Genomic DNA, 72,089 nt, shown 5'->3' with positions numbered 1-72,089 from the left:
GTATGTGACCATTTATGTCTGGCTTCTTTCACATAGCATAATTTTCAAGGTTCACCCATGTTGTAGTATGTATCATTACCTCATTTCTTTCTTCTTCCCATCTTTAATGAGGTATAATAGAGAAATAAAAATATATATCTCAGATATACAACTTGATGTTTTGATATACTTATGCATTTTTGAAATAATTGCCACAATCAAGCCAATTAACATATCCATCACCTCATATAACTACCATTTTTTTTCTTTCTTTGTGGTGAGAACACTTCAGATCTACCCTCTTAGCAAATTACAAGTACACAATACAGCATTGTTAACTATATGCACATTGTTGTACACTAGATTTCCAGAAATTATTCACCTTGCATAACTGAAACTTTGTACCTCGTGATCAATACCTGCCAATTTTCCCATCCCCTCATCTCCTGTCAACCACTGACTGCACCCCACATCTATGACTGTTTTGGATTCCACATAAAAGTAGTATCATGAAGTGTTTGTAGCTGTCTTTCTGTATCTGGCTTATTTCACTTAGCATAATCTCTTTCAGGTTCATCCATGTTGTCACAAATAGCAGCATTTCCTTCATTTTAAAGGCTGCATAATATTCCATTGTATACAGGCATACCTTGGAGATACTGCAGGTTTGGTTCCAGACCACCAAAATAAAGCAAATATTGCAACAAAACAAGCCACATGAATTTTTTGGTTTACCAGTGCATATAAAAGTTATGTTTATACTATATTATACACATATAAAAGTTATGTGTATACTATATTATAGTGTGTTAATGTGCGATAGCATTATGTCTAAAAAACCCATGTACATACCTTAATTTTAAAGTAATGCTGATTGGGAAAATGGCACCAATAGACTTACTCAATGCAGGATTGCCACAAACCTTCAATCTGTAGACAACGTAGTATCTGCAAAGCACAATAAAACGAGATATGCCTGTGTATTACCACATTCTATTTATCCATTCATGAATCTACAGACACTTAGGTTGATCCAATATCTTGGCTACTGTGAAAAGTAAACATGGAAGTGCATATGTCTCTTCACGATACCGACTTCATTTCCTTTTGCTGCATACCCAGAAGTGGGATTGCTGAGTCATAAGATAGTTGTAGTTTTAATTTTTTGAGGAACTTCCATACTGTTTTCCTTAGTGGCTGTATCAAGTTACATACCCAACAAAAATTCACGAGGGTTCCCTTTTCTCCACATCCTCATCAACACTTGTTATCTTTTGTCTTTTTGATAATCGCCATTGTAACAGGTGTGAGGTGATTTCTCATTGTGGCTTGACTTGCATTTCTCTGACAGTTAGTGATGTTGAGCACCTTTTCATACATCTGTTGGGCATTTATATGCCTCCTTTGTAGAAATGTCTATTGAAGTCCTTTGCCCATTTTTAAAAATAAATTTATTTTGTTTATTTATTTTTGGCTGCATTGGGTCTTTGTTGCTGAGCGTGGGCTTTCTCTAGTTGAGGTGAGTGGGGGCTACTCTGTTGTGGTGCACGGGCTTCTCATTGCAGTGGCTTGTCTCATTGCAGGGCACAGTGTCTAGCTGCGCGGGCTTCAGGAGTTGTGTCTCGCAGGCTCTAGAGTGCAGGCTCAGTAGTTGTGGCATGTGGGCTTAGTTGCTTCACGGCATGTGGGATCTTCCCGGATCTTCCCATTTTGTTAATGTGGTGTATCACACTGGTTGATTTGTGTATGTTGAACCATCCTTGCATCCCAGGAATAAATCTGACTTGAGCACGGGGTATGATAATTTTAATTTATTGTTGAAATTGGTTTGCTAATATTTTGTCGAGGATTTTTGCATCTAGGTCTATCAAAGATATTGGCTGTAATTTTCTTTTCTTGTAGTGTCCGTGTCTGGCTTTGGTATCAGGGTAATGCTAGCCTTGTAAAATTAGTTTGGAAGTGTTCCCTCCTATCCAGTTTTTTGGATGAGTTTGAAAAGGATTGGTATTAATTCCTGTTCAAATATTTGGCAAAATTCGCCAGGGAAGCCATCTGGTCCTGGATTTTCTATTTTGTTTTTTTTTAAATTATTGATTAAATCTCCTTATTTCTTATTGGACTGTTCAGACTTTCTATGTCATCTTGATTTAGTGTTGGTAGGTTGTATGTTTGTAGGAATTTATCCATTTCTTCTAGATTATCCCATTTGTTGGCATAATTGATAATGGACTCTTAAGATTCCTTTATTTCTGAGGCATCACTCGTATTGTCTCCTCTTTCATTTCTGATTTTATTGAGCTGTCTTTTGTATTTTTTTCTTAATTCTTGTGGCCAGCAGTCTTTCAAATTTATCTTTTCAAAAAACACCACTTAGTTTTGTTTCTATTTTCTGTTGTTTTTCTATTCTCTATTTGATTTATTTCTGCTCTAATCTTTACTATTTCCTTCCTTCTGCTAAATTTGAGATTACTTTTTTCTTCTTTTTCTAGTTCCTTGAGGCATAAAGTGAGATTGTTTACTTGTGGTTTTACTTCTCCTTTAATGTATGCATTTATCACTCTAAACTTCTCCTGTAGTACTGCTTTTGCTGCATCCCATAAATCTTGGTGTGTTGTCTTTCATTTTAGTTTGTGTCAAGATTCTTTTTAAATTCCCCTTTGATTTTCTCTTTGACCCAATGGTTGCTCAAGACTGTATTATTCAACATGATAAATATAATTAACATTGGTGTGTGTTATATATGAAGGTTAAGAGAGTAAATCCTAAGAGTTCTCATCACAAGGAAAACATTTTTTTCTTTTATTTTGTGGCCATATGAGATGATGTTCACTAAACTTACTGTGGTAATCATTTCTTGATGTACATAAGTCAAATCTTTATGCTGTACACCTAAAACTTATGCAGGGCTCTGTGGCAGTTATATCTCAATAAAATGGAATGGGGGAAAAGAGTATATTGCTTAGTTTCCAGATATTGGTAGATTTTCTTGTTTTCTTTATTAAAAATTTTTTTTGCTGCGTTGGGTCTTCGTTGCTGCATGTGGGCTTTCTCTAGTTGCAGTGAGCGGGGTCTACTCTTTGTTGTGGTGCACGGGCTTCTGATTGCAGTGGCTTTTCTTGTTGTGGAGCACAGGCTTTAGGTGCGCAGGCTTCATTAGTTGCAGCACTCATGTTCAGTAGTTGCGGCACGTGGGCCCTAGAGCACAGGCTCAGTAGTTGTGGTGCATGGGCTTAGTTGCTCTGCATTATGTGAGATCTTTGCTTACCAGGGATTGAAACCATGTCCCCTGCATTGGCAGGCGGATTCTTAAGCACTGTGCCACCAGGGATATCCTAATATTCCTGTTTTGTTACTATTATGGGATTTCTAGTTTCATACCATTGTGATCAGATAAGATACTTGAAATTATTTCAGACTTTTTAAATTTGTTAAGACTTGATTGTGGCCTAACATATTATCTATTCTGGAGAATGTTGTGTGTGTTCTTCAAATGAACGTGTATGTGCTGCTGTTGGATGAACTGTTTTGTATATGTCTGTAAGGATCATATGGTCCATAGTGTTGTTCAAGTCATGTTTGTTGATTGATTTTCCGTCTGGGTGTTCTATCCATTATTGTAACTGGGTTATAGAAGTCCCTTACTCTTCGTGTCCTGCAATCAATTTCTCCATTTAATTTTGATATTTCCTTTAGAGCTTTATGTGCTCTGATGCTGGATGCATATATAATTGTTATATCCTCCTGTTGAGTTGACTCTTTTATTATCATATAGAAACCTTCTTTGTCTATACAGACAATTTTTGACTTAATGTCTATTTTGTCTGTCATGCATATAGGAACTCTCATTTTGTTTTGGTTGCCATTTGCATGGAGTATCTTTTTCCATCCTTTCACTTTGAGCCTATATGTGTCTTTTCATCTAAAATGAGTCTCTTGTAGACAGCATAGGGTTGGATATTGTTTTTTTATCCATTCAGCCACTCTATGCCTTTTGATTGGGAAGATTAATCCATTTATATTAAACTAATTATCGATCAGTAAGGACTTACTATTGCTATTTTGTTAATTGTCTTATGTCTGTTTTACAGCTGTTTTGTCCTCTTTCTCTGTAGCTTTATTTCATTGTTGTTTGATTTTTTTTGTAGTGATTTACTTTGATCCTTTTCTGTTTGTCTTTTGTTTATTTATACTAGGCCTTTTCTTTGTGGTTAGCTGAAGGCTACATAGAAATCTTGTAGTTCTAAACATCTGTTCTTTTACTCCCACCCAAACTTTGTGTGCTTATACTCAGTTTCCTTCTTTTTCTATTGTTAACAAATTTTAACTTTTATATCAGGGTTAAAGTACTTTATACGGCACCATTACAGTGTTATTATGCTATATTTGTGTGTGTGTGTGTGTGTATGAGTTTAACATTGAAATTTATGCTTCTGTTTGCTTTTGCATTTCTGTTAACATGTTTTCATTTCAAAGTGATCTCCATTAAGCGTTTCTTATAAGGCAGGTCTAGTAGTGATGAACTCACTTAGATTTTGTTAACTTTATCTCTCCTTTATGTTTAAAGCATAATTTTGCTAGGTATGGTCATTTTTGCTTACAGGTTGTTTTTTTTTTTTTTTCCAGTACTTTGAATATATCATCCAACTCTCTCCTGGTCTGTAAGGTTTCTGCTGAGATATTCACAAATTGTTTTCTGGGAATTCCCTCATAGGTGCCAAGTCACTTTTCTCTTGTTCCTTTCAATATTCTCTCCTTGTACTTCACATTTAAGAAGTTGATTATAACATGATTGGGTGTAGTCTTGTTTGTGTTGATCCTATATTGAGCCCTTTGAACTTACTTCTACTGCTACACTATTTATTTTCTAGATATCTTATATCCTTTTTGTTCTTCACTTCCTTCACTATTACATTCTTTTTGATTGATGTTTTTCCTAGTTTACCATTTTGATTCTCTTCTTATTTCTTTTCTGTATATTTTTGAGGTATTTTTTTTAGTGCTTATCATAGGAGTTAATGTAAGCATCTTAATGTTATGAAAAAACAAATTTGAATTAATAACCTTTTCATTTAATAATAACAAAAAATCTGCTTATTTACATCCTGCATCCTCGTTTACACTGCACTTGTCACAAATTACATCTTTATGTATTGTGTGCCCTTTAATAGCCTTATAATAACTATTTTATATATTTGTCTTTTAAATCACATTTTGAAAAGAGGCGTTACAAACCCTAAATACAAATGTGTTGGCCATTTAAACTTAGTGTGGTTACCTTTACCATTGTTCTTTAATGCTTCATATGGTTTCAAGTTACGTTTCATTTCAGCCTGAAGGATTCCTTTAACAGTTCTTATTGAGCAGACCTACTAGTAATGAACTTCTTCAGTGTTTCTTCATATGAGTGTCTTAATTTTCCTTTATTTAAAAAAATTCTGGTAAAATATACATAACATAAAATTTATCATCTTAACAATTTAAGAGTGCAGGCCAGAGGCATGAAATATATTTACACTGCCATGCTATCGTTACCATCATCCATCCACAGAACTTTTCATCTTGCAAAACGATAATAGTCTGTACTCATGAAACAACAACTCTCCATTTCCCTTGCCCCCTCACCCCCAGAAACCACCACTGTACTTTCTGTCTCTGTGAATTTGATTACTCTATGTACTTCATATAAGTGTGATCATACAGTATTTGTCCTCTTGTGACTGGCTTATTTTACTTAGCGTAATGCCTGAAGGTTGATCCATGTTGTAACGTGTCAGAATTCCCTTCCTTTTTAAGAGTGAGTATTGATTTATTGTTTGTATAGACCACATTTTGTATATCCTTTCATCCCTCAATGGACCCTTTGAGTTTTTTCAGCCTTTGCCTGTAGTGAATAATTCTGCTATGAGCATGGGTGAACACATAACTCTTCGAGTTTATAATTTCAATTCTTTTTGAGTATTTAATAGGAACTTGAATTATGGGATCATATGGTAATTCTATTTTTAATGTTTTGAGGAACCACCATACTGTTTTCCTTTCTGTGTGCACCATTTTACATACCCACCAACAGTGTACAAGTGTATACATACTGGATATTAACCTTATCAGCTATAGGATTTGCAAATATTTTCTCCCATTCAGCAGGTTCATTTCATTTTTTGATGCAAGAAGTAGTTTTAAATTTTGAATACCTAGTTTATCTATTTTATTACCTCCACTTTTGGTGTCATATTCAAGAAATCTTTGCCAAATTTCATGTCATGGCTTTCTTCCCAACACTTTCTTCTAAGAGTTTTATAGTTTGAGGTCTCACATTAAGGTCTTTGATTCACTGAGTTAATTTCTGTATGTGATGTAAGGTAAGGGTCTACTGTCATTCTTTTGAATGTGGATATTTTTTTTCCCAGTACCATTTGTTGAAATTGCTATCCTTTCCCCATTGGGTGGTCTTGGCACTCCTGTTGAAAATCATTTGGTGATGTATATACAGGTTTACTTCTGGGTTTCTCTTTTATTCCACTGGCCTATTCTCCTTCCTATATGTGTGTTTATGCCGGTACTATTTTGATTACTGTGGTTTTGTAGTAAGTTTTGAAATCAAGAAATTTGAAACTTCAAATTTTCTTCTTTTTACACATTATTTTAACTATTCAGGCCCTTTAAATTCCATGTGAACTTTAGGATGAATTTTTCACTTCTGAAAAAACCTCACTGTGATGTTTAAAGAGATTGCATTTAATTTGTACATCCCTTTAAGTCGTGTTGACATATTAACAACATTAAGTCTTCCAATCTGTGAACACAAGATGCCTTTACATTTATTGGTGTCTTCATTAATTTCCTTCAGCAGCGTTTTCTAGTTCTCAATGTACATGTCTTTTGTCCCCCTGGTTAAGTTATTCCTCGTCTTTTACTATACTTCATGGTATTTTAAATGCTATTTTGTTTTTGCTTTCCTTTTTCCACTTTTCATTGTTAGTGTATAGAGACACAACTGATTTTTGAGTATTGATTTTGTATCTGGCAACTTTTCTAAATTCATTTATTAATTCTAACAGGTTCTTTTTGGTGCATGTGTGTTGTCTCTGAACAAATATAATTTTATTTCTTCCTTTCCAATTTAGATGCCTTTTATTTTATATGTTGCCTGATTTATTTGGCTAGGAATTCCAGTACTGTGTTGAATAGCAGTGGTGACAACAGGCATCCTTCCTTTGTTTCTGATCTTAGGGAGAAAGATTTCACCACTGAATATAATAGCTGTTGGTTTTCTATCTGTGACCTTTATTATGTTGAAGTCATCAACTTATATTCCTGGTTTGTTGAGGGTTTTTTTCTAATCATAAAATGGCACTGAATTTTGTCAAATGTTTTTTCTGCATCAATGAAGATGATCACATGGAGTTTAGTCCCTTCAAACTGTTTACGTGCTGTACTACATTGATTGATTTTCATATGTTGAACCAACCTTGCCTTGCAAGAATAAATCCCATTTGGTCATGATGTATAATCCTTATAATGGGCTGTACTGGCTCTTTTTTTTTTTTTTTTTTTTTTTTTTTTTGTGGTACGTGGGCCTCTCACTGTTGTGGCCTCTCCCGTTGCGGAGCACAGGCTCCGGACGCACAGGCTCAGCGGCCATGGCTCACGGGCCCAGCCGCTCCGCGGCATGTGGGATCTTCCCGGACTGGGGCACGAACTCGTGACCCCTGCATCGGCAGGCGGACTCTCAACCACTGCGCCACCAGGGAAGCCCCTGGCTCTTATTTTTTAAAGGATTTTTGCATCAGTATTCATAAGGGATATTGGTCTTTAGGGTACTTTTCTTGTAGTGTCCTTAGATTTGTAATTGATGTAATGTTTACCTCATAGAATGAGTGAAAATAAATTCTCTCCTCTTAAGTTGTTTGGAAGAGCTCGAGAAGGATTGGTGTTAATTCTGCTTTAAATAGTTGGTAGAATTCACCATGAAGATACCTGGTGCTGGGCATTCAGTTGTTGGCAGATGTTTGATAAGTGATTCCATATCTTAACTTGTAGATCTGTTCAGATTTTGTATTTCTTGGTAGGATGTGCGTTTCTAGGAATGTGTTCATTTCATCTAAGTTATCAAGTTAGTTGGTATACAACTGTTAATAGTACTCTATTTTAAGCCTTTTTATCTCTACAAAATTGGTAGTAATGTCCCTTTCTTCATTTCTGATTTTACATATTTTGTTCTTATCTCTTTTTTTAATAGTCTAACTAGTTTTGTCAATTTTGTTGATCGTTTTCCTCTTTTTACAGCTATTTTGAGGCATAACTGACAAAACTATAATATATCTAAAACGTATAACGTGATTATTTGATATACGTATATATTGTAAAAGGATTCTCGCAATCAAGTTAATTAACATACCCATCACCTGTCATATATTTACTTTTTGTGTGTGAGGACACAAATTCTACTCTCTCAGAAATTTTCAGTTACAGAATACAGCATCATCAGTTAGTCACCATTGTTATACATTAGCTCCTCAGACCTTATTCCTTCATTTTATCCCTCATGTTATAACTGAAAATTTGTATCCATTTACCAGTGTGTTCCCATTTCCCCCCATGCCCAACTGCAGGCAACAATTTCTGCTCTATGTTTCTATGATTCCAACTTTTTTTTTTAGATTCCACACATAAGTGATACCATGCAGCATTTGTCTTTTCTCCATCAGGCTTATTTCACTTAGCATAATGTTCTCCAGGCTCATTCATGTTCTTGCAAGTGTCAGGATTTACTTTAAGGCTGAATAATATCCCATTGTGTATGTTATGTATGTATATTTGTGTGTGTGTGTATCAGAATTTGTTTATCCATTCATCTATGAGAGACAGGCAGGTTCTTTCCATACTATTACTGTGAATAACATTTCAAAGGTTTTTTTGTTTTTGTTTTTTTCCCGTACCACGTGGCTTGTGGGATCTTAGTTCCCCAACCATGGGTTGAACCCGGGCCCTCCCCTCAGCAGTGAGAGCACGAAGTCCTAACCACTGGATAGCCAGGGAATTCCTAAAAAATATTGTTTCTTTTTGCTATATGACCAGAAGTGGAATTGCTGGATCACATGGTATTCTAATTTTATTTTCTTGAGGAATCTCCATACTGCTTTCAGTGCTGGTTGAACCAATTTACATTCCCAACAACAGTGCACACAGATTCCCTTTTCTCCACATCCTCACCGACATTTATCTCTTGTCTTTTTTATAATACACATACTAACAGGTGTGAGGTGATATCTCATTGTGGTTTTGATTTGCATTTCCCTGATGATTGGTGATGTGAATCACCTTTTCATATACCTTTTCCCCAAATATTTGTCATCTTTGGGAAAATGTCTTTTTAGGTCCTTTGCCAATTTTTAAATTGTGTTATATGGTGTTTTTGCTACTGATTTGTATGAGCTCCTTGTATACTTTGGATATTAACTTCTTTTTAGATAAGTGATTTGCAGATATTTTCTCACACTCCATAGGTTGCTTTTTTATTTTGTTAATAGTTACCTTTGCGGTTCAGAACCTTTTTCGTTTCATGTAGTCCCGCTTGTACATTTTTGTTTTGTTGCCTTTGCTTTTGGTGTCAAATCCAAAAGAACATTGATGAGATTAGTGGCAAGGAGCTTACCCCCTATATTTTCTACTAAGAATTTTAAGGATCAGGTCCTATGTTCATGTCTTTAATTAATCTTGAGTTTTTTTTTATATCTGGTGTAAGGTGACTTTTCCATGTGGCAATGCAGTTTCCCCAAAAACCGTTTATTGGAGAGACTCTCCTTTTCCCATTGTTTATTCTTGACTTCCTTGCTGAAAACTAATTGACTATATATGCATGGGTTTATTTTTGAGCTGTCGATTCATTTTTGTTGATCTGTGTTTCTGTTTTATGCCAATACAGTACTTATTTGATTACTATAGCTTTGTATTATAGTTTGAAATCAGGAAGTGTGACGTCTCTAGTTTTGTTCTTCTTTCTCAAGATTGCTTTGGCTCTTTGGAGTCTTTTGTGGTTTCATATGAGTTTTAGGATTTTTTTTCTATTTCTTTAAAACATGCTTTGGAATTTTGATAGAGATTGCATAGAATTTGTAGGTCACTTTGGATGGTATGGGCATTTTCACAATATTAACCCTTCCAATCCATGAACACAGAATATCTATCCATTTGTTTGTGTCTTCTTCAATTTCTTACATCAGTGTTTTATGGTTTTTAGTGTGTAGATCTTTCACCCCGTTAGATAAATTTGTTCCTACGTATTTTACTCTTTTTCATACTATTGCAAATGAGATTATTTTCTTAATTTTTCTTCTTATAATTCATTGTTAGTTGATATTCGTTGGTATACAAATGCAGCTGATTTTTGTATATTGATCCTGAAACTTTACAGAATTCAGTTATTCTAACAGGTTTTTTTTTTTTGCAGTGTGTTTAGGGTTTCCCACATATAATATCATGTCATCTGCAAACAGACTTATTTAACTTATAACTTTAAAATTTGGATGCGTTTTATTCGTTTTTCTTGCTTAATTCCTCTGGCTAGGACTTACAGTCATATGGTGAATGAAGGTGCTGAGAGTTGCATCCTTGTCTTGCTCCTGATCTTAGAGGATGCTGTTCCTTGTTTCAGCTTCTCACTGTTGCGTGTGATGTTAGCTGTAGTCTTATCATATATGGCCGTTATTATGATAATGTACATTACATCTATACATAAATTGCTGAGTTTTTTTTCACACACACTGTATTTTATTTTACAAGACATAAACTGACACCAAGCATTGTAAATGGATGACCACAACAAAAGCAACAATGATTGCAATTACCAAACACGAAACACACTCATACTATGTCATAATATTGACATTCAGTCCAGTAAACTTCCACTGTAACGGCTCCTTTACTTTGCAGTGAAAATTGATTTGTATATTTTTTGCCTCTGAGTCTTTGTGGGATTTTTTTTTTTATTCAAACAAAGTTATAAAAGGGCTTCCTTGGTGGCACAGTGGTTGAGTTTCCGCCTGCCGATGCAGGGGACACGGGTTCGTGCCCCGGTCCGGGAAGATCCCACATGCCGGGGAGCAGCTGGGTCCATGAGCCATGGCCGCTGAGCCTGTGCATCTGGAGCCTGTGCTCCACAATGGGAGAGGCCACAACAGTGAGAGGCCCACGTACCACAAAAAAAAAAAAAAAATTATAGTCGTCCTCATCAGTTCACTCAGTCCCATGTAATTAATATTTTTCATCTTATATGAATTCATCAGTTTTACACTAGAGTTCTGAAAATGCTTATTCCTTCAATTCAGCAGTATAGTCAGTTACCAGAAACCTGTACTTGTCAGAGTCTTCTCCATGAATGCCTTAAATATGAAACCCTTTTATAGGATCATTTTTGTGAAAGCATCAGAGTACACCCAGAACTGTCTGCAAATGACAAAAGACTTAAAAATGACCACAGTTAAATATTTGATGAAAGTTCATAATAATGCAATTGACAAGGAAATTTAGTTATTGCTGAGATATATTTTTAAAGTAATAACTAGAATTATGACTTGTAACATTATACCAGAACATATAAGATTTTTAGAAATTTCATGTAATGTCTGAAACATTTATATTAACATATTTCCATACAAATAACCCAAAGAAAGTTTAGTATTAGTTGTTTTTTGTTTGTTTTTTTATACTGCAGGTTCTTATTACTCATCAATTTTATACACATCAGTGTATACACATCAATCCCAGTCGCCCAATTCAGCACACTACCATCCCCAGCCCACTGCGGTTTTCCCCCCTTGGTGTCCATACATTTGTTCTCTACATCTGTGTGTCAACTTCTGCCCGGCAAACCGGTTCATCTGTACCATTTGTCTAGGTTACACATACATGCGTTAATATATGATATTTGTTTTTCTCTTTCTGACTTACTTCACTTTGTACAACAGTCTGTAGATCCATCCACGTCTCAACAAATGACTCAATTTTATTCCTTTTTATGGCTGAGTGACATTCCATTGTATATATTTACCACATCTTCTTTATCCATTCATCTGTCGATGGGCATTTACGTTGTTTACATGACCTGGCTATTGTCAATAGTGCTGCAGTGAACTGGGGTGCGTGTGTCTTTTTGGATTATGGTTTTCTCTGGGTATATGCCAAGTACTGGGATTGCTGGATCATATGGTAATTCTATTTTTAGTTTTTTAAGGAACCTCCATACTGTTCTCCATATTGGCTGTATCAATTTACATTCCCACCAACAGTGCAAGAGGCTTCCCTTTTCTCCACACCCTCTCCAGCATTTGTTGTTTGTAGATTTTCTGATGATGCCCATTCTAACTGGTGTGAGGTGATAACTCCTTGTAGTTTTGATTTGCATTTCTCCAATAATTAGTGATGTTGAGCGCTTTTCATGTGCTTCTTGCCCATCTGTATGTCTTGTTTGGAGAAATGTCTAGGTCTTCTGCCCATTTTTGGATTGGGTTGTTTGTTTGTTTGATATTGAGTTGCATGAGCTGTTTATATATTTTGGACATTAATCCTTTGTCCGTTGATTCGTTTGCAAATATTTTCTCCCGTTCTGAGGGTTGTATTTTTGTCTTGTTTATGGTTTCCTTTGCTGTGCAAAAGCTTTGAAGTTTCATTAGGTCCCATTTGTTTATTTTTGTTTTTATTTCCATTACTCTAGGAGGTGCAGCAAAGAAGATCTTGCTGTGATTTATGTCAAAGAGTGTTCTTCCTATCTTTTCTTCTAACAGTTTTATAGTGTCCGGTCTTACATTTAGGTCTCGAAACCATTTTGAGTTTATTTTTGTGTATGGTGTTAGGGAGTGTTCTAATTCCATTCTTTTACATGTAGCTGTCCAGTGTTCCCAGAACCACTTATTGAAGAGACTGTGTTTTCTCCATTGTATATCTTTGACTCCGTTGTCATAGATTAGTTGACCATAGGTGCGTGGGTTTATCTATGGGCTTTCTATCTTGTTCCATTGATCTATGTTTCTCTTTTTGTGCCAGTACCATATTGTCTTGATTACTTTAGCTTTGTAGTATAGTCTGAAGTCAGGGAGTCTCATTCCTCCAGTTCTGTTTTTTTCCCTCAATAGTGCTTTGGCTATTTGGGGTCTTTTGTGACTCCATACAAATTTTAAGATGTTTTGTTCTAGTTCCGTAAAAAATGCCATTGGTTATTTGATAGGGATTGCATTGAATCTATAGATTGCTTTGGGTAGTATAGTCATTTTCACAATATTGATTCTTCCAATCCAAGAACATGGTATATCTCTCCAACTTTGGTATCATCTTTAATTTCTTTCTTCAGTGTCTTATAGTTTTCTGCATACAGGTCTTTTGTTTCCATAGGTAGGTTTATTCCTAGGTATTTTATTCTTTTTCTTGCAATGGTAAATGGGAGTGTTTCCATAATTTCTCTTTCAGATTTTTTATCATTAGTGTACAGGAATGAAAGAGATTTCTGTGCATTAATTTTGTATCCTGCAACTTTACCAAATTCATTGATTAGATCCAGTAGTTTTCTGGTGGCATTTTTAGGATTCTCTATGTATAGAGATATGCGAAGAGTGACAGTTTTACTTCTTCTTTTCCAATTTGTATTCCTTTTATTTCTTTTTCTTCTCTGATTGCTGTGGCTAGGTCTTCCAGAACTGTGTTGCATAATAGTTGTGAGCGTGGACATCCTTGTCTTGTTCGTTATCTTAGAGGAAATGCTTTCAGTTTTTCACCATTGAGAATGATGTTTTCTGTGGGTTTGTCATATATGGCCTTTATTATTTTGAGGTAGATTCCCTCTATGCCCACTCTGGAGAGTTTTTATCATAAATGGGTGTTGAATTTTGTCAAAAGCTTTTTCTGCATCTATTGAGATGATCATATGGTTTTTTTGTGTGTGTGTGTGGTACAAGGGCCTCTCACTGTCGCGGCCTCTCCTGTTGCGGAGCACAGGCTCTGAATGTGCAGGCTCAGCGGCCATGGCTCATGGGCCCAGCTGCTCCACGGCATGTGGGATCCTCCCAGACTGGGGCACGAACCCACGTCCCCTGCATCGGCAGGCGGACTCTCAACCACTGCACCACCAGGGAAGCCCGATCATATGGTTTTTATTCTTCAGTTTGTTATTATGGCATATGACATTGATTGTTTTGCATATATTGAAGAATTTTTGCATCCCTGGGATAAATCCCACTTAATCATGGTGCATGATTCTTTAGTGTATTGTTCAATTCTCTTTGCTAGTATTTTCTTGAGCATTTTTGCATCTATATTCATCATTGATATTGGTCTGTAATTTTCTTTTTTTTGTTGTATCTTTGTCTGGTTTTGGTATCAGGGTTATGGTGGCCTCATAGAATGAGTTTAGGAGTTTTCCTGCCTCTGCAATTTTTTGGAAGAGTTTGCGAAGGATGGGTGTCAGCTCTTCTCCAAGTGTTTGATAGAATTCACGTATGAAGCCATCTGGTCCTGGACTTTTGTTTGTTGCAAAATTTTTAATCACAGTTTCAATTTCATTACTTGTGATTGGTCTCTTCATATTTTCTATTTATTCCTGGTTCACTTTTGGAAGGTTATAGCTCTCTAAGAATTTGTCCATTTCTCCCAGGTTGTCTATTTTATTGGCATATAGTTGTTTGTAGTAATCTCTTATCATCCTCTGTATTTCTGCAGTGTCTGTTGTAACTTCTTTTTCATTTCTAATTTTATTGATTTTAGTCCTCTCCCTCTTTTTCTTGATGAGTCTGGCTAATGGTTCATTAATTTTGTTTATCTTCTTAAAGAACCTGCTTTCAGTTTCGTTGATCTTTGTTATTGTTTTCTTTGTTTCTATTTCATTTATTTCTGCTCTGATCTTCATGATTTCTTTCCTCCTGCTAACTTTGTGTTTTGTTTGTTCTTCTTTCTCTAGTGCCTTTAGGTGTAACGTTGGATTGTTTATTTCAGATTTTTCTTTCTCTTGAGGTAGGCTTGTATAGCTATAAACTTCCCTCTTAGAACTGCTTTTGCTGCATCCCATAGGTTTTGGATTGTCGTGTTTTCATTGTCATTTGTATCTAGGTATTTTCTGATTTCCTCTTTGATTTCTTCAGTTATCTCTTGGTTATTTTGTAACATATTGTTTAGCCTCCAAGTGATTGTGCTTTTTATGTTTTTTTCCCTGTACTTGATTTCTAATCTTATAGCATTGTGGTCAGGAAGGATGCTTCATATGTTTTCAATTTTCTTAAATTTACTGAGGCTTGATTTGAGACCCAAGATGTGATCTGTCCTGGGGAATGTTCCGTGCATACTTGAAAGTTGAATCTGCAGTTTTGGTATGGCATCTCATATAAATATCAATTAACTCTATCTGGCCTATTGTGTCATTTAAAGCTTCTGTTTCCTTAATTTTCTGTTTGGGTTATCTGTCCATTGGTGTAAGTGTTGTGTTAAAGTCCCCCACTATTATTGTGTTACGGTCGATTTACTCTTTTAGAATTGTTAGCAGTTGCCTTATGTATTGAGGCGCTCCTATGTTGGGTGCATATATATTACAATTGTTATATTTTCTTCTTGGATTGATCCCTTGATCAGTATGTAGTGTCCTTCCTTGTCTCTTGTAACATTCTGTATTTTAAAGTCTATTTTATCTGACATGAGTATAGCTACTCCAGCTTTCTTTTGATTTCCATTTGCATGGAATATCTTTTTCCATCCCCTCACTTTCAGTCTGTATGTGTCCCTATGTCTGAAGTGGGTCTCTTGTAGACAGCATATATGTGGGTCTTGTTCTTGTATCCATTCAGTTTGCTGAGTTATTATCATGAAATAATGTTCACTTTTTTCATAGTTGCTGATCATATGATTTATCCCTCATTTTATTAATGTGCTATATCACATTTATTGATTTACATGTGATGAACCATCTTTGCATCCCAGGAATAAACCTGTTTGGTCATGGTGTATGATTCTTGTAATGTGCTGTTGAAGTTTGTTTGGTAATATTTTGTTGAGGATTTTGGCATCTGTGTTCATCAAGGATGTTGAGCATTGATTTTATTTTCTTGTAGTATGCTTGCCTGGCTTTGGTAACCGGGTAATATTGGCCTTTTAAAATGAGTTTGGAAGTTTTCCCTCCTCTTCAGTTCTTTGGAAGAATTTGAGATAGAATGGTTAATTTCTTTAAAGTGTTGGTAGAATTTACCAGTGAAGCCATCTGGTCTTGGAACTATTTTTGGTTGAGAGGTTTATTATTTACTGATTCAATCTCCTTACTTGTAATTTGTTCATATGTTCTATTTCCTTATGATTCATTCTTGGTAGGTTGTATGTTTCTAGGAATTTATCCATTTCTTCTAGGTTATCTAATTTGTTGGCATAAAATTGCTCATAGTAATTTCTTCTGATCCTTTATCTTTGTTGTTATGCATGGTAATATATCCCCTTTCACTTCTGACAATATTGAGTATTTTCTTTTTTGCCTAGTTAGTCTAGCTAAAGGCTTGCACATCTTTTTTTTTTTTTCTAACCTTTAAAAAACCAGCTCTTACTTTCAGTGGTCGTCTGTTGTATTTCTAGTCCCTGTTTCATTTCTATCTGCCCTAAATTTTTTTCTTTCCTTCTGATCACATTACGCTTAATATGTTGTTTAGTTCCTTTACTTTTTTTAGTTGTTTTTTTTAGGTTGTTTATTTTAGATCTTTCTTTTGTCTTAATGTAGACTTTTATCATTATACACTTCCCTCTTACAACTGTTTTTGCTGCAGCTCATAAGTTTTAGTACATTGTGTTTCATTTTCATTTGTCTCAAAATATCTTGTCAATTGCCCTTTGATTTCTTCTTCAACCCTTTCGTTCAGGAGCCTGTTGTTTAACCTACACATATTTGTGATATTTCTGAATTTCCTCCTATAATGTATTTTAGTGTCATACCATTCTAGTCGGAAACAATACAGTGATTTCAGTTATATTATGACCTAACAGATGATGTATCATGGAGAGTATTCCATGTATGCTTGGGAAGAATGTGTATTCTTCTGTTCTGCATATGTCTGTTAGGTCCATCTGGTATTATGTGTAGTTTAAGTCCAATGTCTCCTTATTGATTTTCTTTTTGGATGATGATCTATCCATTGATGAAAATGGGGTATTGAAGTCCCGAAATACTGATTTACTGCCTATTTCCGCCTTCAGGTTAGTTACTATTTGCTTTATATATAATTAGGGTGCTCTGATAGTGCAGGAATAAAAATGTATAATTGTATGTCCTCTTATAAGTAAATTTACTCCTTATCTTTATATAATGACGTTCTTTGTCTTTTGTTACAGTATTTGACTTCAAGTTCATGTAAATATAGCTACCACTGCTCTCTTTTGGTTTCCATTTGAATAGAATGTCTTTTTCCATCCCTTTACTTTCAGTGTAAGTGTGTCATTAAAGCTGAAATGAGACTCTTGTTATCAGCAGACAGTTGGGTCTTCTTATTAAATTCATAAAACCACTCTGTGTCTTTTAGTGGGAGAATTTAATTCATTTGCATATAGAGGAATCATTGACAGGGAAAGACTTACTAATTCCATCATATTAATTGTTTCCTGGATTTTTTGTCATTCTTTTACTCCTTTCTTCTTTTCTTGCTGTCTTTCTTTGTGAATTGATAATTTTGTTGTGTTATGCTTTGATTTTTGTCTCTGTTTTTTGGGTATCTACTAAAGGTTTTGATTCTTTGTTATCGTGAGCCTTTCATCCAATCTCTTAGAGTTATGACAGGCTATTTTAAGGTGATAACTTAATTTTGAATCCATACAAAAGCACTACAATTTTACACTCTCCTTATTTTATGCTTTGATGTCACAATTCACATCATTTTATATTGTGAATCCATTAAAAAATTATTGCAGTGATAGTTGTTCTTGTCTTTAACTTTTATACTAAAGTTATAAGATATTTACCCATCACCATCTTAGAGTATTCTGAACTATCTTTTGGCCTATGAGTTTTATACTTTCATGTGTTTTCATGTTCCTAATTAATTAACACACTTTCATTTCAGATTGAAGGACTCCTTTGAACAACTTTTGTATAAACTCCTTCAGCTTTTCTTTGTTTATGAAAACTCTGTCTCTCCAATTCTAAAGGACAAGTTTGCTGGATAGAGCATTCTTGGCATTTTTTTTTCTTTGCACACTTTGAATATATCCTTACTATCCCTTGTGGGCTGCAATATTTTGCTGAAAAATCTGTTAATCTTATGGGGATTCCCATGTATAAACAAGTGGCTTTTGTCTTCTTGCTTTTACGATTCTGTCTTTAATTTCTGATAATTTCATTATATTGTGTCTATGTGTAGGTCTCTTTGGATTAATCTTCTTTGGACAGTTTTGGGCTTCCTCGATCTGGATATCTCTTTCTTTCCCCACATTAGGGAAGTTTTTAGGCAGTATTTCTTTGAATATTCTCTCTGCCCTTTCTTTCTTTCTCTTTCTTGAAGACCTCTAATGCCTATATTAATCCACTTACTGGTGTCCCTTATGCGATCTTCACTTTTTTCTATTTTTCTTTCTTTTTGCTCTTTTGATTAGATAACTTCCACTGCCTTGTCTGATTCTTTCTTCCATTTGGTCTAGTCTGCTTGTGAAGCCCTGTATTGAATTTTTCAGTTCATTTATTCTTGAAATCTATGATTTCTGTTGGTACTTCTTAATATTTTCTGTCTCTTTGTTGAAACTCACACTTTGCTCATGCTTTATTCTCCTGACGTCAGCATCTTTATTACCATTATTCTGAACTCTGTTGGGTAATTACTTATATCCACTTCATTAAGGTCAGCTCCTAGAGATCTGTTTACTTGTTTGAAACATCCCCGTTTCTTTACTTTCCTTGACTCTCTGTGTTGGTTTTTGTATAAAACAGCCCCTTTTCCCAGTTTAATCTGTCTTGTGTAGGATATGAACCTCCTTAATCAGCCTGGCTTAGTTGTTGAAATCATTGTCTTTGTTGTTAGTGACTTCCAGCAGTTGAGGGTGTTCCAAGACCCATCAGTGTGCTCAACGATGTGGTTAATGCTCATATGCCTGTTTAGGCTTCTGGACAACTGCCAGTTTCCTGCTGCTTTAACTACCTGATGCAGGTTAATTGGAAGCCCAATTATCAGGCAGGAGCTGGAAAAGTCAGAATATGACATATGTAGTCTAGCTCCTATGAAGAAGAATTCAGAGCTGGAAGAGTTTCTTCTTCCTCACTCTGCGCTGAGCCAAGGGAAATAATTACTCTGAATGCTTCTCTGTCCAAGTAAAACAGCCTTTGTTTTTAGTGGTCCCAGGCACTCATGAAGGCTGAGCCCTTTCAGCTCCCAGAGCTAGGTGAATTGGGGGCTAGTCCCTTAGGTGGCAGTTGAAAACTGGTGTGCTAGATATGTGGACAAGCTCCTTCAAGGAGAGAAGATAAAAATTTGGTCTTACTTGGAGCTGGTGGAGATAGCAGGGGACATGCCCACCAGCTTTACCAGGCTCCCAAATGGATCCCCGTGAGCTTCCACATGCAGACTAACTGGAAGCCAGAACCACAGGCAGCAGCTAGAAAAATATACGACTTCCTTCCAGGGAGAAACATTCTTGCTGGGAGATGGACATGTTTTTGTCATCTCCCTCCATGCTGGGTCTGGGTGTATAGATATGGGAAATCCTCATGCATCCATTTAAAAACTTCTTCTTTGTTTGCTATAGTACTGTGGTGCTCAGGAATGCAAGCCCAATTGACTTTCACAGGTAGGTTATTTTGGGGTCCATCCCTCAGGTGGCAGTTTTAAAAGTCAGGGTTCTAAATGTGTAGACAAGCTCCCTCCAGGGCCATGCAGGAGATTTGGCTTTATTGTTGAAGCAGTTTGGAGGGAGAGTGCAGAGTAAGTACCCACTGGCTCTTTTGGGCTCTGGGCAGGATTCCAGTCAGCTGAAATGCAAGCTGATTAGAAGCTGGACCCTCAGACAGTAGCTGGGAAAGTATGTAGTCCAACACCCTCCAGGAAGAAATTGGGAGATAAGCGTTTGTGTGTGTTCCCTCTGCTCTGAGCTTGGGGAGATAGCCAGAGGGAGTGCTCAAGCACCTTGTAAAAACTGCTTATTTGTTTGCTATAATACTATGGGACTTGTGAAGGGAAGCCCTTTTGGCTCTCAGAGCTAGATTATTTGGGGACCCATCCCTCAGGCGGAAGCCTTAAAATTTGGGACATTAGAAATGTGGTGCAAACACCGTGCTAATTGGGAAGAGGCTGGGAGTTGTTGGTTTCAGAAAAATTATAAGGCGCTGTTCTTGGGTGGGGTTTATAGTAAGAGTGTGTCTCATCCTTTCCTACACATTTCTGAGTGGGTATTTTCTCAGTTTCCCAATGTGTAGGCGTCACTAAAGTTAGTTTCTTGATATCTTTCAGAGGGAATTGATCTGTGTGTAGGTGTATATTCAGTGCATCCATGGAAGGAGGGAAATTCAGGAGTCTCTTCTGTGTCCATCTTGAGGTACGTGTTGATCTTTTCTAATAACCGACTCCTGGTTTCATTGACTTTCAATATTGTTTTTCTGTTTTGTTTATGTATGCTGTAACATTTATTATTTTTCCCATCTGCTGGCCTTGGGTTAAGCTTTTTCTACTTCTTTAAGGAAAATGTTAGATTGTGGATATGAGATCTTTATTCTGTTTTAATGTAAGCCTTTACAGCTATAAATTTCCCTCTCATCACTGCTTGTGCTCCATCCCATAAGGTTTGCTATTATGTATATTTTTCTTTGGTCTCAAGGTATTTTGTAGTTTCTCTTGTAATTTCTTCCTTGACCCATCGGTTGTTTAGCGTGCTGTTTAATTTCCACATATTTGTGAATTTTTGTTTCCCTTCTGTTACTGATTTCCACTTTTATCCCATTGTGATGGAAAAAGATTCATTGTATGATTTCAGTAGTTTTAATTTTTATTAAGAATTGTTTTGTGGCCTAACATATGGCTATTCTGGAAATGTTTCACGTACACTTGAGAAAAATCTGTAATTTACTGTCTTTGGGTAGAGAGCTGTGTATATATGTGTCTGTTAGGTCCATTTGGTTTATACTCTTGTTTAACTTTTCTGTTTCCTTACTGATCTTCTGTGTGGTTTTTCTCTCCCATTTCTGAATGAAGGCTATCAAAGTCTTCAACTCTTACTGTTTCTCCCTTCCGTCAAGGTTTGCTTCATCTGTTAAGGAGCTCTGGTACAAATGTTTATAATTTTTATTTTTTCTTAGAGAATTGATCCTTTTCTCATTATATAAATTCCTTCTTTGTTCCTTGTAAAAGGTTTGACTTAAAGTCTAGTTTGTCTGATATTAGTATAGGCACCTTGTTCCCTTTTGCTCACTATTTGCATGGGATAGTTTTCCATTCTTCACTTTCAACCTGTGTATGTCCATAAATTTAAACTGAATCCCTTGTAGACAGCATAGACAGCTATAGTTGGATTCTGTTTTTTATCCATTCTGCCAGCTTATGCATCTTAATTGGTGAGTTTAATCCATTATTCTTAAAGTAATTACTGATAGAGAAGGACTTTTTTTTGCCATTTGTTTTCTGTATGCTTCATTAAATTTTTGTCCCTTCTTTATTGCCTTCTTTTGTGTTTATTTTATTTTTTTTGAAGTGACACATTTTGATTCCCTTCTGACTTCCTTTTCTGTATACTTTGTAAATATTTTCTTTTTGGTTATCACAGGGATTACATACAATATCCTAAAGTCATAACAATCTGTTTTAAACTGTCAACAGCTGAACTTCAATAACATACAAAAATTCTACTCCTTCACAGCACCACTCCTCCAGTCTGTTATTGATGTTAAAAAATACATCCTTATATATTGTGTATCCATTAACATAGAAATTATGTTAATTTTTAATTTTTTTACTTTTAATTCTATAATATATAAAAAGTGTGATTACCAACCCACATTGCAATACTCATGTTTTTTATATTTCCCCACTTATTTACCTTAACCAGAGAGCTATATATTTTCTTCTAGCTTTGAGCTACTTGTCTAGGACTTTATCATTTCAACTTGAAGGACTCCCTTTAGTATTTCTGGTAGGGAAGGTCTAATGATAGTAATTCCCTCCAAGTTCTGTTTATCTTGGAATGCCTTAATTTCTCCTTTATTTTGAAGTACAGTTTTGCCAATATAGGATTTTCAGTTTATAAGGCTTTTTTTTTTCACTTCAGTACTTAAAATACATCATCCCAGTGCCTTCTGGACTGCAAGGTTTCTGCTGAAAAATCTGCTGAAAATTTTATTTGGCATCATTAATACATGATGATTCAGTGTCTATTGATTCTTTCAAGATTCTTTGTTTTTTACTTTTGTCAGTTTGATTATAATGTGTTTTAGTGTGGGTCTATTTGATTTTACCGTACAGTTCGTTTAACTTGTATTTTTCTATCCAAGTATTTCACAGTTTGGGAAGTTTTTGTCCATTATTCCTTCAGACGAGGTTTCTGCTGTTTTCTCACTCTTTTTTCTTCCTGGATTCCCATAATGTCTTCTTTTTTGGATTCCCATAATTCCATTAGGGTCTGTTCACGTTTCTTCATTCATTTTCCTTTTTGCTCTGAGAGCTAATAATTTCAAATGATTTTTCTTCAAGTTTACTGATGCCTTCCTCTGCCTGTTTCAGTCTGCTTTTGAACCGCTCTTGTGAAATTTTCAATTTAGTTACACTTTTAACTCGTCATTTGCTTTTTTAAAATAAATTCTGTCTCTTTGTTGATATTCTCACTTTGTTGATATATCATCTTCCTGATTTCCTAGGCAGTTGTTTTCAAGAGTTCATCTAGCAACTCTGAAGCCTGTGTTTCTTTAGTGTCACTTTCTAGAGATTTATTATGTTCCTTTGAATGGGCCACGTTTCCCTGTTTTTTTCTGTGTTTTGTGAGCTTTTGTCAAAAATTGACAAAAGTTGAAAAATACAGCCACCTCTCCCAGCCTTGTAGACTGGATACTTGCAGAGGAAGGCCTTCACTAATCAGCCTGGTGTAATGACTTAAGGTCTTCTCAGATCTTTTCTGAGGATGTGCCTTCACTGGACCTGTGTCTGCAGCCCAGCCACAGCCCCCTAATTCTGCCACACACAGATGTTTCATTTCCCCAAGAGCCGCACCCCTGTCTTCTTGGCCCTTAAATGTTCTGTTGTATTCCTCTGTCAGTAATCTCTGCCTTCCAAGTGTGTGCAGGTCTACAGTTGCCATGAAGTTTTCATGGGCCATCGAATCCATCATTGCTTTCACAGCCGCCAATCTGATATAAAAAATATTCCACTATTCCTATCTCAGCTGTGAGTCATGTGAGACAGAAATCAGACTCTCAGACATTGCCTGGCATGCCACACATTGCAATCAAGTTGCACTCTTTTACTTTTCTCCCAATGGAGGACCAGTAATTGGGCAGCTTTCGCTCTACTGCACCATATTGAGTCAGGAGTGGGTTAGGATAAGAGTGAGCAAAAATGTCACGAAATTTGCTATCATTTTGAGAGTGACTCTTTCTTGACTGGGCATTCACTTTGTTGCTTCAGATTACTGACTGGTTTCTAGAGCTCCCACAAAGCTATTTGTATTCTGTTGTTTAGTTCAGTGTTTTCATGGAGTTACAGACCTGGAGTTTCCTATTCTGCCATCTTACCTATATCACTGCTGTCCTTCATTTTTGAAAGATGGTTTTACCAGATATAGAATTCTTGGTTAACAGTGTTTTTCTTTCAACACGTGAATATGAAATCCACCAGCCTTCTCCCTTGACGCTTTCAAAATTCTTTGTTAGTTTTTGCAATTTTAAAATAGTGTTTTCATGTAGATCTCCTGTTGGAGTTCACTGAGTTTCTTGGATATGTACTTTCATGTATTTTATCATATTTGAGGAGTTTGGGACAATTATCTCTTCAAATATTTTCCCTGATTTTCTATCCCTTTCTCTCCATGCAGCATTCCTATTATGGATATGTTGTCATACTTGATGATGTCTTGTAGATCTTTTACGTTCTGCTCGTTATTCTTCACTCTTTCCTCTTTCCACCTCTCAGACTGGATAGTCTCAATCAGTTCTTCTTCAAATGTGCCAATTCTTTATTCTGCCTGCTTAAATCTGCTAGTGAATCCCTCTAATAACTTTCTTATTTCAGTTGTGGCACTTTTCAACTCTAGAATATATATTTGATTCCTTTTTGTAATTTATTTCTCTTTATTAGTATTTGTCACTTGGTGAGGCACCATTTTCCTGATTTCCTTTAGTTCTTTGTCCAAAATTTCATTGAGTTCTATGGGAATATTTAAGAGAGTGATTTAAAGTCTTTTTAATGCCTGGACAATGTGTATATGTGTATGTCCACATTGTGTGGACAATGTATATGTATATATATACACACACACGCATATATATATATATATATATATATATATATATATATATACACACATTTTTTTCCTCATTCATGGATCAAACTTTGTTGTTTGTTTTCATACCTCATAACTCTTTGTTGAAATTTTATATGTTAAATAATATAAAGTAGAAATTCTGGAAATCAGATTCTCCCTTCCTATCAGGATTTTCTGTTACAGCTGTTTGTTACTGTTGTTGGTGGTGGCGGTGGTATTGCTCCTGTTTGTTGAAATCTAGCTTGCATTTGGGAAGATGTAATGGTTATTACAGGTTGGAAGGAAGCTTTATGATATGAGAAGCCCATCACATTTTTTTGTGACTTTATTTTAAATTAATATAAAATGATGTTGGTTTTGTTGGATATATTTTTATGCTCCATGCTACTAACGTTTAAGATTCAAACATTTGACAAAAGTGTATTTAGGACTTTTCATAAGTATTTGATTGAGAGTATTTAGTGGTGATATTTTGTTTATTGTATATACATGGGTCTTTTTCTGGGCTCTCTAGTTTGTTCTATTGGTGTATATGTTTGTATTTAACCCAGTACTATTCTGTTTTAATTACTGTAGCTTGGTAATATGTTTTTTGGTTTTTTTTTTTTTGCAGTATGCGGGCCTCTCACTGTTGTGGCCTCTCCCATTGCAGAGCACAGGCTCCAGACGCTCAGGCTCAGTGGCCATGGCTCACGGGCCCAGCTGCTCCGCAGCATGGGGGATCGTCCTGGACCGGGGCACGAACCCGTGTCCCGTGCATTGGCAGGTGGACTCTCAACCACTGCGCCACCAGGGAAGCCCAGTAATATGTTTTGAAAGCAGGAAGTGTGATCCCTTGAGCTTTATTCTTCAAAAGATTGTTTTGGCTATTTGGGGTCTTTTGTGGTGCCCTATGAATTTTTGGATTGCTTTCTCTATTTCTGTATTGACCATTGGGATTTTAATAGGGACTTCATTGAATCTGTGGACCACTATGGTATTATGTACATTCTAAAATTAGTAATCATGAACATGGGATGTCTTTCCATATTATCAGTGTCTTCTTTAATTTTCCTCATCATTTTTTTATACTTTTGAGTGTACAGGTCTTTCACCTCTGGTTACATTTATTTCTAAGTATTTTATTCTTTGTACTGAAGTTGATAATGGGATTTTTTCTTAATTTACTTTTCAGATTTTCATTGTTTGCGAATAGAAATGTAGTTGACTTCTGTATGTTGATTTTTATGTATTTCCACTTTAGTGAATTCATTTTCTGTGGAGTTGGTAAGACTTGCTACCAAAGAAATTGTGTCATCTACAAAGATAATTTTACTTCTTCCTTTCTAATATGAATGTCTTTTGTTTTTTTCCTTACTTAATTTATCCATCTAGGATTTCCAGAATTATGCTGAACAAAAGTGGCAAGATTGGACATCCTTGCCTTCATGTTCATAAAGGAAAAGCTGTCACTTTTTCACTATTGAGTTTGATATTAGCTGTGTCCTTTTCATATTTGGCCTTCTTTATGTTCATTTCCTTCTATTCCTAGTTTATGGAGGATTTTTATCTGAAAGAATGTTGAGTTTTTTCCAAATCTTTTTTCTGCATCTGTTGAGATGATCATGGGGGGGTTGTTTTTTGTTTTTTTCATTCTGGTAATGTCATGTATCATGACATTGATTGATTTATGAATGTTGAACCAACCTTGAATCCCAGCGTCATATGTATAATCCACTTGGTCATATGTATAATCCATTTAATGTGCTGTTTAATTTGGTTTGTTAGTATTTTGATGAGGTTTTTAACATCTGTGTGCATCAGGGATATTTTATCTTTTCTTGTAGTGTCTTTGTCTGGTTTTGATATCAGGGTAATGCTGGCGTTTTAAAATTAGTTTGGAAGAGTTCACAGTTTTTCAGTATTTAACAAGCGTTTGCTATGGTTTGAATATGTCCTTCCAAATTTCATATGTTACAAACCTAATGCCTGATGTGATAGTAAGAGTAGGTGGGGCCTTTGGGAGTTGCTTAAGTCATGAGGGTGGAGCACTCATAAATGGGATTAGTGCCCTTATTTTTTTTTTTTAATAAAAGGCTCCAAAGATACCTCTAGTCCCTTCCATGATGTGAGAACACAGGGAGAAGTTACCAACTATGAGTCAGAAAGAATAGTCTCATCCAAGTGTGATGATGCCATAATGTCAGACTTCCGACCTCCAGAATGGTGAGCTGTTATTTATAAGCTACTCAGTCAGTGGTATTTTGTTAGAGTATCCCAAATGGAGTAAGCAAGAGTTTCAGAAAGATTGGCATTAATCTTCTTCAAATGGTGACAGAATTCATCTGTGAAGACATCTGATCTTGGGCTTTTCTCTGCTGAGATATTTTTGATTACTGATTCAATCTCCTTACTAGTTTTAGATCTCTTTAGCTTTTCTATTTCTTTTTTACTTAATCGTGTCAGGTTGTGTGTTTCTAGGAATTATCCATTTCTTCTAGGTTATCCAATTTCATGGCATACAATTAATCATAACAGTCCCTTATAATCCATTTTATCTCTGTGGAATCCATTTTATGTCTCCTTTCATACTTGTTTGATTTTATTGGGATCTTCTCTCTCTCTCTCTCTCTCTCTCTCTCTCTCTCTCTTTGTTAGACTAGCTAAGGATTTGTCAATTTTTGTTTTTCTTTTTAAAAAACTCAGCTCTTGGTTTCATTAATCTTTTCTCTTGTTTTTCTAGTCTGTATTTCATTTATTTCTGCTCTGCTCTTTATTTCCTTCCCTCTGCTAAATTTGGGCTTACTTTGTTCTTCTTTTTTCTAGTTTCTTGAGGTATGATGTTAGGTTGTTTATTTGAGACTTTTCTTTTATCTTAATCTAGGAATTTATGACTATAAACTTCCCTTGTAAAACTGCTTTTGATGTATCCCATATGTTTTGGTATACTGTTTTCATTTTAATTTTTCTCAAGACATTTTCTAATTTCTCTTTTGGTTTCATTTTTGAAAACAAAATAATCTTTCTCAAGATTATATTATTTAATTTCCACACATTTGTGAATTTTCCAGCTTTTTTTATGTTGCTTTTTATTTACATTCCATGGTGGACAGAAAAAATACTTAGTATAATTCAGTCTTGCTAATTTTATCAAGACTTGTTTTGTGACCTAATATGTGATCCAGGAGAAAGTTCCATTTAGAGTTGAGAATAATATCTAACTGTTGGGTGGAATTTTCTATATATGGCTCTTAGGTCCATTTGGTTTATAATGTTGTTAAAAGTTAGCTGTTCCTTTATTGATTTTATGTCTGTGTGTTCTATCCATTATTGGAAATGTTCTGTGACACTTCAAAAATTTGTATCAGGGACTTCTCATTGACTCCATGCTGGCCCACAGTGAAGCTAAAAATAGTATTTCCTGCAGGCATTCTTTTTCTTTAAGCTACAATGCAAAGAGACAGAATGACAGTCTCCCCTTTTGTTTCTGTTTTATTTTTTTTAATATTTATTTATTTGACAGTGCCAGGTCTCAGTTGTGGCATGCGGGATCTTCATTGCCACATGTGGGATCTAGTTCCCTGATCAGGGTTCAAACCCAGTCCCCCTGCATTGGGAATGCGGAGTCTTTTTTTTTTAACTGGAGTATATTTGCTTTACAGTGTTCTGTTAATTTCTGTTGTACAGCAAAGTGAATCAGCTATACATATACATATATCTCCCCTTTATTGGATTTCCTTTCCATTTAGGTCACCACAGAGCCCTGAGTAGAGTGCACTGTGCTATACAGTAGGCTCTCATTAGTTATCTATTTTATATATAGTATCAAGAGTGTATATATGTCAATCCCAGTCTCCCAATTCATCCCACACCCACTTTCCCCCTTGGTATACATGCGCTTTTTCTCTACATCTGTGCCTCTATGTATGCTTTGTAAATAAGATCCTCTATACAAATTTTTTCAGATTCCAAATATATGCGTTAATATACGATATTCGTTTTTCTCTTTCTGACTTACTTCACTATGTGTGACAGTCTCTAGGTCCATCCACATCTCTACAAATGACCCAATTTTGTTGCTTTTTATGGGTAATACTCCACTATATATATGTACCATATCTTCTTTATCCATTCCTCTGCTGATGGACTTTTAGGTTGTTTCTATGTCCTGGCTATTGTGAATAGGGCTGCTGTGAACATGGGGTGCACTTGTCTCTTCTTTCTCTTTAAGCTACAATGCAAAGAAACAGAAGAACAGGTGTTTCCCTTTAATTACTTAGAGTTTGACACCGCCCCCCCCCCCTTTGTTTCTGTTCTGAACACTGGCCACAAAATAGTTACAGTTTGACACAATACTTGCCAATGAAATACCACCTGAGAGATTCTGAGAACTTACTTGTTTTCCTGATCCAGCATGGCTCCTTCCAACCTCTGTTGTCCTTTATAGGTCAATCATGCACACTTGAAAGCAAAAGAACACTTTCCAAAGATGATGTGGCAGGGTGATAAAACTTACCTGAGTCCTTCATCACATCATTGAGCTATCTCTCCAGCCCTGGATTTCTTATTAGGTGAGAAGGATAAACTGCAATATATTTAAGCCACTGCCGTATAATTTCCTGTATTCTTGGTAAAGAATGACCCACCTGGAAATGGCATTTCGAGATGCAGACCTCAATATTTAAAGTTGGCTGAATGGGGGTAGAAGAGAATATTCAGTTATTCCAGGCAAGAAAATTAGACATCTTTATTACATGGTGATGAAAATGTGTGATCGAACAGATACGTACTTATCCTGGGACACAAAATATAGGGTAAGGAGAAATGATAAAAGAAAAAAAATCGAGAATTTTAACTTGGGTGTGTTATATTTTGCTACTTTCTACTCAGTCCTCAAAGGCAGGGATGACTTCAGACTTCAGGCAACCATTCTGCTCAAAACATGGAAGAATGAAATATAGCTTTGCTAAGGGAACATTCTCTAACTGCAGGCTGTAATGTATATTGAGTCAAAGAGTCATGATTTGGATTTCTGTGAGTTGAAATAATAACAGCTAACATTTATATGACACTCCCTACATGCTAAACACTGTTGTAAGCACTTTACATTTATTAACATATTTAATCCTCACAACAGCCCTGTGATGGGTGCCATTATCTGCAACATCAGAGGGAACCATGTGATCATTGTAGCCACCAGCTGACCCTACAGCCACCTTGTGCCTCCCTTGGTCCCACCCAAGAATTTCTGAGCCTTCTTTCTGGTGAGTCTTGTGGCCTTTTCTCCCTCATTGTGAATCCTCCTGCCAATAAAACATGCTGTGAATGTTAACAAAAGGAAACCTCAACTAGAATTGGAGTCTGGAAGGCCGCCCCGTAGAGGGAGGTCTCATGCCGTGTCACTCATCATCAATTACCCCAACAGGTATTGACACATTTCTAAATGGAGGCCCAGAGAGGTTAATTACTGGTTGTACTGGGTCTCCCTTATTTTTTGAAGCTGCATAATTTAGTCTCTCATTTCACTAGCAAAAGTTTTGTTCAGACCATATATCAACTTGTTTTTGTTTGTTTGTTTTATTGAAGTATAGTTGATTTACAGTGTTGTATTAATTTCTGCTGTACAGCAAAAGTGATTCCAATATATACATATATACTCTTTTTTATATTCTTTTCCATTATGTTTTATCTCAGGATATTGAATATTGTTCCCTGTGCTATACAGTAGGACCTTGTTGTTTATTCATTCTATATGTAATTGTTTGCATCTGCTAACCACAAACTCCCAGTCCATCCCTCCCCCAACCACAAGTCTGTTCTGTATGTCTGTGAGTCTGTTTCTGTTTTGTAGATAGGTTCATTTATATATTTTATTGATAGATTCCACATATAAGTGATATCATATGGTATTTGTCTTTCTCTTTTTGACTTACTTCACTTAGTATGATAATCTGTAGCTCCATCCATGTTGCTGCAAATGGCATGACGTCACTCTTTTTTATGGCTGAGTGTTACTCCGTTTTATATATATACCGTGTCTTCTTTATCCATTCACCTGTTGATGGACATTTAGGTTTCAACTTGTTTATTGTTTTTTGGAGTTTTTTTTTTCAATTTAAGCCAAATTTAACAAAAACCCAGCCACCTATGTTTTCCTAGGCCTTCTGCCCAGATCCTCCTAGGACCATGCCTGGGAAATGTACCAGTGCCCCTTAAGACTCCAAGTCTTAAGTAAAAACAGCTTGAATAAAACTCAGGATCATCACTCAAACAATGAAATCTGGATGTCAGAAGAACTCACCAGAACACCTGAGGAGTACTGAGAAGCCAGTGGGGCTCAATGGGTCCATGCTTGGTACCAAGCACCAGTTTGGGGTGGACTCCAGGTGTCCTCTGGTGGGTATCTCTGATATCCTGCTGGCTACACCATGCATGTTTGAAGAAAAAATTAATCAGTTGACCTAAGAAAAAGATGGAAAATTTTATTTGAACCACCCTGAAGATTACAACCCAGGAAACAGGCTTTCAGAAAGCTCTGAGGCTGTGACAAAGTGAGAGAGTGACATTGACATATATACACTACCAAACGTAAAATAGATAGCTAGTGGGAAGCAGCCGCATAGCACAGGGAGATCAGCTCTGTGCTTTGTGACCACCTAGAGGGGTGGGATAGGGAGGGTGGGAGGGAGAGAGACAGAAGAGGGAAGAGATATGGGAACATATGTATATGTATAACTGATTCACTTTGTTATAAAGCAGAAACTAACACACCACTGTAAAGCAATTATACTCCAATAAAGATGTAAAAAAAAAAAAAAGAAAGCTCTGAGGACTGCACCCATTAGAGGTCAAAGCACAGTTAAATAAGTATTTGAGATAAAGGGTTATATGTCAAAACAATATGTATTGTTAACAGTTTACACAATCCAGATGTACACATACAAAGCAAGTATCAATAGAAGGTCATGGGTCATCATAGCCCCTTACAAGATAAAGATGAAAGGTTATCTCCTAAGGAGTTATGATCCTTGATGAGATTAAGATGGAATGTTATCTCCTAAGAAGGTCTGGTTAATGCAGATGCACAACACACACTAAAGGGGTGGGAGGAGGCCCAAATGGTCAAAGAAAATTTTTATGTTTAAATTTTTCTTATCTTGTCATAAAGTATGAATTTTATTTCATCAGGAGGGAGAGAAGGAAACTGTCATCAGGTAATCTGTCACCTGCTAGTTATTCAGTTTCACTGTATTTTCTGCAGTTTCAATGAGCTCCTTGGAAACATTTTTTATTGAGTTTTTCTTTCTTTAAATTGTTGCTTTTGTATAGGTGGTACCCTACAAAATAGTTTCAGAATTAACTCCTCTCTCTCCTTATGTAAAAAAGTTTTCACCTGTAAAATTTGGTTCTGCTATTAAAGTCGGCATTCAGTTTAAAGTAAACAGGTTTATTACTTTCATAGACTCAATATTAAATATTACCACTTCAATAAGATAAAATTTGAACATCAATATTAGACAAGGTTGTCACATGTAATATCAATTATACATTTTTAACCCACTGGACCAAATAATGGGCATGCAGTTAGTAACACAGTAGAAGGATATGATGAAAACCAGAGCTATTTGTGTTGTCAGAAATGAGTATTCTAAACGTTTATTTTAAGGACAAAATGTGCTCCTCCAAAATGGGATAAGAGCCACTCTAAAATGAGAAGTCATCTCACTTGGATACAGTTTATTGGAAAACACTCACCAGGGGTCAATTCCTGCTTCAGCTGGTAGAGAACTAAGCAGCCTGTGATATGTCATCGCCAGATTCCATTCAAGGATTAATGGCTCCAAAGAACAAGATGCCTCTCTAAGTCTTCCTGTAACTTTACACCCAATAGTGACTTGTCCCTCCATTCTAGTCGCCTTTGCACAGCGAGGGGCAGAGGATGGATTTTCACAAGTCTCAGAGGAACAGGGCACATGGATAATCCAATACATGTTCTAAATCATCTCTTTTGGTTCAGGCCAAGTCATGGCACTTGTGGGATCTGCCAAAACAGAAGCTCCCCTGCCCTGGGGTGGGTGGGATAGCAAGAGATGGAATTTGTTTAGAGCCATCTCTCACCACAAGGGAAGGCTACAATGTCCCTGGAAAGATAATTGTCTGATTCTGCTACTAATTTGGTTCAAATGACCTTGGAAGGCTGAGGGATTTCTGTAACTCCTCCACTCCATATATAAAGGACTGTAACAATGAGATTTCAGGACAGCACCTGTGGTCTCCACAAATCAGAGCTGAGGATCCAGGAGTGGGACTCTGAGACTTGCCCTCCTTTGCATCCCAGCAAGATATCAGTTCACCTGTAAATTCATCTTTAAGGTACAGTGTGTTCAGCTTTGTGTTGTCAGGTGTGGGAATAGCTTACATCTGGGGCTGGGAGTTGAGTCCCAATTTTTATACATGTGTCCTTTTTGGCCATTTGGACTCATTTTTTTCCCCTCACTTTGAACACCCCACCCTGTACCTGTTTGGAAATAGAGTTAGACAGGCCAATAGGACTTTTCCATCTCTTGATTTCTACATGTCAGTTATGCATGAATTTCAAGTTAAAGAGTGTGAAAAAAAAATCAGAAATCAGTTTTTTATCTCACTGAACAAGGCTCTCTTAAGATTAAATAAATAAAATACAGAATACACCTCATGTTGATTAATGGATAACTTAGTCTTTCCTTTTAGCACAAGAATGCAATAAAACTTGTTAAAATTTACATTTATTTGTTTAAATGAGTTTTTTTTTTATGTTTGAACACAATTGACTTAAAACACATGCTAACTCTATATTGGCACTGCCATGGTTTGTTTATCCATTAATTCAACAAATATTTTTTGAGTGCCAACTACTTTCCAGGGTCTATCTTGGGGTGGCACATTCACATATGTTCTCCTGAGTACAAGACTAGAAGCTGTGCTTTCATCTTTTCACTAAGAGCTGAATACATTTACAGTCTGGTATTTTCTGCCCTAGTAGAGACTAAAAGCACCGCTATAGAAGATGATTATCTAAGTCCATAAACTTTCCAACATTTCCATAACTGCAGAGTGCAATATGGAATTATACATTCAACGTTTAATAATACATAGCCTTTGACCTGCAGTTATACTTCTAGGAGTTTATGCTCCATATATACTTGTGAACAAAATGTATGATTCACTCTGTAATTTTTTTGTCCAAATAAGAATTAATTTAATGTCCATCAATACAAGAATGCTTAAATAAATTATGGCATATCCATTAAAAGTGGCAACCATGAAAAACAATACGGGCTGGTAAGGAAATATTTTTTGAAGTGAAAAAAGAAAAATGCAGAACAGTGTATATAGTATGGTTCTACTTGCAAAAAGCATGCACACATGTGGTTTCATTAAAATGGAAATATAAATAAGACATCATTAACAGTGGACAGCTTTGGGAAGTGTATCTGGCAACAGCAAGGAAAGAGAAGATTTTGAGTTTTATATCCTTCAGTACTTTTTGAAATGTTTTGCTGTGTACTACTCTATTTTCACATTCTTTAAGAAGCATCTTTGCTTATAGTGTAAAACTTCAAAACTGGTTGACCAAATTATTTGGGGGATTTTCTGACAAGAAAGATTGAATAAATTGTGGCATGCAATAATTTTCATATGTATCCCCAATATATGGACCATCACAACAAAAGGGGAAAAATTTTAAAAGTGACCTACAATACTCAGAAAAAGGAAGGTGAATGCTGCTCTAAGTCTCCATATTTTGGTCTCAAGTGTCTTATCTCCTTCAATACCACCACCAAGTGTGCCAACTGTGTTTGTCCTCCTTGTCAGCCATGCTCACTGTTTTCTCCTCGCACTCCAGTCTTCCAGAATTTGTCTGTTTGGACACAGCTGCCTCTCTCACATCTCTTGATTTTCTAAAGAATTATGCTTTATTGATCATAATGATCCAGCTTATTTAGAACCTGCTCTCTGTGGGGCAGAAATGTGAGATAACAACCACCATGATTTTATTCTCACTCAGCAGAGCAATAAAAATGATTAAGGAGGTTTGTTCCATGTATTCCACTTTCTAAAAGAAAAAGAAATGTTTCTAGACATGCAACTATTTGGGAAATCAGACTCTGGCTAAAACCCACTTTTTTAAAGAAGATACACAGATCATTTTCTGTCCAGGAAAAAGTAACATTGATTAATGACAGTCAAGTAGCCACTGGGCTGGAATTGGGGATGGGGGGAGAAATGATATTTTAGCCAAATTTTATATCTTAGCCATCTTACCACTTACTTTTAAAGATTTTTTTTAATGGGAGTAGAATATAAAATTTGCTAGAGAAGTTATCACTTTTAGCTCAAAATTCTTTGGAGAATTTTGACTTACCAGATGAATGATGTCATCATGAGGGAATCATAGGTGTTTTGTCCATTGGGCAAGAAAGTTTACGGTGCACTGGGTGAAGGGTGTTCTATTAAGCAAGGTCCTTGGCCCACAGTATTTAGAGTTTGGTTAATGGGAAAAGGGGATGGAGACCTGGCTCTTGGTCCCAACTCAGCCAGACACAGAGGCTCTCTGTGCTTCAATGGAGTTGGGCAAATGCAGACCCAGGGGCTTCTCAGTGACTGGCAGGATGGGCTTTATGGCCCCCCAGTTCCCTTCCAACCCCAGTAAGGTGTCTAGACATCAAATGGAACAGCCTAGATGTGACCAATATAAACCTACAGTGGTTAGCAGTGACCAGGGAGGTGGAGGAGGCTAAACTCTGTTTGCTTTTGCTTTGTAGTGTTTTATTTTAACTCTACACGTGCCCAGTGTATATTTTTTCCTGGAGTCTAAGGCATAGCTACATGGTTCACGGAGAACTCCAAGGTTTTTCCCATTAGACCATGTAGGACTCAGAAACTGGTGACCGAAAGGCCAAATCTAGCCAACAGACATTTTCTGATATTCATACAATGCTTTAAAATGTATTAAATTCATTATCAACATTTTAAAAATAAGGAGATAACACATTTTTAGAAATCAGAATTTTTAGCTTGTCTTGAAAAACTTTTGGCAGCTCTGGGACCAAGCTCTGCTGGCAACAGTCCGTTCGAGCTGTGTCTCCTTTAAATGGGCCGTGCATTCTAGAATTTGTTACAGAGCCATCTAAATGCACCTGGACCCTGCAGGCTTCTGAGTCTGTGGCCCCTGACTTGTAGGCAGTCAATGTTATGGATATGAATTAGACCACCCAGGATTTTATTAAGCAATTACTCTGTCAGGTGCTAAATACTTATCACAGCAGCTTTTTCAGTTGAAAATTAATTTAATCTTGTGAAAGTATGTATTGTTCCATTTTACAGATGAGAAAACAGACCTGGTTCAAGTAACTTGCCCATGTGGAACGTAGAGTTCTCCTAACTCCTAGTTCACGGCTGTTTCCATGACTCAGGTAGGGTTGTGCTCCTGGAGGGGTTAATTCTGAGCTCATTGAAAAATGTTCCTCTGCTAGAGAATGGTCCATAATTCATAACTGTCAGTGGTGTCAGGAAGATGCGTGTACTTGATATAAATTTTTTTTAACTTTTTATTTTGAAATCATTTTAGATTTAGACAAAGTTGCAAATCTGTCACCCACTTTTCTCTAATAGTAACATCTCACATAACCAGGTACATTTATCAAAACTATGAAATAAAAATTGGTACAATAAAATTAACTGCAGGGCTTCCCTGGTGGCACAGTGGTTGAGAGTCCGCCTGCCGATGCAGGGGACACGGGTTCGTGCCCCGGTCCGGGAAGATCCCACATGCCACGGAGCAGCTGGGCCCATGAGCCATGGCCGCTGAGCCTGCGCGTCCGGAGCCTGTGCTCCACAACGGGAGAGGCCACAACAGTGGGAGGGCCGCGAAAAGCAAAAAAAAAAAAAAAAAAAATTAACTGCAGACTTTGTTCTGATTCCTCCACTTTTTCCACTGATGACCTTTTTCCTGTTTCAGGATCCAATCCAGAATACTACATTGTATTTATGGTAACTAGATCAATTCCAGTCTGTGACAGTTTTTCAGTCTTTCCTTGTCTTTTGTGACCTTGACACTTCTAACAAGTAGTGATCAGGTATTTTGTAGTGTTTCAGAATTTGATTTTGTCTGCAGTTTTCTCATGAATAGACAGACTTAACTTTCTGGTGTTAAGGAAAGTATACCACAGAGGTGATGTGTCCCTCTGGCTTATATCAGAGGACATGTGATATCAATATTGCTTATTACTAAGGATGTGAACCTTGGTCATGTGGTTAAGGGTGCTATTTGTTTCTCTACTGTAAAGTTACTATTTTCCCTTCAGTCACCAAGTCATCCCCGACTCAAGGGGAGGGGAATTCAGCTCCATTCTCAGGATGGGGGCCAGTAATCAAGAATTTGTGGTCATATGTTAAAATTACCACAGTGGTTACTGAATTTTTGGAGAGATTTTTTTGAGGCTATGCAAATACACTATTTCTCCTTAAAGTTTCATCCACTAATTTTATCATTCATCAAAGGATCCTACCTGCAGCAACTATTGTGGTATTCTCATGATGATATTTCTATTCCCCTCATTCCTTCTACATTTATTCATTGGAATTCTTCTGAAAGGAATGTGTTCCTTCTCCCCCATTTATTTATTTCACTAATTTATATTGGATCCATTCTTTGGTCATAACTAATATCATGTCATTTGTTGCTCAAATTGTTCCCAGTTTTAGATATTGGGTGCTCTTTCAAGTTGGTTTCTCATCTTTCTTCAATGCCCCTCTTACTTTTTGGCATTACAAAATGCTCCTCAGTACCAAGGATTTTAAACGGTAATGTGTGTCCAGGATTTATTCAGTGCTCTGCATAAGAAGTTGGTGGGGGGTGGGAGGGGGCAGTAAATGTGAGAGAAAAAGGTAAATAACAATTTGTCTCTTGAAAGAAGAAAAGAGTAATTTTTATTTTTTTAACTTTTTATTTGGAAAAAAATGTCAAGATTGTGAAATGTTACAAGAATAGCTCTGATCTAGTTACCAAGACTCCCAGTCTAACCCCACAGAGATACAAAAACTCTCAGGATTGAAACTGTAGGTTGGACCTGGGTGAGTCCAACAAATGCCCTTGCAGAGAATAATTATATTCTCTGATGACAGAAACTAAGCAGTCTTTAGTTTTTCTAGGGTAGGTGAACTTTCCCATAAATGAGTGGGGAAATTGGTTCAAACTGTGGGAAGTGATGACAGGACCTTTGCAATCAGACAGCATAGCTTCAGAGCTCAGCACCAGCATTAACTTGTTCTGTGATGTGAACAAAAATTTAAAACTTCTAAGCCTGACTTTTTGTCTGGTAATAGGAAATAATAAGACCTACTTCCCAGAGCTATTTATATCATTAAATAAGATAATTTTCAAGATCTCGTTAGCAACTGCAAAGCATGATTCATCACCCACTATTACTTCTGTGTGATGTCAACACCTGATGAGTGAACAGACCAGGGACCCTGAAATCCACAGGTCTGGGCTAGATTCGTGGATTTCCCAGTTATTAGCTCAGTGACTGTGGGTAAGTCTCTAAGCCCCTCAGACTCACTTTTTCATTCACAAATACAGAAATAATAAAACCTACCACAATATTCTGAGGATTAAATGAGATAACAGTTAGTACTGTACTCGATGCAAGTCGATAATTTGAATATAGAATGATGCGGACGATGATGAGTGTTTTCCCATAGGCCACATATTATGTTAAGTGTTTTAGATGCTAATCTCATTTACTTCTCACAACAATCTTTTTTTTTAATTTATTATTTATTTATTTATTTATTTTTGGCTGTGTTGGGTCTTCGTTGCTGCACGCGGGCTTTCTCTAGTTGCGGTGAGCGGGGGCTACTCTTCGTTGTGGTGTGTGGGCTTCTCATTGCAGTGGCTTCTCTCATTGTGGAGCACAGGCTCTAGGCACAGGCTTCAGTAGTTGCGGCACCCGGGCTCAGTAGTTGTGGCTCACGGGCTCTAGAGCACAGGCTCTGTAGTTGTGGCACACGAGCTTAGTTGCTCCGCGGCATGTGGGATCTTCCCGGACCAGGGATCGAACCCGTGTCCCCTGCATTGGCAGGCAGATTCTCAACCACTACGCCACCAGGGAAGCCCAGCAATCTTTTTTTTTTGTAGAGAAACTTAAGCTTTAGAAAGGTTATTTAAGTTTCCCAAGGTCACATGGACTCAAGGCCACTTCCTTACTTAATTGTTAGCTATTTGCCTAGTCATTATTGGCATCCCTCCTTCATGACTTTGTGTCATTTCAATAAATTCAGATAAATCCCAGAGGAAACAACAGGGCTGAGTTATTATGGGCACGTTCAATATAAGCATTTTTTTCTTATTAGTCTTCTTTTACTTAAAATGCTTAGCTATCTCAGAACTCACTCGTACTGCCACAGGCAGTCTTTTATTTCACCTGCACCTTTTCTTAAGACCCAAATATCATACAGTGGGCAAAAATCTGAGGTGGCTTTGAAGTATATTAATTGCAGGGAAAACTATGGAGAGGGACTCAAGACAAATTTAAATAGCCTTTAAGAGGAGAGGGGAGGTTAAAGAGAAAATGTTTTCTGAAAAAGTGCTAAACTGAGGAGAAGTGCTTTCACATAATCTTCCAACTTCCAACTGCAAAGGAGGAGACGGTAAGAAAACTCACTTTACTCTCATCCAGGGGGGCCCAAAGGTGGGATGGGAGGAGAAACCCATCAAAATATCTCAGAGCCACTGTCAGTTGCAGTCATCTTAGCAACTGGTACTAGGAACATCACTCCTAAAGTTATTTTCACTATGGGTGAAAAAGACAACCTGAGAGGAGATGAAGTGGTAGCTGTGTCCCCTGACACTTGTAGAGGCAGAATTTCCAGGTGATGGGATCAGCATTTGTGTGGGATGGGGGAAGGGTGCCTCTAGTTTGTGTATGTGTATTTTGGTTCCTATCATGATGCACATAAAACTGATAATGGTGGGCACCTTTCATAAAGGTACTGGAGAGAAGAAGGGAAGTTTGTCTTAATTCAATAATCATAAAATAATCTTGGAAAAAAATTAATCTAGCTCTGCCTTGAGAAAGAACTAATGATTCGCATATCACTCAGAACAAATTTAACCAGGGCGTATGCTTCTCGCATTACCCAGCTCTTCCCATGAGTTGCCATCTTTCTGATGGGCTGACTGGGAAGTGTGACTGTGATGAGCACAGGCTTTGGAGTTGGGTAGGGTTTGAATCCCAGCTCCATCACCATAGATTAGGTGACTTTGGGCAATGGCTTGCCTCTTTGCATGTCTTCAGTCAAATATGGATAAGAATAGTGTTGTAAGAAGTGAATGCAAGATATAAAGCATTTTGAAAAATGAAGGTGTTCAGTAAGTACTCAATAAAGAGCATAAAAATAAGCCAGAGATCACAGACTAGCAGCCCACCAGCCAGTAGCGGAAGGCATGGCAGCAGGTTTTCTCTGGTCCCTTCATGGGGGCATGAACTCACTTCATACCTGAACTTGCTTATTTCTTATTTCTGTGACTATAAAAGCACCACTGATCTGTCCCACAGGAGATCACAGTGGTTTTCCCTTCTTCCTGACTCTACTCAGAGAACAACTTGGGAAAGTAATACCTTTTCATTCTCATTGGAGCCCCTACAGGGGCAGCACCGCATACATAGTTGAAGGACCAGGTGAAGATGCAGAGAAAGTAACTCTCAGTGCTTAGGTTTCTCATCAGTACCCTTTAGGAAAACTGGACACCTTTTATTTTCTGTTCCCTGTCTCATTTTGATATTTTCCTGAAAAAATGCGTTTCTAAAGTTACTGTCAATTCTGTTTCTTGAGGGTACAAAGGAGAGGATACCAGCTCCTACCATGCTGCTCACAGCACAGTATATAATGCAACAGATGTAAAACAAGTAAAAAAAGAAGTTGGTGTGGCATAGCTCATGCAAAACAAAATGCATTTCCTCTTATAGAAGTTCTTACAAGTTGTCATGATCCCAAATGCTGAAGTTCAATTTCCCAGCAGTTTTCAGCAAAACAAGCACTTAGTTTATGAAGTAGCATGGGAGGATTGAGTCCAAACTTTAGCAGAGTGGCAACTGTCAACTTTAGTAAGACAATCACTTCTTAAACATATTGGGCATCACTTAGTGAATATAATTATAAGCTCTGACACCAAAGGTCCCCAAATATAGCATCCTAAGTGATATAAGGGCGAAACATCACGAAGAGCTTTTGTTAAAGTGTTCTCTGTTCACAGTCCAACCCTGGGCCTTGGACAAGAAGGGAATCCTCTTATCCCTGAGGTGTAAGGGTTTCTAGTTCTGACAGCTCAGCAATAGAGATAAATAAACCTTAAATATGGTCTGAGTCAAGAAGGAGCAAAGCATTTAATATCATTTATAAAATAGAGACGATGAGAGCTTATTTAGGTGATGGTTCAAGTTCAGTTAACATTTTTGATCTCTTACCAGGGATGGGACAATAGACTGTGAGCTCCCTGAGGGCAAGCATGTATTGTATTGGTAGATGAACATTTGGAGAATGAATGGCAGTGTATTAGGTGCTTTCCTCTGTATTGCCACATTTAAACTCTAGTTCATGGATAATGAAACTGGGGCTCAGAGCACCTGAAGGGGTTATTGCCTAAAGTCACAGTAGTGACAACAGTCCTCCGTCCTCCTTCTTAACTCCCTGGCCATCCTGGCTGTCAGAGCACAGCCTCCAGGTCTGCTGAGTGAGACCAAAACCGAAGTTGTGTTTGGTAGGTAGCTGTGTCCACATGTCCTCTAGTGAGTGAGGTGAGGCTTGGTAGAAAGTTTCAATCCCAGTTGCTGCTGGGATGACAGCAAGAACCAGTGTGGACAGTGAGGATGCTATTTGCACATTCAGGTTTGGAGGCAGGAATGTGTAGGAGGAAGGGAGGCAGAGAGAAAGTGAAATAGTTCAGAATGCCCTTCAGGGAGAGCCTTGGGGAGGAGGTTTTGAGAAAAGCTAAGGAAGAAAGACATAAAGCTAAAGCTACAGATAGAGAATACATCCCTTAAGAGGAGCAACTAGGGAGCCATCAGACTTCATGTAACCGAAAACCCTCTTTTCTTCAGCAAGCACAGTGTTCGCCTCCTTGAATAGGATGTCTTGAAGCAAAGCATGTGCTCTGCAGATGACCACAGTGCCCACTGCTCCCTGTTGCTCAGGTCTAGTAGCTTCACTTCCTTATGAGTAAAGGGAGCCTGGCCTGGCCCCTGAGGACGTCTGAGTTCAACCCTTCCTCAAGTCCTCCCAAAGGTCACAGCCTCAGAAGTGCTTCCTGACCCAAAGGGAACAGGAAGGAGAGCCAGCATGCATCAGATTCTTCAGAGACTGCTGCCTGATTTCCCAAAGGCTTACGCTGATTTAATTTATTCCTTGGATGTATAGATACCACCCTGCTTTCAGCTGTTTCTCTTAACCTAGCTCATAATTACACAACTACAATGTTTTTTAGAATAAATCCTCCTTCCATATCCAAACTACACCTTTTATCCAAATGGAATGTGTGTGAAATGACATGATGAAATGATGATGTGAGCAGTCTGTGTTGCTGAATAGACCTCTTTTTTTAAAAATGAAAATCTCTTTAGAAAAAAATATTAATTCAAAATTTCAAGAAAAAAAATTAATGAGTTCCTATTAGACCAAATTATCCTTTTTTGAATACCAGATACCCAACATAAACTTTAAATTTTTAGGGACATTTTGTAATAAAAGAATGTGTGAATGAATCTTGCATTACCTTTTGTTTACTTAAATTGAAAGTCTGCATTAACACCTTCCTCCCAGTTCAAAGCAAGTGCTACTTTCTTATCTAGCATTTATAGAGGCAGAGGTCACATCAGGAAAGTGAGAGTCTTAGACACTCCTGCAGCTTGAAATTCACAGGAAACCTAACTGCACACATCCTAGACTCTAGTTCTATGAAATAAAATTTTAAATATGATACATACTTTTTAAAGTCTGACATATGCTTTTGTTAACAACTCTTTTTTAAATTGGAGTATAATTGCATTACAATATTGTGTTAGTTTCTGCTGTACAATGAAGTGAATCAGCTATATGTATACCTATATACCCTTCTTCTTGGATCTCCCTCCCACTCCACCCCCCATCCCACCCCTCTAGGTCATCAGAGAGCACCGAGCTGAGCTTCCTGTGCTTTATAGCATGTTCCCGCTAGCTATCTATTTCACACATGGTAGTGTATATATGTCAATCCTAATCTCCCAATTCGTCCCACCCTCCCCTACCCACCCTGTGTCCACATGTCTGTTCTCTATGTCTGCATCTCTATTCCTGCCCTGCAAATAGGTTCATCTGTACCATTTTTCTAGATTCTACATATATGCCTTAATATACGATATTTGTTTTTCTCTTTCTGGCTTACTTCACTCTGTGTGACAGACTCGAGGTCCATCCACGTCTCTACAAATGATCCAATTATTTCCTTTATATGGCTGAGTTATATTCCATTGTATATATGTATCACATCTTCTTTATCCATTCATCTGTTGTTGGACATTTAGGTTGTTTCCATGTCCTGGCTATTGTAAAGACTGCTGCAGTGAATATTGGGGTAAGTGCGTCTTTTTGAATTACGGTTTTCTCAGGGTATATGCACAGTAGTGGGATTGGTGGGCCATATGGTAGTTCTATTTTTAATTTTTTAAGGAACCTCCAAACTGTTCTCCACAGTGGCTGTATCAATTTAAATTCCCACCAACAGTGCAAAAGGGTTCCCTTTTCTCCACACCCTCTCCAGCATTATTAATTTTTTGTAGATTTTTTGATGATGGCCATTCTGACTGGTGTGAGGTGATACCTCATTGTAGTTTTGATTTGCATTTCTCTAATAATTAGTGACATTGAACATCTTTTCATGTGCCTCTTGGCCATCTGTATGTTTTCTTTGGTGAAAGGTCTATTTAGGTTTTCCAGCCATTTTTCATTTGCATTGTCTGTTTTTTTGATATTGAGCTCCATGAGCTGTTTGTATATTTTGGAAATTGACCCTTTGTCTGTTGCTTCTTTTGCAAATATTTTCTCCCATTCTGAAGGTTGCCTTTTCGTCTTGTTTATGGTTTCCTTTGCTGTACAAAAACTTTTAAGTTTCATTAGGTCCCATTTGTTTATTTTTGTTTTTATTTTCATTACTCTAGGAGGTGGGTTAAAAAAGATCTTGCTGTGGTTTATGTCAAAGAGTGTTTTTCCTATGTTTTCCTCTAAGAGTTTTATAGTGTCCAGTCTTATATTTAGGTCTTTAATCCATTTTGAGTTTACTTTCATGTATGGTGTTAGGTAGTGTTCTAATTTCATTCTTTACATGTAGTTGTCCAGTTTTCCCAGCACCACTTATGAAGAGGCTGTCTTTTCTCCATTGTATATTCTTGCCTCCTTTGTCTTAGATTAGGTGACCATATGTGCGTGGGTTATCTCTGGACTTTCTATCCTGCATCATCGATCTATATTTCTGTTTTTGTGCCAGTACCATACTGTCTTGATTACTGTGGCTTTGTAGTATAGTTTGACTTGAGGGAGGCTGATTCCTCCAACACCGTTTTTCTTTCTCAGGATTGCTTTGGCTATTTGGAGTCTTTTGTGTTTCAATACAAATTGTAAAATTTTTTGTTCTAATTCTGTGAAGAATGCCATTGGTAATTTTATAGGGATTGCATTGAATCCACTCTTGCCACTCTTATTCAACATAGTTTTGGAAGTCCTAGCCATGGAAATCAAAGAAGAAAAAGAAATAAAAGGAATCCAAATTGGAAAAGAAGTAAAACTGTCACTGTTTGCAGATGACATGATACTATATGTAGAAAATCCTAAAGAAGCTACCAGAAAACTACGAGATCTAATCAATGAATTTGGTGAGGGTGCAGGATACAAAATTAATGCACAGAAATCTCTTGCATTCCTATACACTAACAACAAAAAAATCATAAAGAGAAATTAAGGAAACAATCCCATTTACCATTGCAACAGAAATAATAAAATACCTAGGAATAAACCTACCTAAGGAGGCAAAAGACTTGTACTCAGAAAACTATAAAACACTGATGAAAGAAATCAAAGATGAAATACATGGATGGAGAAATATACCATGTTCTTTGATTGGAAGAATCAATATTGTGAAAATGACTATAGATTCAATGTTAGCAATTCTTTCAATGTCAAGTGACTAGGAATTTATTAGAAATCTGTGTGCTGAATCCATTAGCCAAGGACAGAAAATAAATGGGAAATAATGTGCATACAGGAGAGAACATGTGCTCCTATCAGGCTGCAGGACGGGCCCTGCTCCACTCTTCAGAGCTCAGGCTCAGAGAGAACCTGGAGAGCCCCAGGGTACAGTGCCCTCCCACACGCTTCTGGCAGTTTTGCCCAAATCAGTTGTGGCTACAGAAATGACCAGATGAATAGAAGATGGGTCTAGGAGGAAAAATAGGAGTGGATTTTTTAAAAATCTTTACAGAATACTCAAAGTTGCCTTCAGTTCCAGAAAACAAAGTTTCTTCCTACTTTAGGACATTTATATATCTCTACAAGTGGGAAGGTCTTGCCACCTCTGGCACAGGTGTCAGTCTGTTATTATAAATATAATATAAATAAAATATTCTATGTTATTCTGTATTATAAATAATTCTATATTATAAATTGCATATTCTATAGCATAAAATATTATAATTCTATAATATAGAATTACCATTCTATATTATAAATATGAAATAATAAATGGGTTATTTATTCCCTGAAAGCTTTTCTAAACTTCTCTCTCACCCCCAATCCTCTGGGCTGCCCCCCGAGACAATCCAGTTTGAATGGGATCACTGGGATTCTGTAGCAAGGGAGTGAAGGTCCAGGTCCTTTCCAATCTCCAGCCAGGGACAAAGCTCTTCTCTGAGCAGGCACTCACCAGCAGGCAGAAAAGGATTTGTTTTGCAGTCTTTTTCATCTACCTGCCCACCAGAGCCACTAAGGTCTGGAAAACGGGCAATGTTTAAGTAAAAAGTAAATGTTTTTTAGTAGTAAACATGTATACTTCCAAATACAGTCACCATTTCTTGTGATGAGGATTGATAGAATAGAGGGCATCCACTTTGAAGATGGACAGACCTAGATCCAAATTTCTGCTCTTTCATGCTCAGTTATGAGGCTATAAGCAAACTCTGTCTCTCAGTTTCCTCATCTGAACCATGAATTCAGAATCACCCATCTCACAGAGTTGTAGTGAGGATCAAATGGGACAGTGTGTAAGAAAAGCCTATTGCACATTATATGCTCAATAAATGGTAGATGTTATTATGTGAGGAAGGATGGAAAGAACATAACATTTTCTGTGTGCCTGTTATTTGCCTTGCGTTGTGTTTAGAGCTTTGCATACACCATCTCTTTCTACACACACACACACACACACACACACACAAAGCTGTGAAGTAATTGTTAAAGGATAATTTCTTAAGTTCAAACCATGACTCTCATACAAATATAAAATGAACTTGTATCAAATATTTTACTTAACTTACTATAATTAATAAGAAAACTAGTAAGATACTACAACTGATTCAAGGAGAATTAAAAAAACACATATATAGACAATCAAGAATATTAAAATGAATTTATAAGTAGATGAAAATTGGTTGATATTCACAGCGATATCAATCACATTCCACTGGACAAAATATATTTGAATCTCTATGTTCAAAAATCATTTGCATTACTATACTTTTTCTATAATTTACAGAGTTGTAAAATAGCTCAAAGGCATGAAAGGGGCAGGCCCTTGTAGAAGCAGATAATCTGGAAGGGTTATCAGACATCCTTTGTATTTTTGCTCATTTCAAAATTTTTCACAGTATATTCTGACATTAACCATTATTATCCCTATTTGCAGTTGACAAACAAAATCATAGTGACTGTGATTTGTCTACAGGCACAAAAAGTGTAACTGGCAGTGTATGGATTCAAACTCATTTTTCATCACTCCAAAATTAGAGTGGCTTTATTTGAAGTACTTGGGTTTGTTTTTTCTTTTATTTTCAGAGGATGAACAATCAATACATACGTCGAGAAGTCTTCTGCTGTGAAACTTGTCATGAGCTCAAAAGCTTCTGGGAGAAAGAAATTAGCAAACAGACTGGTTACCGGGAACTGGAGGAAGATCGTCAGGGAAGAAGTGCCCTGAGAAAGTATGTGGATTGTTTCTCCACTATTTTTTGAGGTAGATTTCCCCAGAAACATACCAGATGTGAAGATGGGGAAACTGAATTGTTTTCATTACCTACTGTTCTAATAATGCAAATATTGGAGGTGGTATGGTTTAGTCGGTGTAGCCACAGGCAAAAGGAGAATGAGGCTTAGAAGGAAGACATTTATTATACACACAGCTTTCAGAGAGAGTATCACTGCATGCCACTCAGGGCCACAGGATAAGCACCAGGTTTTGGCCACGTGGCAGAAGATGAAAGCAGAGGGAAAGTCTAAGCCAGAGCCTTTATCAGGGTTTCCAAGGAAAGGCAGAGTAAACAGTTTAGGATTGGCTAGTTTGAATAATTCCTGAGGGTTGTGGGATTTAGGGATGGTCTCTAGTTGTCTGGTGCCTGGCCTGGTCTTGGGATGATATAGGGCAGGGGAAATATGGCTTTATCTATGAGAGTTAGATAAGGAGATGCTTAGGGCCACAGACTCAGGATTGGTTGACATGCAGAAGGCTAGCCCTGTCAAGGGCAGCCAGGAAGCTTTTTAAGATGTCAAAATATCATAAAATATAGAAAATTAAAGACTTGATTAATTCATCTACTCATTTAGTCTTGCTACCATCTATATCAGAGTTTCTCAACCTCAGCACAACTGACATTTAGGGTCTTATAATTCTTTGTTACTAAGGCAGCTGTCCTATGCTTTGTAAGATGTTTAGCAGCATCCCTCAAAACATTAGATGCTGCTAGTACGCCCCTGCCACATTGTGACAACCAAAAATATCTCCTGACATTGCCAAGTGTCCTCTGGAGGGCAAAGTTGCCCCTTATTGAGAACCAATGACTTATAGATATGAACAAGCTTTTTCTTGGTGTAAACAAAAATGAGTTTCTGTTATTTATATCTTAATGAACTGAAAAAATCTCTTCCTCACCCTGCCTCTGTTGCAATCCTCAGCACACGAGGATACACTGAATTTCAGAGTTAGGTCAACAGATGTGTATAAGTGTGAAAGATCCCACATCTGAGATGATACATATTAAGTTTCTTGGGGGAAGAATAATGTGATCTTCCTCTTACTGGCAGTTGAACTTGTTCTAGTCAAAGAAGTCTGCTGAGAGGGGAACATTTATTTACGTGAGAAGATGTGTCACAAGTGTCAACATTGCTCTGACTAAAAGGGCCAGCACCTGCCCTCACACATGTAGTGCCCTGGAGCAGACAGATCAGCTCAACTTTTCAGGGACTGTCTGGGTTCTCTGTCCCTAAAATGGGAACAGCCCAGCCAGGCTGTCTATTTGCTGAGATGCCCACTTATAAGTGGAATCACATCTGTGTGTTCTGCTGGACAGCAAGGCATGTGCTTCCATGTTTCTGAGTATGCTGAGCTACAAACATGTGTAATTCACATGTGTTGCACCAACATTAACTTCTAAAAACTTTTCTTCAGCTCCTGAGGGGAAATAGCCTCTCTCTATATCCAGAGAAGAGCTCTACCATTATTCCAGTTACATTCCTGGTTGTCCAGCAAGAAAAACCAGGTTTTTCTAAATGCTAAAAGAGTTACATGTTAGAGCACCCAGTCCTGAAGAGTCCAGGGGAGCAAGAAGAGTCAGTTGTATGGTCCCTGGCATCTTCCTCCCCAGTCCTGGCGCACAAGCCCACTGGGAGCCAGATCCCCACATGAGCCCTGTACTGCATCTTCCTTTCCAGAAGCCCTGGGGTGTGGGATTAAGAGCAAAATTTGCAATATGATCTGACTTTTTTAATGTATAGATGCAGTTTATCCATATGTATAGGGAAAGATTAGAAGAAAATACTCTAAAATATTAAGAGGGTTATTTTTGACTGGTGGAATGGCAAATTTTGTGTGCATGTGTTCTTCTATTTTTTTCCAAAGTTTCTAAAATGACACTACCATATTATAATTAGGAAAAAAGTTATTCAAAAAAGCAACCATTTGCAAATGGCCCATAGAACAAATGAATTAATTATCCAGGTTCTAATGTGCCCCCTAAAAAGACTCCCTTCAGAGTTTGGAGCAGTTTTCTCTTCCTGCTATAGCCAAGAGAATAAATCTTCAAAATGTGCTCATCATGAAACGTTTTAGCATTGTCTCTCCCAAATAAACGTTTGAAGATGGAGACAGAGCTGCTGCCTTGCTCAGAGAAGAGGAAAATCAGCAGAGGCTGGGGGAGGAGAGGCAGCTTCTGTGGTCTCCTCCTCTGTTCTTGAGTCTCACTTACCAGAGCTGTTGCCCCCTAACAACTATGAATATAAAACTCAAAAAGCCTTCTTAATTTGGTAAACAATGAATGACAACATAGTGGTTTTGTTATTATTTTTGTTAAAAAACGAAAACAAAACAAAACATACAGCCACATATATCCCAGATGAACCAAGTTGCACAGAAAGAATATAAATATTTTTAAACCAAAACCAGAATGTCAGAATATTTGCTTAAATATTGCTTATGTAAGCAAACAGTTTGAAATATTGTCCTAGAATAATTATCTTCCAGGATACACTTGACCAGACCAATGAATGGCATAAAACCTTGGGTCCCTATTTCACCTAAGGCTATGGCTTTCCAAAATGCTTATATGTAAGTGCATAACCTGAGACACACACATAACACTGACACCTTTTGTTATTTTACCCTCCATTTATAAAAGTGGCAATTTCAAGCCACTGTGCAATCAAGAAATGTTCTAAATGAACAGTAGAAGACAAAAACCTCAAAAAAAAAACCTCAAAATTTTCCACCAACGCCTTTGCTGATAGAACAGAGCCAATAATGCCTTATGTTCCTCAGCTGGGCTAACCGGCAAGGCCTTGTGCCCAAGCTGAGTAGAGTGGAAACAGGTGTTTCACCATGGACATGCTCATTAGCACATGCCTACGGGTTCACTGACTGAGAGGAATGCAACCAGAGCTGCAGAGAATCCATTTACCCTAGGAACACATGTGTGTGGAAGAAGCCCTGGAGGTGAGATCACAAGCCAAAGTGGGTGGCCTCAGAACTAGAAACCCTCTTTCTCTGAGTCTGGCTAGAAAGAAGCAGCACAGCAGGCATCAGTCCCCTGGAGAAGTTGAAGTCTGTTTGCAAATAACTGATTGAGGCAATTTGAGAGAAGTCAAGTGTACTGTAGGTACAATGAACAAATCTCCTGGTGTGTTGGGACAGTCCAGGTGTATGTATATCAATTTGTTATAATTATGAATTGTGCTCCCTTTTATTTCCAAAGTATCTCAATTTAGATGATAAATTATATGAACACCTAAGCCTAAATAACCAGCCTGTAACTATAACTGAGTAAATGTACAATGCTTATATGAAAATAATAATTTTTTAATGCAAGAAGTATGATCTTCAAAATACCTCTTCAGAATTTAGCAGAGCTCAGAGTGTCTAAGTGAGGAGAGGGGGTTTATCAGGCCTCACCCCAAGACCACTCACCTCCCTCTGCTTTGATTCCTACTTATCAGTTATGTCAATCAGGATGCTTTCAGAAGCAGGTAACAAAATATCCAACTCATAATCTCCAAGCCAGATGAAATCATCATTTCAAACTTTTTATAAGATTTAGTCTATGAAAAATAACCAGTGAGAAAAATTTTAGTTAGTTTTTTCATTCAAACTGAGGGGGTGAGGTATATGGCTGGTAAACTGAGTTGTTCAGAGCAGTATGCTGAGCTGCCCCGTGACCAGATCCAGCTGGTGAGCTGAAGGTCAAAGGGAACCAGGATCAGGCCCATCTCTCCCCACTATGGAAAAACCACTGTAAAGGCATGTTCATTATTACACAGGAATAGGGGCAGCAAAAGCATCATCTGACCTTTCATATTAAAACAAAAGCACAGAGATTATGATTATAGTGTGAAATCTAAATTGGGAGATCAAAGATTCAGTAAATTATAAATTCCTTGATGACAAGGATTATTATTTTACTGCTCTTCTTTACATATTGAGGTAGCCACAGAGGTGCTCTAAACTTGCAATGGGGAGAAAGTTGACTAAGAGCCCTAGGTGCTGCCTTTCTGGATCTGCCATTTTATTTGAGCTGAGGCCACATTTACCCCTGACTGCTCTAGCCAATGACTGAGCATGGCAGGGGTAGCTAGTCCTGGTAAATTCCTGTGTGACAGAACTCCTCTACTGGGAAACTTTTACCCAGGGACTCCTCATCAGCTCAGCTAAGCTTTCTCAGAACTATGCTGTGGTTTGGGCCTTTTCCTACCCAATCATTCCTTACTTCTCACTCTCCTTTCACAGGTGTTAGACCAGCATGCTAATCTGAAGGCTATCCCTTACCATTTCTGTTTCTTCCCCCAACCCCTGCTTTATTTTTCATGGTTGATTCCTTTGAATCTGCTTCTTGGAGGACCCAAACTGGCACATATCTTTAGGGCCTAGCAAGCACATGATAGAAAAAAAAAAAAACTAATTATGTGCCCAGTTGATCTTCTGTGGTTCTTAGTAAGGACATTGTGATTCTGGTTTGTGATTCTGGCTTATGGTTCTTAAAAAAAGTCCTCCTTTCTAGTCAAATCCCATACTTATCAAGCAGAATCTGTGTTCCTAGATATTAATTACAACTCCTCCACTAATCAGATGAATCTAGAACAATAAATAGTAAATATCATTTGGTCTCCATTTGAAAAGTGAGGTCAGTATTTCTAGACTTAAGGAAAAAAATGTTCTCTTCAAGTTTAATGTCAGTTTTATTGCTCCTCTGCTGTATCTGACTCTGCATACCAATTTTTAAGCATTATCTTTCTCATATTGACCTTCCTTACTATAGAAGAAAAGATCCATATATACACTTATATTCACCAGCTTACTGAGAGCACAAAGATAAAGGGAAGCAACACAGTGATGAAAGATATTGACCAGAAAGGGGCAGGAAACAGTCTAAATACTCATAAAATAGGATTTAATGGGAACTAGGTAGGTAGTGGCATCTATCATCCATCTGGCAATAAATGGTGATATAGCTAATACAAAAAGTGAATAAATGTGTCATAAACCCCAGATTCCTAAATTCTGTTCCTAGAATAAATTCATCATTCCAAATGTGTTAATTTGGTTCCTCCAAGAAGCAGAGGGCAAGATGAAATTAGATGGGTGTGAGATTTATTGGGGAAAGCACCTGTGAGAGAAAAATGGGAAGCAAGTTATGGTGTGCTGGTAAACATTTAGTGACTGTCTCTCTGTGGAAAAAATGTATACACATATGTATGTACATAATTTTATTATGAATTTTACTTTTATAAAGATGTGTGACATATACTTTACAAATAAGAATAAAACATGCAGTGCTCTTTATTACACATTTCATATATCCAACTGATTCTCACAGCATCCTTCTATTGGTTTTTGCCAACCTTTTGTCTCTATAGCCAACATATGGTTGCAATTCAGCCATGATAGGACAAAATCAGACAACGAATAAATGTTTAATTACTATACAATTCAGCAAAGTCAGATTGTTAAGGATTATAGTTTTCTAGTGCCGGAAGAGCTTTTCCACATTCTTTTTCTGCCATTCACAACATGATAGTTATAGAAGACAGGGCACACTTCTAAGTTTAATCTGCATTATTAAGATTTTCTCCATCACTTTCTTAAATCTAGATGAGGGGGCGGCAAATATTTCCTATAAAGGACAAAGTAGTAAATATTTTGGGCTTTGTGCTCTATGTTGCAACTACTCAATCCTGCCATTGTATGAAAGCAGTCACAGACAATAGTCACAAATGGGCAGGGCTGTGTTCTGATAAAACTTTATTTACAAAAACAGGCAATTGGCCAGCAGGATCTCTGAGTAACACATTTTCATACCCACCACACCAAGGAAAAGTTAAAGCCCCTTTAATTAATGATGAATTCACATTATATTATGCCCCTACAGTTAAATGAAACATACAGGCAGCAACCTTTATTACTGAGCTTTAAAAGACCCCAGGTGACAAAAGTCATGTACATTTGGAGGCAGATTTATTTACAGAGCCTTTCAGAGATGCTTAACAACGGGAGCTTGTGAGCTTGGATATTTCCCAGGTTGGAGAGGTGGGATAACAAGATGATTAACAAATAACAAGATGATTACTTAATAACCATAATGAAGGAATATAATTATTAAAACTACTAATAGGTGGATCTCAATACAAGGTCATATAATCTCAATAAATCATCACTTCTTAAGAAAAATGTGCATGGACCTATGTCCACTACTGGGAGAGCAGCAGTTACATGTTTTATCTTCCCTTTCAAACCGGCAAACTATATTTCTATGTCATTAATTCTATTTAAAGTTGAGGTAGAATGAGGATGATATCCCCCCATGTCCCTATTCTCTCAGTATTTCAACTTTTAATCCTTGGTTGCTAATGTGCTTAAGCAACATCACCACCAAACAACAGGCCAACATTCCAAATTCTTTCCATTCTTTCTTGGGCCCATAATTGAGCAGAGTTTTACGTAAGAAGTTTCTTGGAGTCAGTTTGATAATAGGTGCCTACAGCTTTCAAAATATTTATACCCTCTAGTTATTCACCTCTGGGGATCTTTTCAAGGAAAGTAGACTGGTATATGGAAAGAGTATTAATTATTATCCTACTCATTTTAGGGTTATTTACAAGAGTAAACAATTAAGGTTGAATCCAATTTTTCTTTATTCATTATTGTGTATTCTAATTTATCCATAATAATCATGCATTGCTTTAGCATTGTTATGAATTGTGTCCCCCCAGATTCATATGGGAAGTCCTAACCACCAGCACCTTAGAATGTGACTGTATTTGGAGATAGGGCCTTTAAAACAAGTGACAGTTAAAGTGAGAGCTTTTAGGGTGGGACCCGATCCAAGTAACTGTTGTCCTTTTAAGAAGAAGAGGTTATGATACACAAAGAGACACCAGGGATGCACAAACACAGAGGAAAGGCCACATGAGGATGGAGCAAGAAGGACATCTGCATGTAAAGGAGAGAGGCCTTGGGAGAAATCAAACCTGTTAACACCTTGATCTTGAACTATCACCCTCCAAAACTGAGACAATAATTGTCTGTTGCTTAAGCCAATCAGCCTGGTATTTTGTTATGGCAGCCCTATTAAATGAATAAAATGATTTATCCAACTTAAGAAACTAACCAAGCATATTTTTTAACATCTTTATTGGAGTATAATTGCTTTACCATGGTGTGTTAGTTTCTGCTTTATAACAAAGTGAATCAGCTATACATAAACATATATCCCCGTATCTCCTCCTTCTTGTGTCTCCCTCCCACCCTCCCTATCCCACCTCTCTAGGTCATGGCAAAGCACCAAGCTGATCTCCCTGTGCTACGCGGCTGCTTCCCAGTAGCTGTCTATTTTACATATGGGAGTATATTTAAGTCCATGCCACTCTCTCTTCGTCTCAGCTTACCCTTCCACTTCCCCGTGTCCTAAGGCCATTCTCTAGGTCTGTGTCTTTATACCTGTCCTACCCCTAGAATCTTCAGAACCATTTTTCTTCAGATTCCATATATACATGTTAGCATATGGTATTTATTATTCTCTTTCTGACTTACTTCTCTCTGTATGAGAGACTCCAAGTCCATCTACCTCACTACAAATAACTCAGTTTTGTTTCTTTTTGTGGCTGAGTAATATTCCATTGTATATATGTGCCACATCTTCTTTATTCATTCATTTGTCAATGGACACTTAGGTTGCTTCTATGTCCTGGCTATTGTAAATAGAGCTGCAATGAACATTGGGTACATGACTCTTCTTGAATTATGGTTTTCTCAGGGTATATGCCCAGTAGTGGGATTGCTGGGTCATATGGTAGTTTTAGTTTTTTAAGGAACCTCCATACTGTTCTCCATAGTGGCTGTATCAATTTACATTCCCACTAACAGTGCAAGAGGGTTCCCTTTTCTCCACACCCTCTCCAGCATTTATTGCTTGCAGATTTTTTGATGATGGCCATTCTGACTGGTGTGAGATGATATCTCATTACAGTTTTGATTTGAATTTCTCTATGATTAGTGATGTTGAGCATCCTTTCATGTGTTTGTTGGCAAATTGTATATCTTCTTTGGAGAAATGTCTATTTAGGTCTTCTGCCCGTTTTTGGATTGGGTTGTTTGTATTTTTGTTATTGAGCTGCATGAGCTGCTTGTAAATTTTGGAGATTAATCCTTTGTCAGTTGCTTCATTTGCAAATATTTTCTCCCATTCTGAGGGTTGTCTTTTCATCTTGTTTATGGTTTCCTTTACTGTGCAAAAGCTCTTAAGTTTCATTAGGTCCCATTTGTTTATTTTTGTTTTTATTTCCATTTCTCTAGGAGGTGGGTCAAAAAGGATCTTGCTGTGATTTATGTCATAGAGTGTTTTTCCTGTGTTTTCCTCTAAGAGTTTTATAGTGTCTGGCCTTACATTTAGGTCTTTAATCCACTTTGAGTTTATTTTTGGGTATGCTGTTAGGGAGTGTGCTAATTTCATTCTTTTACATGTAGCTGTCTAGTTTTCCCAGCCCCACTTATTGAAGAGGCTGTCTTTTCTCCATTGTATATTCTTGCCTCCTGTATCAAAAATGAGGTGACCATATGTGCGTGGGTTTATCTCTGGGCTTTCTATCCTATTCCATTGATCTATATTTCTGTTTTTGTGCCGGTACCATACTATCTTGATTACTGTAACTTGGTAGTATAGTCTGAAGTCTGGGAGCCTGATTGCTCCAGCTCCGTTTTTCTTTCTCAAGATTGCTTTGGCTATTTGGGGTCTTTTGTGTTTCCATACAAATTGTGAAATTTTTTGTTCTAGTTCTGTGAAAAATACCATTAGTAGTTTGATAGGGATTGCATTGAATCTGTAAATTGCTTTGCGTAGTATAGTCGTTTTGACAATATTGATTCCGCCAATCTAAGAACATAGTATATCTTACCAACTGTTTGTGTCATCTTTAATTTCTTTCATCAGTGTCTTATAGTTTTCTGCATTCAGGTCTTTTGTCTCCTTAGTTAGGTTTATTCCTAGTTAATTTATTCTTTTTGTTGCAATGGTAAATGGGAGTGTTTACTTAATTTCTCTTTCTTATTTTTCATCATTAGTTTATAGGAATGCAAGAGATTTCTGTACATTAATTTTGTATACTGCTACTTTACCATATTCATTGATTAGCTCTAGTAGTTTTCTGTTTGCAACTTTCGGATTCTCTATATGTAGTATCATGTCATCTGCAAACAGTGACAGCTTTACTTCTTCTTTTCCGATTTGAATTCCTTTTTCTTCTCTGATAGCTGTGGCTAAAACGTCCAAACTATGTTGAATAACAGTGGTGAGAGAGGATAACCTTTTCTCTTTCTTATTGTAGAGGAAATGGTTTCAGCTTTTCACCATTGAGAACAACGTAGTCTGCAGGTTTGTCATATATGGCCTTTATTATGTTGAGGTAAGTTCCCTCTATGCCTACATTCTGGAGTGTTTTTGTCATAAATGGGTGTTTAATTTTGTTGAAAGCTTTTTCTACATCAATTGAGATGATGATATGATTTTTCTCCTTCAATTTGTTAATATGGTTTATCACATTGATTGATTTGCATATATTGAAGAATCCTTGCATTCCTGGGATAAACCCAACTTGATCAGGGTGTACGATCCTTTTAATGTGCTATTGGATTCTGTTTGCTAGTATTTTGTTGAGAATTTTTGCGTCTACGTTCATCAGTGACACTGGCCTATAGTTTTCTTTCCTTGTGACGTCTTTGTCTGGTTTTGGTATCAGGGTGATGGTGGCCTCGTAGAATGAGTTTGGGAGTGTTCCTCCCTCTGCTATATTTTGGAAGAGTTTAAGAAGGATAGATGTTAGCTCTTCTCTAAATGTATGATAGAATTCATCTGTGAAGCCATCTGGTTCTGGGCTTTTATTTGTTGGAAGTTTTTTAATCACAGTCCCAATATCAGTGTTTGTGATTGGTCTGTTTATGTTTTCTATTTCTTCCTGGTTCAGTCTGGGAAGGTTGTGCTTTTCTAAGAATTTGTAGATTTCTTCCAGGTTGTCCATTTTATTGGCATATAGTTACTTGTAGTAATCTCTCATGATCCTTTGTATTTCTGCAGTGTGTGTTGTAACTTCTCCCTTTTCATTTCTAATTCTATTGATTTGAGTCTTCTCCCTTTTTTTCTTGATGAGTCTGGCTAATGGTTTATCAATTTTACCTTTTCAAAGAACCAGCTTTTAGTTATATTGATCTTTGCTATTGTTTCCTTCATTTCTTTTTCATTTATTTCTGATCTGATCTTTATGATTTCTTTCCTTCTGCTATTTTTTTGTTGTTGTTCTTCTTCTTCTTTCTCTAATTGTTTAGGTGTAAGGTTAGGTTGTTTATTTGAGATGGTTTTTTTTTTTTGAGATAGGATTATATTGCTATAAACTTCCCTCTTAGAACTGTTTTTGCTGCATCCCATAGGTTTTGGGTCATTGTGTTTTCATTGTCATTTGTTTCTAGGTATTTTTTGATTTCCTCTTTGATTTCTTCAGTGATCTCTTGGTTATTTAGTAATGTGTTGTTTAGCCTCCATATGTTTGTATATTTTACAGATTTTTTTCCTGTAATTGTTATGTAGTCTCAGGGTGTTGTGGTCAGAAAAGATATTTGATATGATTTCAATTTTCTTAAATTTACCAAGGCTTGATTTGTGACCCAAGATATGATCTATCCTGGAGAATGTTCCATGAGCACTTGAGAAGAAAGTGTATTCTGTTGTTTTTGGATGGAATGTCCTATAAATATCAATTAAGTACATCTTGTTTAATGCATCATTTAAAGCTTGGGTTTTCTGATTTATTTTCAGTTTGGATGATCTGTCCATTGGTGAAAGTGGGGTGTTAAAGTCCCCTACTATGATTGTGTTACTGTCGATTTCCCGTTTTATGGCTGTTAGCATTTGCCTTATGTATTGAGGTGCTCCTATGTTGGGTGCATAAATATTTACAATTGTTGTATCTTCTTCTTGGATTGACCCCTTGATCATTATGTAGTGTCCTTCTTTGTCTCCCTTAATAGTCTTTAGTTTACAGTCTATTTTACCTGATATGAGAATTTCTACTCTAGCTTTCTTTTGATTTCTATTTGCATGGAATATCTTTTTCCATCACCTCACTTTCAGTCTGTATGTGTCCCTAGGTCTGAAGTGTTTCTCTTGTAGACAACATATATATGGGTCTTGTTTTTGTATCCATTCAGCCAGCCTATGTCTTTTTGTGGGAGCATTTAATCCATTTACATTTAAGGTAATTATCAATATGTATGTTCCTGTTATGATTTTTTTAATTATTTGGGTTTGTTATTGTAGGTCTTTTCCTTCTCTTGTGTTTCCTGCCTAGAGAAGTTCCTTTAGCATTTGTTGTAAAGCTGGTTCAGTGGTGCCGAATTCTCTTAGCTTTTGTTGTATGTAAAGGTTTTAATTTCTCTGTCGAATCTGAATGAGATCCTTGCTGGGTAATCTTGGTTGTTGGTATTTTCCCTTTCATCACTTTAAATATGTCTTGCAATTTCCTTCTGGCTTGCAGTTTTTCTGCTGAGAGATCAGCTGTTAACCTTATGGGGATTCCCTTGTATGTTATTTGTTGTTTTTCCCTTGCTGCTTTTAATATTTTTTCTTTGTATTTAATTTTTGATAGTTTGATTTATATTCGTCCTGGCATGATTCTCCTTGGATTTGTCCTATATGGGAATCTCTGCACTTCCTGGACTTGATTGACTATTTCCTTTCCCATATTATGGACATTTTCAACTATAATCTCTTCAAATATTTTCTCAGTCCCTTTCTTTTTCTCTTCTTCTTCTGTGACCCCTATAAATAGAATGTTGTCCCAGAGGTCTCTGAGACTGTCCTCAGTTCTTTTCATTCTTTTTTCTTTATTCTGCTCTGCAGTAGTTATTTCCACTGTTGTATCTTCCAGATCACTTATCTGTTCTTCTGACTCAGTTATTCTGCTATTGATTCCTTCTAGAGAAGTTTTAATTTCATTTATTGTGTTGTTAATCAAGGTTTGTTTACTCTTTAGTTCTTCTAGGTCCTTGTTAAACATTTCTTGTATTTTCTCCATTCTATTTCCAAGATTTTAGATCATCTTTACTATCATTACTTTGAATTCTCTTTCAGGTAGACTACTTATTTCCTCTTCATTTGTTAGGTCTGGTGGGTTTTTACCTTGCTCCTTCATCTGCTGTGTGTTTCTCTGTCTTCTTATTTTGCTTAACTTACTGTGTTTGGGATCTCCTTTTCACAGGCTGCAGGTTCGTAGTTCCCTTGTTTTTGGTGTCTGCCCCCAGTGGCTGTTGGTTCAGTGGGTTGTGTAGGCTCCCTAGTGGAGGGGACTGGTGCCTGTGTTCTGGTGGATAAGGCTGGATCTTGTTTTTCTGGTGGGCAGAACCACGTACGGTGGTGTGTTTTGGGATGTCTGTAACCTTATTATGATTTTAGGCAGCCTCTCTGCTAATGGGTGGGGTTGTGTTCCTGTCTTGCTAGTTGTTTGGCATAGGGTGTCCAGCACTGTAGCTTGCTGGTTATTCAGTGGTGCTGTGTCTTAGCGTTGAGAAGGAGATCTCTGGAAGAGCTTTCACTGTTTGATATTACATGGAGCTGGGAGGTCTCTGGTTGACCAATGTCCTGAACTTGGCTCTCCCACCTCAGAGGCACAGGCCTGACACCCAGCCGGAGCACCAAGACCCTGTTAGCCACATGGCTCAGGATAAATGGGAGAAAAAAGAAAGAAAAAGAAATAAAATTATTAAAATAAAAAATTTTTAAAGTATTAAAATTTTAAAAATTAGAAAGTGATTATAAAAGAAGAAAGAGAGAGCAACCAAACCAAAAAACAAATCCACCATAGATAACAAGCATTAAAAACTATATTAAAAAAAAAACACAGAAAAACAGACAGAACCCTAAGACAAATGCTAAAAGCAAAGCTATACAGACAAAATCACACAAAGAAGCATACCCATATACACTCAGAAAAAGAGAAAAAGGAAAAAAATATATATTTTTTTAAAAAAAAAGAAAGAGAGCAACCAAATCAATAAACAAATCTAGCAATGATAATAAACTCTAACTACTAAACTAAGATAAACATAAAACCAGAAACCAGTCTGTCGCATACAGCAAACCTCAAGTCTACTGTTGCTGCCAAAGTCCACCGCCTCAATTTTGGGATGATTCGTTGTCTATTCAGGTATTCCACAGATGCAGGGTACATCAAGTTGATTGTTGAGATTTAATCTGTTGCTCCTGAGGCTGCTGGGAGAGATTTCCCTTTCTCTTCTTTGTTCACACAGCTCCTGGGGTTCAGCTTTGGATTTGGCCCCACCCGTGCACGTAAGTCTCCTGAGGGCGTCTGTTCCCGCCCAGACAGGATGGGTTTAAAGGAGCAGCTGATTTGTGGATTCTGGCTCACTCAGGCTGGGGGAGGTCGGGGTACGGAATGTGGGGTGTCTGGCTCACTCAGGTTGCGGGGAGTTCGGGGTACGGAATGCGGGGTGAGCCGGTGGCAGCATAGGCCAGCGTAACATTGCAAAAGCCTGAGGTGCACCGTGTGTTGTCCCAGGGAATTTGTCCCTGGATCACGGGACCCTGGCAGTGGTGGGCTGCACAGTCTCCTGTGAGGGGAGGTGTGGATAGTGACCTGTACTTGCACACAGGCTCCTTGGTGGCTGCAGCAGTAGCCTTAGTGTTTCATGTCCATCTCTGGTGTTTGTGCTGATAGCCGTGGCTCACGCCCATCTCTGGAGCTCATTTAGGCGGTGCTCTGAATCCCCTCTCCTTGCGCACCCTGAAACAATCTCTTGCCTCTTAGGCAGGTCCAGAGTTTTTCCCGGACTCCCTCCCGGCTAGCTGTGGCACACTAGCCCCCTTCAGGTTGTGTTCACACAGGCAACCCCAGTCCTCTCCCTGGGGTCTGCCTCTGAAGCCTGAGCCTCAGCTCCCAGCTCCTGCCCACCCTGGAGGGTGAGCAGACAAGCCTCTGAGGCTGGTGAGTCCTGGTTGGCAGTGATCCTCTGTGTGGGAATCTTTCCACTTTGCCCTCTGCACCTCTGTTGCTGCGCTCTGCTCTGTGGCTCCGAAGCTTCCCCCGCCCCCTGCCACACCCCGTCTCCGCCTGTGAAGGGGCTTCCTAGTGTGTAGAAACTTTTCCTCCTTCACCACTTCCTCCCAGATGTGCAGGTCCCATCCCTATTCTTTTGTCTCTGTTTTTTCTTTTTTCTTTTGCCCTACCCAGGTACGTGGGGGAGTTTCTTGCCTTTTGGGTAGTCTGAGGTCTTCTGCCAGCGTTCAGTAGGTGTTCTGTAAGAGTTGTTCCACATGTAGATGTATTTCTGATGTATCTGTGGGGAGGAAAGTGATCTCCACATCTTACTACTCTGCCATCTTGAAGGTCTCCCCAAGTGTATACTTTTTAATACTAGTGTCCTTCACACTTAGGCTCCTAGACCTGCTCTCCAGAGAAAACTGACATTAACAGTTTCTCATATGTATCTCTCCAAAACTTTAGTTTTTCTAAGCAAATAAATAAGTGTGCTGTATTTTTATGCAAAATAGGATCTACACAATCTTCAATATTCTGCACTTGCCTTTTTTAATTTTTAAAAAAATTTTTATTGGAGTATAGTTTCTTTACAATATTGTTTTAGTTTATACTGTGCAGCAGAGTGAATCAGCTATACATATACATATATCCCCTTTTTTTGGATTTCTTTCTCATTTAGGTCACCACAGAGCACTGAGTAGAGTTCCCTGTGCTATACAGTAGATTCTCATTAGTTATCTATTTTATACATAGTATTAATATGCACATTCCTTTTTTAACTTATGCTATCTTGGAATTTTTTCTATATTGGCACTTTCAGTACTTCTTTAATGTTTTCCACAATAATGATGTGACAATTAATTTAAACAATCACACTGAAGGACATTTAGGTTGTTTTTCATTTTTTGGCTTTACAAACAATATTGTAATAAGAATACTTGTACATACATTATTCATACATGGATAAGCATTATGGGATAAGTTCATAGAAATGAAGATATGTCAAAAGATGAGTGTTTTAAATTTTGATAGCTATTGCCTCCTTGTCTTGCAAAGAAGTTGTTTTAAACTTCCACTCTAAGTATGGGAATGCCAATTCCCACAGTCACTCACACTATGTGTTGTCAGACTCTTAATCATTGTTAACCTGACAGGTGAAAATGGCATCTCACTGTTTTAAAATGAATTTAATTAATTACAGGTTTGGTTGAGATCTTTTCATATGCATAGGAACTAGCTGGATTTCTTCTTCAGAAACTGCCTTTGTATAGCCTCTGCCTGTTTGATTATAGACTTTCTTTTTCTTAATTGATTTATAAGCACCATGCATTTCTTTTCTTTTTGTGTACAGATCTATGAGTTTGACAAATGCTCAGAGTCATGTAATCACCACAGTCAAGATATAGAATAGTTCCATCACTCTGAAAAATTCCCTTAAGCTTCTCCTTTGTGGTCAACTCCTCTCCCAATTTCCAGTCCATAGCAACCACTGATCTGTACTTCATCCCTACAGTTTTGCCTTTTCCAGAATGTCATAAATGAATTATACAGTATGTAGTCTTTTGTGTCTGGCTCTCTTCACTTAGCACAATGTACTTGGGATTTTTTCTTCTTATTGTGTGTATCAATTGTGTACATCCATTCCTTCTCATTGCTGAGTGCTTTTCTGTGGTAGGGATGTATCACAATTTGGTGATCCACTTCCCATTGAAGGACATTTAGGTTGTTTCCAGTTTTGGGTGACTATAAATAAAAGTACTGTAAACATTCACATATAGATTTCTGTGTGAAGATAAATTTCTATTTCTCTTGAGCAAATAGGATTGAAATTACTGGGTCATAGGGTAAGTGTATGATTAACTGTATAAGAAACTGCCAAACTGTTTTACAAACTGACTGCACCGTTTTGCATTTTAATAGCATGTAAAAGAGTTCCAGTTAGTCAGCATCCTGGCCAGCACTTGGTTTGAGTTTTGTTGTGAGGGTTTTTTGGTTTGGGGGGTGGGGGTTGGATTTTGGTTTTGCCAGGGGAGGTAGGGGGAAAGAGTTGGTTTTGGTTTTTTTTGTTTGTTTTGGTTATTCTGTGAGGTAAGTGGTACCTCATTGTTGTTTTAATTTGCATTTTCCTAATTATGTTGAGCATCTTCTACGTGTTTATTTGCCACCCATATTACTTCTTTAGGAAAATGTCTGTTCAACTATTTTCCTCATTATATTATTTTCTTATCATTGAGTTTGAAACTATATATATTCTGGAAATAAGTCCCTTATCAGATATGTGACTTGCAAATATTTTCTCCCTGTTTGTGGCTTGTCTTTTATTCTCTTTACAGTATCTTTCACAGAACAAATTGTTTTAATTTTGATGAAGTCCCAAATTTTTTATTCTTTTATGAATCATGCTTTTTGTAATGTATATAGGAATTTTTTCCTTATCCCAAGGTCATGAAGATATTATTTTGTGGCTTTTTTCTTGAAGCCTTGGTCTTACATTTTACATTCATGTCTATGATCCATTTTTAGTTAATTTTGTATAAGATGTGGAGTGTGGATCAAAAGCCATTTTTAATATGGATATATAATGTTCCAGCATCATTTATTGAAAAAAAATACTATCCTTCCTCCATTGAGCTGCCTTTGTACTTTGTCAAAAATCAATTGGCTATATTTGTGTATGTTTATTTCCACACCATTCTGTTCCATTGATCTGTTTCTTCCTTCACCAATGCTACACTGTCTTGATGATGGTAGCTTTACATTAAGCCTCAAAATCATGTAGCATGAGTCTCCCATCTTTCTTCTACTTTAAAATTGTTTTGGCTAATTGACTTCTTTTGCCTTTCCATATAAAATTTAGAATCAGCTTGTTGATAGCTACAGAAAAGTCCTGCTGGGATTTTGATTGATATTACTCTGAATCCGCATACCAATGTAGGAAGGAATAAATTTTGGAGAAAACTACATATTCATAGACTGCTCATTACTCTACTGATTTTTTCCTTCATAAATTTGTAAAAGCCACTTATTTCTCTTAAAAAATATTCTTCAGAAGGAAAAAAACCAAAAAAACAAAAAACTTCTCTGGACCAGCAGATGTCTAGACAAATGCACTAACCACGTATATTGTTTCCCCTCCTCAGGCTCAGAGAAGAATGGAAGCAGAGACTGGAGAAAAGGCTGGGGATGTTGGACAATCCTGATGGGAAGGAGAAGCAGGCAAACACTGTGGGCTGAGAGCTTCCTGCCTCATCCACTTCAAAGATCCTGCCTCATCCACTTCAAAAGCCACCAAGGGCACTTTTCTAAGAGAAAAAACTAGCACCCAAATTATGTTGACTTACTAAGCAGGACACTCTCTATTTGCTCTCGCATTTGTGAGGGGATTTACATGTGAAACCTCCCCCAGTGCTAATGAGAGTCTTTATCCAACTCAATCCTCCCTGCCACAGAGGACAGGATGACCTCCAAAGGGATAAGAAGCTCGGGTTATCTAATATAAAAATCTCTTTGAGTTAACATGTAATGTAATTTATTTCCACATTTTCTTCTCATGTAAAAAATCTTGTTATTTTATCCAAGCTTACCAGGGGCAATGACCTTGTTGGGAAACTGGCTTACCTAGGTCTTCTGGAAAAACATAGTCATACAATCTGTTTTCCTGTTCTCCCTTTTTTGTGAAGACAGAAATGCTACTGCTTACAGAAAGAAAGCTGTTATTATGAAAAGAATAATTTTTTAACATTATGGTTTGAAAATGAACTGAACTAAATTATTTTCTCTTCATATAAATTGGGTTTTTTAAAAATAAACATTTAATTAGAAACATGCAGTGAAAGCAAAATAATGCTTAATAAACTTGGTTGTCGTGCCCTCCCTGGTGTGTGCCCTGTGTTAACCCCTCACGCCTGTCGTGGTTAGTTCTCTGCTGCTATAGCAAGTGTCAGCTCCAAGCTGTCTTTAGAATGTTTTGGAATTTAAAGTAACTTTCACTGCAGCCTCCTCTCAGGCCCAGAGCATGATCATGGTCACAGATCAGGAGGGACTCTGACAATCACAGGAACTAGGGCTCCTCTTCTCCTCTACCCAGGGATTCCTCACAGGGGACAGGAGCAGAGTGGGAAGCCTGAGGCAGCCAAGGAGCACAGATGGCCAGAGGGACCCAGAGAATGACACAGACAATCCTGGGGAGGGTATCACAGCACTCACAGATGCTATGTGGTGGCATAAACTGCTGTCCCTATAAAATTAAAAGAGATCCTTATGGCTGAGAGGTCCACAGGGTGGCAACAGGGTTGGAGAGGTGATTCCACATCCCCACAGTTATGAGATCCAGGGTACAATGTTCAGGTCTTTGCTATAGGCTCTTATCCAATTCAGATGTAACAACTAAGCAGTAAATTACAGCTGGGAAAATCTGAGCAAAGTTTGGGAAAAGAAGCTAATAATAAAATAGAATTTTAGTAAGGACAGAGAACCATGGGAATAGATATCAGGATACATAACCACATCTGAGAGTCAGCGAAAGCCCCCTGAGAAACTGATGTTTAAGCTGAGACATAAAAATGAGTAAGAGTCATGCAGAAGAAAAGAAACAGCATGTGTGAAGAACTAAAGAGGAGCAGGAGGGCTGCAGAGTGGAGGGGGCCTGGGGGTCCTGGGAGGTGAAGAACCAGGAAACGTGTCTGTGACACAGAATGAGGAGGGCAGCTGTTTTATGGGAGGGTGGAGACATGAGCAGGGGCCTCTGGGGCCCAAGCTAAAGATCCTGCATTGATCCACAGGGGATTAGGAAGCCATTGACAGATTTTAGGTAGAGAAATGAACAGATTAGGTTTGCATTTTTAATTTTTACAGATTTTGTCTATACATACATATGTATATAATTTTATATAAGTGCATAAATTTGATCATATCAGATATGCTGATATGATTTTATTAGTTTTTAATTAACCTTTTATCCCTTGTCTTTACTGTCTTGACTTGCTCCCTCCCTTTTTTTTGAAGCTCCACATCCATGATGTGGATATTCCATAATAAAGTCAACAATTCTTTTAGGGATGGACAATCATGCTACCTCCAGGTTTTTGCCATTTGAACAATGCAGCAGTAAATACTCTTGTTCACAGGTCCTTTATTCTAATGGTTTTGAGCTGGAAAGTAAACTGATTTCCAGGAATGGGAAATTAGAACAAACAGTATTGCAGTTTCTTTTAAAATGTTACTAGAACACTTCCCAAAAAGGCTGACAAAACTTCCCTATGAACCAGCAGTTTACAAGAGTACTCTTCTCCCACATTGCTGCCAGCAATATGTATCATAGTTGTTGTTTTTTTTAATAGATCCTTATTGGAGTATAATTGCTTCACAACACTGTGTTAGTTTCTGTTGTACAACAAGGTGAATCAGCCATATGCATACATATATCCCCATATACCCTTCCTCTTGAGCCTCCCTCCCACCCTCCCTATCCCACCCCTCTAGGTCATCGCAAAGCACCGAGCTGATCTCCCTGTGCTATGCTGCTGCTTCCCACTAACTATTTTACATTCGGTAGTGTATATATGTCCATGCCACTCTCACTTCGCCCCAGCTTCCCCCTCCCACCCCACCCCATGTCCTCAAGTCCATTCTCTACGTCTATGTCTTTATTCCTGCCCTGTCACTAGGTTCATCAGTACCTTTTTTTTTTTTTTTTAGATTCCATATATATGTGTTAGCATACGGTATTTGTTTTTCTCTTTCTGACTTACTTCACTCTGTATGACAGACTCTAGGTCCATCCACCTCACTACAAATAACTCAGTTTCATTTCTTTTTATGGCTAAGTAATGTTCCATTGTATATATGTGCCACATCTTCTTTATCCATTCATCTGTTAATGGACATTTAGGTTGGTTCCATGTCCTGGTCATAGCTGTTTTTAATTTTTTCTAATCCGAGGGGAGTTGAGTGACATCACTTTGTTTCTTTGACCATTAGTGATTGGGGTTTCTTTTCATTTATTTGTTTATTAGTTTAATTTCCTCATCAGTGAATTACCTACTCATGCCTATTGCCCATTCTTCTGAGGTTTGCCTTCCTACGTCAATATGTACAAACTCTTTATTCATTGTAAAACTTAACCCCTATATTGTCATTTGCATTAGAAGTCTAAAGGGCAGGGAAGGCTCACTTAAACACCCATTATCAAGTCTGAAAACCTCAAAGCTATAAAGGTAAAATTAGGCATATTTTTATATGTAAAAATGAAAAGCTTATATGTGGTAAAATATACCACGAGCAGTGGCTTTGGCAGATTTGCAAAGTTTAAATGATTACTCAGCTACAGTTAGGAAAACAGATTAGAGGTGAAACGGTAGGAGACAAATTAGAAGGCTGTTTCCGAGGTCTACATGGCAGAGAATGAAGATGGGCAGATAGAGTGGGTAGGTCTTGCAGGTTGATTGAATGTAAGGGAGCAAGGCACAGAGATTCTAAAAATATAGATGTTAACTTATTTTAACTAACATTTAATTAACATGAGTTAAGTAAAAAGAATGAGTCTAAAAAGACAGCAGAGCTGGTTTTGTTACCAGTGGGAATCTTGGACAAGGGCCTAACCCCTTTAACTGTGGTTTTCTTGTCTATAGTAATAGGCTTGGGCTTGCTAGAATCTATTTCTTGAGGTGGTTGAGATTAAATGCACAGATGTAAAATCTCTTAGAGAGGAGCTGATACAGAGTGAGTCCTCCATGTACCTCAACTCTCTGCCTCATTCCATTTCTTGCTCTCACTGGGCTGGGTCCATGGAAAATGCAATGGGGCAGTGGTTACCAAGCCTGCCTGCTGGTCAGAATCACCTAGAAAACTGATTAAAATTTATGGATATCTGGACTCCCAGAGATTCTGATTCTGTTGGTCTGGTATGGGGCTCAGGGATTTTTGTATTTTTATCAAGCTACCCAGGAGACTCTGATGCTTAGCCAGACTTGGGAATGTCTTCTCCAGAGGGCACAGGATTGAGTGGAGAAAAACGAACAATTAAAACCGAGCCAGTCACGAGGGTGTACACTAGATCTCCAAAACTTAGTCATCCTGCACAACTGAAACTTTGTACCATCTTCCCATTTCCCCCAGGCCTCAGCCCCTGGCAACCACTGTAGTTTAATAGTACTATATTGTATATTTGAAATTTGTTAAGAGAGTAGACTTGTGTTCTCAGCACACGTGCACATACAGATAAAGGTAACTGTGTGAGGTGACGGAAATGATAATTAGCTTGACTGTGGTAATCATTTCACAAAGTATATATGTATCAAAACATCACGTTGTATATCTTAAATATATACAATTTGTCAATTATACCTCAGTGAAGAGGGGTGGAAACTGAGTCAGCATGGAAGGCCATAATAAGGGCACATGAGATGCTGTAGAGGGTCCAGCCTGGGAAAGGCATGGAGGTCTCACAGAGAGGGTGAGATTAGGCCTTGAAGGAGAGGGAACAGCATTCTTCCTCAGGAATGAGCTTTTTTTAATTGGAGAGATGGGTTGGGGTTAAACGGGGAGGCCCTTGAAATGCTGGCTAAGGAGTTGATGAGTCTCCAAAGGCAATGGAGACACATTAGAGGCTTTTAGGCAGGGCAGTAACTTGCTAAGAATTTGTCTTAAGTGACTGAGTGAAACACCCTTGGCAGCGGTGTGGAGAATGCACTCTACAGATGCTAGGGATAGTCTTTGTTAAAACTATGTTTATCCAAACAACTTGATTTGGAAACTATACCCCTTATGTGATCTCTACCCCATTCAAGGTGAGTGAAAATACAAATAAAAATGTGTTCTAAAGTGATTAAATATAGAGACCAAAACATGACTAATTTGCCTTATGCTGTGACTCAAAAAAAAACCCCTTAAGCTTACAGCTTTTTATTTCAAAATTAATTAGCACATTTCCTTTAATAACCCTGTGTGAAACAAACTGAAAATGGCAAAATCTTGAATTGCACCAAACTAGAGATGAGCTCAGCCACCCAAAAAGGCTTTACTGAATTTAAACCACAGCTTTATTTATGATTGATAATAAGAAGTTATAAAAGGCCTTTTGTCTTTTGGACAAATGATTTAGTATCAGTGACAGAAGAAATGAAAGCAGAAAATATCTCTTTTCACAAAAGCAATTAAACAGTAAAATTGTGAAGAGCTCTCAACATCCAGATCAGCGCCCAAGCCCTCAGGCTGTTTTTGGTTCAGACAAGCGGAAACACACTCCCAGCCAGGAGACAACATGGCACTTGAAGGCTTTGCTACCAGAGTCATGGTGGATGGGCATAGAGTGAGGGGTGGACACTGGTTAGAAAAGATTTACTGTCATACGCTTTCAGACGAGATGGGCAGCACCCAAAGACCTAATAATCCTTAGATAAATCAAAGGATTATTTGCAACTCTGGGCCACCTCCCCCAAACACCGTGAGCACTGAAACACTGCTGAAATGCAGGTGAAGAACAAAGCCAGGCTTCCCCAGAGGACCACAACAGGACAGGAATGAGGAGCCCCAGGCAACCCCCTCAGCTTCTGCTTGCCAATGTGCCCCTTGAGAACATAGATGCTAAAGGGGGAAGATAGGATTCCCCCACGCCAGGAACCTTAGATTAATTATCTTAGAAAATAATAGTTTTCTTTGAAGAGAGTAAATAATTGCACTTGTAATAAATAATTTTTGATTGTAAAAATAGACAAGTTTGTGGTAAAATTTCAGGAAAGTAAAAAGCTTATAAAAATCACCCAAAGTTCACCAACCAGCAATAAACACTGCTAATATCTTTTAAACTTTCAAGCTTCCCTCTATTTAGATATATTATCTTTCAAAAAGATAAATAATTTTTCAAAAGTGTAACCTTACCACAAATTATTTTTTACCTGTTTTTCCATTCAACAATATATTCTGGACATTATAAAATTGATTAAAAAATCTTTTGTACACCATACTTTTGTTGGCTGTGTATTATTCGGATGTAAATAATTAATTTAAACAATTCCCTTTTGACAGACTTTTTAGTTTTTCACTACAAAGGACGTTTCAATGAATGTTATTTTCTTTAATATTTTTTTAATATATCTGTCCAATTATCTACTTAGAATAAACTCTAAGAGGTGGAACTGCTCTGTCAAAGAGTGACCATGCAAGAGAAGACAACTCCTGGCTCATACTAGACCCCTTCGTACTGGTGCTGTTGGTTTTGCCTGACCAGTGTCAATTCCCCCTTTCCCTTATAGCAGACTGTAATGGGGTGGGGGATGGGGTAGAGGCCCATCTCCAACTCACTTTGCATGTGGTAAAGAGAGGTATCCCCACCCCCAGACCTGTGACACAAGCCTGGCTGATGGAAGAAGTGCTAAAGATCGTTGCAGGGACGGCCCAGGACCCAAATAGGTCCAGGGCCTGGGCTGGAACTATAGGATCTGCCAGCAATAAAGCTGATGTAGCCTGAAGCTGCTGTCAGTCACCACGGGGACAGTGCTGTCCATGAATGAAGCCAAAGCACAAGAAGGCAAGGCTGAGCGATGGGGAGGTGGGGGGACTTTATTTTAGTCCTTGGATTCAGACAGATCTGGAGCCAACTTCACCCCTAGACCATTTGATTTCTTCACCCTTTTTTTTTCTTAAAACATTGTAGTTGTCTTTCTCTCTCTTGTAAACAAAAAAATGTAAAGAGTAAGGAAATAATGGTTAAAGAAAAAAAATCCTTCTCTGGACCTAGTTCCCAGTACACAGGCACCAGCCCCGGGGCCCTGACTAGGTTGCACCTAATGATACTGCCTGAATGTCTGGCTACAATGACTGATCCCAGGCTAGATACTGGCCCAGAGCCTGGCCAGAGACAAGCACATCAGCATTAGTGGCTGCCCTGGGAGAGGAAGCTCCTCCCGTGCCCGCACAAAGATGCTCACAGAGCCCTGGCTCACTTCCTTCTATGTTTTGGGGAATAAGAATCCCATTTAAAGGTGGGGGTGGGTAGGGGGCTGCTCAACTAAGTGTGAGACGCTTTAGACTGAAGAAATATAATCAACTTCATTTTTAAGTGTTTACTGCTGAACTTCTCAGATGCATTAGCATACTAATATGCATCAGGCTTTCCAAAGGCTCCATGCGGTCTGGACCTTCAGAGTATGGGGGGAAGTGGGGGAGAGGGGGGCCTCTGGCCACCTAGCCCACAGGCTACCAGTTAAGAGTCCTGGGCTGCACCTTCCAAGCTGAAGACCATAGGCAAGTCACTTAACGTCTCTGAAACTCAGTTCCCTCATCTCTGAAGTACCTACCTTATAGGGTTACTGTCAAGATTAGATAAGCAGAGTGCTTGAACAATACTTGAAACACCAAAAGACTGCAATAAATGTTAGCTATTAACATTTTAGCATTAAAGTCCACTTTTCCCGTTATTACCTCATCTGAGGACTCTTGTACCCAAGTCCAAGTCCAAGAGGGCAGTGAGCAGATCATACTCTAGTCTGCTGACCTGGCAGGAGGCTGGTGGAGAGGAGGTGACAGTGGAAGAATATGATTTAAGCAATTAGATCAAAGGAGTCCGCTGGGAGCCAAGGTCACCTTGACTTCTGGCCTCCACATTGGCTTTAGTGCCCACTGAGTTTCTTCATTGTGTAAGCTGTGGTCACAGTGCATCTGCTGGAAGGCAATGGGGGTGCTCCTCCTGCCAAGGCTGCTCTTCTCAGCTGAGGTCTGTGCAGGGCTGTGGTTTGAGATTTTTTTCTTTTAGATCCCACACATTCTGTTTTCTTGGACTGGGAGAGGAAGAGGCAGGTGGACAAGGCTGTTCATAATTGCATTGCATCTCAGGACATTTCCAGTGGTGGTGGTCTTAACCACAAGTCCCTATCAGACACCCCTGCCTGTGAACTTCTGTCAAGAGGTCAATATTTTAAACATTGTTTGTTTGGGGCTGGTACCAAAACATGTTATAGTTCCTCCCAAGGAGAACATTCTTTTCTCTTCAGATACCTCTTTGATTCCCAGGGTGTCATCCCAGTGCAATAAATACAGGCTGGCTCCTTAAAAGCCCCATCCATCCCCAGGGAGGTGGTACAGCTCCTCAGAAGCCTTGGGTGGAAGAGGCCTCCTTTACTTGATCCTAACTGGTAATGAGTCTTTTCAGTCTTTTCTCATCACCAGAACTCCCACTATGTGACAGTCAGACCAATAGTAGTAAAAAGCTCTTAAAAAAATGCTTAATTGATGTGTATAAGTATTCATATATCGGTAAAAAACTGATTGAGACTTATAAAGGATATATATATATTTACTTAAGTAAAAGAAAGTGAGCACTT

General features: G+C 37.7%; 1 protein-coding gene across 1 annotated transcript; it reads left to right on the top strand.

Moving 5' to 3' along the window:
* The first annotated feature begins 20,477 nt into the window (after positions 1-20,477).
* FAM240B (family with sequence similarity 240 member B) lies at positions 20,478-64,332 on the top strand. The gene is made up of 3 exons (XM_060013524.1): positions 20,478-20,505; positions 46,531-46,676; positions 63,912-64,332. Exons 2-3 carry the CDS (start codon positions 46,534-46,536, stop codon positions 64,003-64,005), a joined length of 237 nt encoding a protein of 78 aa, XP_059869507.1. The 5' UTR covers positions 20,478-20,505; positions 46,531-46,533; the 3' UTR covers positions 64,006-64,332.
* The last annotated feature ends 7,757 nt before the right edge of the window (positions 64,333-72,089 follow it).

This window comes from Delphinus delphis, chromosome 6, assembly GCF_949987515.2.
Source record: "Delphinus delphis chromosome 6, mDelDel1.2, whole genome shotgun sequence".
Classification (NCBI taxonomy): Eukaryota; Metazoa; Chordata; class Mammalia; order Artiodactyla; family Delphinidae; genus Delphinus; species Delphinus delphis.
Note: the sequence above shows the minus strand (reverse complement) of the source record. Positions and strands in the feature narration are given on the sequence as shown.

Bases quoted from the DNA above. Each gene is read 5' to 3' on its own strand.
- FAM240B (XM_060013524.1), top strand. From the start codon at position 46,534: ATGAACAATCAATACATACGTCGAGAAGTCTTCTGCTGTGAAACTTGT. The intron at 46,677-63,911 runs GTATGTGGATTG...TCCCCTCCTCAG, and splicing joins GGAAGAAGTGCCCTGAGAAA to GCTCAGAGAAGAATGGAAGC.